The sequence below is a fragment of the Hyaena hyaena genome, unplaced genomic scaffold (assembly GCF_003009895.1).
Source record: "Hyaena hyaena isolate Hyena2069 unplaced genomic scaffold, ASM300989v1 scaffold_1187, whole genome shotgun sequence".
In the NCBI taxonomy this organism is placed as follows: domain Eukaryota; kingdom Metazoa; phylum Chordata; class Mammalia; order Carnivora; family Hyaenidae; genus Hyaena; species Hyaena hyaena.
The window spans coordinates 75,291-139,650 of record NW_024081819.1 but is presented as its reverse complement, the minus strand read 5'-3'; the positions used below and the strand labels follow the sequence as shown (position 1 = coordinate 139,650).

The following is a 64,360-nucleotide window of genomic DNA, read 5'->3' as shown; positions in this document are numbered from 1 at the left end:
GTTTGGAAATGGCCGAGTTAGTATGATCTTCCTTACAGGCATCAGAATACTTCTAGCAACCAAGTGCACAACACACACCAAAGGATGTTGGAATCCTGTCCTTGTTACATATATTTCTGATTTGGTTTTCCTAATAGAAATATCATAAGTAATGAGAGAACTTCTGTATTGATTTAATTCAGTTTGTTCACTGCAGATGGGGAAGGCTGGCAAATATACTGAACTCTATTCTTAGTCCATCCACTCATTTTCATTTAAGAAAATGTCTTCAGCTTTAAAACAAAAACATATAAAATGCTTAGAGGGACAGGGAGATTGAGTGGCTCTTTAATACCAAGCAGGACTGGAGGATGGAAGACTGGCCATGTGTGTGGCTGTGTGAATACACCTGACCTGGCCAACAGAGGGTTAATGACCACATGCTATTCCTCTCAAGTGACTGATGAGAGTCAGGAGATTCTGTTTTTTATCAGAGAAGGTAGTATGCAGAGTGTGTTGGGCTTGAGAGGAGGTTACTGCAAACTCTGAAGAGAAAGATGTGCTTTCTCTCATTGGGGAGATCCGAAGATTCAAGGAGGAGCTAAGAAAAGGTATCCATATATTAGAGAGCTAAACATGGGGAATTTATGAGCAACCCCACGAAGCTGAATTCAACCAAAATTTCCTGGACAGAATTAACTGTCAATTTAAATGTGTCTGTTACAAACTGCCAGATGTCTCTTCAAAATTGGTGGTAGAAGTTGGCTTTCAAAGGGGGTTGGAAAATAGCCAAGTCTTTTGACTTTGTTGGTAACTACAGTGCCCCCACCCCTCAGTGGTGAATCTTCCTCTTAGGGATAAAATAGGTAATGTTTGGCTATCATTCTGCAAGAAGAACTTAAGACGGCTACATCTTCCTATGTACATTACACCCCTTAAAGGCTCATTTTAGGGACCCCATTGAAACAAAATATTTCAGCAACTATTTTTACTAATGATCATGACATGTTAAAATTAGTACTTTTGCCTCTTACTTGAAACCTGCACTGCTGCGAATGTGTTTTTTACATGGTTACATTAAAAGCAATTAGGGACGGGAGCACGTGGGTGGCTTGGTCAGTTGAGCAATCAAATTCGGCTCAGGTTATGATCTTAGGGTTCATGAGATCAAGCCTAAGACCCACTTCGGTCTCCACTGCTGTCAGCACAGAGCCTGCTTTGGATCCTCTGTCCCCCCCTCTGCCCCCCTTCCCCTCTGCTGGTTCTCTCTCTCAAAATAAATAAACTTAAAAAATAAAGCAATTTGGGACTAATTGAAAACTGATCTGTGTTTCAGTAGCTAGCTCTTTATTTTTATATATTTTTTTTTTAGGCCTAATGGCATCCTAAAGAAATAGCCTGCAGCTCAGAGCCTGGAGCCTGTTTCAGTCTGTGACTCCCTCTCTGACCCTCCCCTGTTCACGCTGTCTCTCTCTCTCTCCTAGAAATAAATAAAACATTTAAAAAAAAATGGCCTGGTTATGTTTGCAGTAAGAAATTTGCCCTACCTCTAAGACAAGAAAGCTGAGAAAATGTCTTCTCCCACCCCCCAAATCTATTTTCTGGAACTACTGACCATGATCTTTTATCACCTCTCCCTCAAAAATACCCCCAACCTCCTGTTGCCCGTGTCCCAGTCTCACTCCCACTCCTGGTCTTAACAACCAGGGTCGGTGTCTGCGTCCCTCCATACCATGTCCCTGATGCCTGGCACATGCCTTGCAAGATGCAGGACATTAATAATCTGAGTTGTTACTCCAGTGACAGTTGATTCAGTGCTGAGGCAGCTCATTCCATTCAGTGTGCCCTCCTGTGTCTGAGGAGCCTGAAATTAAGTCCTCCATTAGAAACAACCTCAGGCTGCACGTAGTCCCAGTTCCAGGAAAAGCCTCAGCTGAAGCCACCCTGGGACCGCCCTCGGGTCTGCCAATCAAAAGCAATGTGTAACATTCCTGTAGTCTTGGAGATGAGTCAGGGCTGGGAACTGCAGGTAGTTACTTTGTACAAAATAGCCAATCATTCACCGCTTGCATAAGCCCCACATAGATCCTCTGAGCCCACCTCATAATTGGTCATTTTGAAAAGATTCTCAAAGGTCATGATTGGGTCCTGCCAAAAGTAACGGACGCCTCCCAGATACTGAATGGTCAAAACTGTTACTACGGGTATTGTACAATTATGATTGGTGCTTATGTAATGATGCAAAATGTACAACGTGTGCACGGTAACACCCCCGCCCTTACCCCATAAAAACCCTGCTTGCCACTGTTCGGGGCTCCACTTCGCTGCCGCTGCGCCAGGAGACGGGTGAGCCCCTGCTCGAGCTTGTAATAAAGACCCTTTTGTACTTGGCATCAGTACTGGCTCCTTGGAGGTCTCTGGGGACTCCCGATTCGGACATAACATGTCATTCCTGTTTTCCCTCATCTATTTTGTAACTTGCCAGGCACTTTACTCAATCCTCACATGATCATATGAAATAAAAGAACTCTATCCACCTTACCAATTAGGAAAGTGAAGAATCGAAGTTAAGGAAACTGCCTGAGGTGTATGGCTGTTAAATGGCAGAGCCAGGTTCAAACTCAGTCTGGCCATGGAGCGCCTGTAACTGCCATGTCACCTAACAGTTCTCAAGGGTGGGCAAAGTCCTTTCCATAAATACTTTGAAGGGTATCTACATGCCAGGCAATGATTGTTCGGGACACAGTGGCGAACAGAACGTGCGTGTCCCTTTCCTAAAGCTTTCACAGATAAAAATTACATTATTACAACCCTAACGGTAAAGGGATAAAATCCAAGCAGGTAAAGAAAGTAGAAATGAGAATGGGTACAAGGGCTGGCAAATAAGGCCAGACTTAAGACTTAAGTCAGAATTGTAAATATGAGTATGGGTGGGGCTCCTGGACTGTTCAGTCGTCGGTTGAGCGTCTGACTCCAGCTCAGGTCATGATCTCATGCTTTGTGGGTTGAAGCCCCACATTGGGCTCTGTACTGACAGCTCAGAGCCTGGGGCCTGCTTCGTGTTCTGTTTCTCTCTCTGCCCCTCCCCTTCTCATGCTCTGTCTCTCTTTTACAAATAAACATTAAAAAATAATTTTTTTAAATAATGAGAGTAAGGGTGATTGAGAGGGGAAACGAGACCATTGCAAGCTGGAACAGAGTGAAAGCAGGAGTCCATTTTTGTATTCTATCAAAGGCAGGTTCTACCACGTTGGATAATGACACCAACTGTGTGGGATTTAGGAAAAATTCTGTATATGACCAGGGATCCTGAACAGTTAATTTTCTATTGCTGTGTTGATACAGTTTCAGAAAATTTTTGGAAATTAATCTAAAAGCCAAGCATACTCTCTGTGACCTCTGCTTCTAAGCAAACTCCTTGAGCCTTATTCTTTGACTACAAATAGCACAGAGGAAACTGAAGCTGCAGTTGCTGTCTTCTGCGCATATTTGAATCGTCCTGAAAATCCACCTCCCTGTCTGGATCTCAGATGTTATTTCATCTTACTGTGAGGAGATGCCTCACCGAAAAGTAACATCAACTGCCTTGGCAGGGAGTTGGGAGCAGGGACAGGCCTTTAACTTCTTGTTTCCCTTTGGGTAACTTTCAAAGTTTTAATCCCGTGTTACCTTTTTAAATGTTTAAGAAAAACTCATTTGAATTCACCAGCCATCAACCGAAAACCAAAGCACATGATCCTCCCCCCGGCCCCCCAAACCAACCAACCCTGAGCTATGCACTTTGCATCAATTTTTTCCTTTACAACGTTTTTCAAACTGGGGCGCAAGAGAACCACCTGCATTAAAATCACCTGGGAAGTTTATCAGGCAGGTCCCTGCCCCCACTCTCAAAGAGTCTGTGTCTGTGTGCCTGAGATAGAACCCAGGACCCAGCACTTTTGTTTCCCTGATTCTTAGGTTCAGTAAGGTGTGTTGATCACATAGTCCCCCCACCTCCAATCCCCCTCACACACACTATTTATAAGAAACTTTAGGGGCGCTGGGTGGCTCAGTTGGTTAAGTGTCCGACTTCGGCTCAGGTCATGATCTCACGGTTCATGGGTTCAAGCCCCGCGTCAGGCTCTGTGCTGACAGCTAGCTCAGAGCCTGGAGCCTGTTTCAGATTCTGTGTCTCCCTCTCTCTCTGACCCTCCCCTGCTCACGCTGCCTCTCTCTCTCTCGCTCAGAAGTAAATAAAACATTAAAAAAAAAAAAGAAAAAAGAAACTTTAGCTGTTTGAGTTTCAAGTAACCAGGGTTAAGACTTCCAGCAACAAAGAACTTTGAGGAAAAGTTCCACTAACATGAGATTTTGAATGCTCTTCTAGACAGTAACCTCTTCTCATTTTTCCTTTGACATTTTAAAACTACTTGGTCTGAGAGGAAGAGGGTTGTTTCATGCTTACAATTGTACTTAGGTTCCAAAGGAACTGATCTTGCTTTCATGTGTATGACAAAGGACCTGGGAAAGGAACATTTTTTAAGATTCACAGGAGGACCCAGGGGCTCTCACATATTAACTAAATCACAAGTATTTTAGCTTTTAATGGTCAAGCAAATACTCAAAAGATTGGTCAAAATGATAGACAAAGAAGATTTGTAGAAATGGTAAAGGAAAGAAAACAGGAACCAGAGTGGGAAGAACTAAAAAGAAGTAACTACACTCTTCAAATTATAATAGAACACAAAATATACCAGCAATAAGTCGATTATAGCATTTATTGATGATGGAATTACACTGGGAAACAATCACAGCAAAAGAGAATATTCTTTTGAATAGAATAGTTTACTAGGTGAAACATCCCTTTGAAACATAACATGCAAAAGATTGTCAAATGTGTCAGTATGGAAGCCCTTGGATTTATATTTACACATCTCAGCAGTGATTTTTACAAATTGCACTCCACATCATATCAAGTTACTCGTGCATGTGTGTAATACCCGTATCTTGGAATGATGAGCCACATTTTAGCCAAGCTTCTTGGAAACAAATTTGCTCACATTGAGAAGTATGAAAGAAAAGTTATTTTTGGTCTATGGGTGAACACTTATCCTTAGCTGTAAAGGAAGGCGATAAACAGTTTAGCTTCTGAATATAGAATGGTCTGTTCAGTGCTATGGTTTTTTGATAAAGTTTCTTTTTGGTCCTTGGTGCCTTAATTTCTTCTCTCTGATTTTCGGGAAAAGACAGAGGTATACATGAGACTGGTATTGGAGACTTTGGTGGCAGACATCTTGCTGAGACCGTTTTAACCAAAGATTGAGTTGTTTGGGAAGTAGTAGGCTTGGTTGAGAGTTCTTGGCATGGATTTAAAATGGAGCTTTTGAAATTCCTAAAGTCATCACAAGTTGGAATCAGCTGTTTGGTGGTAGATGAACTTTTTAGAGATGTTGGTCTAGGATTCCATTTATATTTGCCAGCATCACTCCAATTCCATTTTGAAGCATTTTGTTCCAGCTTACAAAATCCAGAATTGCTTTTTCTTCTTTCACGACTTTTATCTACACAAGTTGTCTGAAGACTCAAAGGGTCCGAAAGTCTGGGCTGTCTCACTTTGGGTATAGCTTTGGAGGAAGAGGGTCGTTCAGCAGCTGCCGGAGTACTGAAGGTAGTTTGTAGTCTGGGCCTCTCTTTTTGGATAGTCATGTGTTGTAATCTTTCCATTTCAAGTAAACGAGTTATCAAACGTTCAACAGAGCTTTCTGGAGGTTCCACTGTTGTTTTCCAATTTTCAGATTTTGAGAGGGCTAATTTGTGCAAGTCCAGAGTATTGAAAGGAGAAGGGAGAAAATCAGGATATGGAAATACTTCACTTGGTTCCTCTGTGAAAGATTCCTCAACATTTACTATTGTTTCTGGCTTTAAGTTCAGGTCCATCTTTTTAAAATAGCTGAGCAAACTATCACTTGCTTTTTCATTTTCTGATAAATCACTTTCATCTGTTAAGTTTTCTTCCACAGTGCTGTTTCCATATTTCAAGTTCCAATTTGGAGCAGGTAAAGTTTCACCACTGTTGTTTTCTATAGTTGAACATAAACTAACATAAGGCTCATTACTGTCCTTAAAAAAGTCTCCATCAGCATAGGGCCAGCAGAGACCCGATGGTATCTGCAGTCCAGGGTAAGAACCAACTTGCTTCTCAACTGAAACACTTGTTACAAGTGAGTGGTTCAGAGTGAAGAGCCTTATGGGATTACTGGTTACATTAAAGCCAGTTTCCACTGAAGATTTTTTGAAATCCCTTTAAAAAATGATTTGGTTAATGAATGGTTTGTTGACTAGAATTAAAATGCTATTAAAATGATAATCAAGAAGTAAAATTATCAAAGTCTGGTTAATGTTTAGTTTCCAATGGCCTATCTGTATCTATCTGTAATTGATAGATGTTAATTTCCAAATATGCTCAATTACGTAAAACTCTATACATGTTTAAAAAGTATAGATTAGACTATTAACTGGACATCCCTTTGTGCACACACATGCAACCAGATCATTATACCCACAAATGGCTGTGTCTATGAATGGCCACTGGATTGAAAGTGGTTAATTATATCTATTTGTCTATGAATATATTGTATTTGCACTGATGATGTCTGAGAAGGGGGTTATCCAACTCAAACTGAAACTGCATTGAAATGTTTATGACCCAGGATGAAATAAAAAGAAGCTCAAAGAATGTAATTAGGTTACTCAATAAAGCCTTCTACATTAGCCATTGTGGTTTTAAAAAAATTATGCACATATAAGGGGCACCTGGGTGGCTTAGTCGGTTAAGCGTCCGACTTTCGCTTAGGTCATGATCTCGCGGTTCGTGGGTTCGAGCCCCGCGTCGGGCTCTGTGCTGACTGCCGGCTCAGAGCCTGGAGCCTGTTTCAGTCTGTGACTCCCTCTCTCTCTGACCCTCCCCTGCTCACGCTGTCTCTCTTTCTCCTAGAAATAAATAAAAACATTTTAAAAAAAATTGTGCACATATAAAAGGAAACAAAACAATGTTTATCAAAAATTATCCTGGGGCGCCTGGGTGGCTCTGTCAGTTGAGCGTCCAACTTCGGCTTAGGTCATGATCTCACAGCTTGTGAGTTCGAGCCCCACATGGGGCTCTGTGCTGACAGCTCAGAGCTTGGAGTCTGCTTTGGATTCTGTGTTCTCCTTCCCTCTCTGCCCCTCCCCTGCTCACACTCTGTCTCTCAAAAATGAATAAACATAAAAAAAATTTTTAAATTATCCCATAGTTAAAAAAAAAAAAGAAGGAAACCATACAGTTTTTAAAAAATTATCCCATAGTAATTTTCACCTGGAAGTGCTCTTTTATTTTATGACTAATTCTTCTAGGTATTGTATTAGAATAAGAACTGCAAAAGAGCCAGGCCATACAACACTAAGTTTATAATAGTTTTTTTTTTTAAAGCTTACTGGAAGTACTGACTTTGAAAGAGTTGAAGCATAAATTGACATATATAGTCTCATTATCTTCTTGCTTCTTTTAATGTCAGTTTATATTAAAGACAGCAAAGTACTCTTGAAAGATTTTGAAAAATACTTTCATTTCTATGGAGAATAGTAAAAAGTTATTCCTTTACCTTAATATTAGTTATACCGACTTGCCTTCGTAAAATCACAGGAAAGTCACCTGAGATCTACGATTCACGACAGACATGTTTAGTGAAGAGCATGGAATCTGGGAGTGAGAACCTAGGTCTGAATCCCTTTGCCACCAGTGAGCAGAATGCTAAGGACAATACTGACCTTGAGGTGGTCTGAGAAGCTAATTACATAAACGTACTTTGCAAAATGTTAAACCCTAAATAAAAGATATTCCTTTATTCTCTTCTTGATGGCATATCGAGGAGAAAAATCTCAGTAATAAACTATTTCACTGATCCTGGGCTTCCAACTCTGCAACATCTTAGACTTTCCCAGTATTCATAGCAAATATCAAACACATTGTTCTGGTTAGTCCCCAGGAGATAGGCACTTTTATTGTCTACCTTTTACTGGTAAGGAAGCCAAGGCAGAGTGGTTAAGGTTACACATGTGGTAAGTGATAGAGCTGGGATTTAAATCTGAGTGGTGGGACCCGAGGTCTGTAATCCTTTCTGTTTCCTAATAGGTGTCATCAAGCTGTTAATAGTTTGATAAGAGAACACACTGCATGCTTCTCAAAAATGCTGGCAGTGTCCTCATAGGAGAGACATTGGGTCAAGAAACTTTGTGCTTTTTGTCAGACTTTATCCACAGACATGAAAAATTACGTATTTGAGCTTGTATTAAAGTGTTCTTAATATTAAGTTTATCCTAAAACAAATATTGTTTTAGAACTTGTCTGTAATCCTACTCACCACCGCCCTCTACTGACTCAGTTTATATTTGCTCTGTGTTAGTATGATCCAATTCATTTCATTTCATTTGACCTCTTACCTTGAAATCTTTGTTGACAGCTGAGCTCTTTCTAGTAAAAGTAGCCTTTCTGTCCCACTCAGTACCGACATTGCCTTAGGGCATTAGTCACTAGGGTCCCTTTAGCACTTCTTGGATTCACACCTCAAATTTCAGTTTAGGTGGAGTTTTATCCTGAGCCTCACAGAGGTAAAGTCCTCTGACTGGGAGATGGCTATCAAGTGAGCCATCCCACTGTCAAAACTGGGCAAAAACTGAGGAACAGAACTCAGGATCTTCATGAAACAGCACACTATATATAAAAGTGATCCAGCGCTCAATAAACGTAATCTCCACATAACAGTAACCTGTGTTTGTAAGAAGTGTTCTAGCTGGTTCTGATGCACGCTAAAGTTTAAGAACCAAAAAATAAGTAAGGTCTGAGAAGTTATATACTGTAGTGCTTATGAGCATGAACCAAGATCTTCTTACAACCTATTTCTACCATTCCATTCATTGTATGACTTTGGGCAAGTTACACACCGTGTCGCCCTGACTCAATGTTCTCATCTGTAAAATAGGGATGCTGACAAAGTACTTTATACATAAGGGATGGAAATCATTCCTGCTCCATGGGCTATTATTTTCCTATTACAGTTCTTTTTCCCTTCATTGAGAAGCCCAAACTGTATCCATATAAACTCTCATTTAAGGGCACAGAAATTCTTAATTGTCCATACATTGATGATCCCTGGGTGTAAGCCAGCCACTTCCTCGTTTAGGGTGCATTTCTATAACTCCCCCGTATTTGCACACAACACTTTTTCTTCAGGTTGTTTTTCTTCTTAAATATATTTTGCTAATTAAGGAGTTTACAAAAATAAACATTTTCTCACCTGTTCTCCATGGTACTTCCTTCATTAAGAGGATAACTCCATAACTGAAATATCCCTTGCTTGCTATTCTAATAACAGAAAAACCATGGACAACATTTTAGTAACTGCATGCATTAAAAAAATGTTTTATGAGTATGATGAATAAAATCCCACCTGTATTATTGTATTGAAAAAATATATTATAAAATATTAACTTAATGACCAGTTTGCAGCCCTGAAGAACAGAAAAGGCTGACTTGTTTGAAGAACTCTACAGAAATGAAATTTGTATTTTTAAAGAAAGAAATTTTTTAATGAGCATACATATAATTTTAAAATAATGCTTTGTGAATTATTTAAAACCAAACATCCTTACCTTGTTAACCGAACCTGAAAGAATGTGTATGGGAAAAAATGACAGTTAATAGTTACATAAAACTGGTTGATTTAAAAACAAACCCCCTTTAATATGTGTTTATTTGTATTATAAGTAGGAACATAAATTTTCAATGTTTATAAGTATAAATACACACATATAGGATTTCTTACCACCAGCTGCACTATCCTTTCCAGGTGGGAGATTTTTATTTTCAGGAACAGGTACTTCTGAATCCAAATTCCAGTGAGACAAGTTCTAAAACAATATTTGTTTTAGGATAAACTCAATGTTAAGAACACTTTAATACAAGCTCAAATACGTAATTTTTCATGTCTGTGGATAAAGTCTGACAAAAAGCACAAAGTTTCTTGACCCATTGTCTCTCCTATGAGGACACTGCCAGCATTTTTGAGAAGCATGCAGTGTGTTCTCTTATCAAACTATTAACAGCTTGATGACACCTATTAGGAAACAGAAAGTCTTTTACAATAATTTATGGCTTCATTCCCATTTTGTTAAAAATAATGACACACAGGTTTTCAAAATTGACTTTAAAAATATCCAGTTCCGTGTGTCCCTGGTACACAATGGCACACTGGCCAAATTTTCTGTATCTGAACATCAGATCTGATATCCTATAAAATCTTTCCATCAACCAAAGAAAATTCTCTAATCCTCACATTGTGCTCAAAACTGACCAGCCCACCAATCATTCTAGACTCCAGATATTGAAAAAACACTCAGGAAATATATTCAAAAGCAAACCAAGAAATGAATAGGGAAAGATACTGATATGTACTGAGTATTTATGTTTCAGAAACTTTGCTATGCCATGGGGGTGGGGAAGAATGTGGGGTGTGTGTAGGAGAGGATTGTACAAGTTATCTTGGAATAGGAAACATCAGGAGGTGAGGAATTTATTTTAAAAAAGTAATCTTTTACGAGTGAACGCAGTTGTTTCCTATCTCAAAATGAGAAAACCCTTTGTAAATTAAACTCTAAGCAATACACAAATAAAACGTTAGGTGTCATCCCCAAACTAAAAGAGGAACAGGGAGAATAAGCTTAAATACAGTCTGAAGGTTTAACTGGCCCACAAGAAAATTATCTCCTGACAGGAAGGGTAGTTGAACATTGGGAAGGTAGCCTGCAGATTATCTTTCTTTGGAGGTTAATTCCCTCCTCCCTGAGATAGCATGTAATTAGGTCTAGTATTTACTTTAGTCTCATCTGAGGACCTTTTAAAAAATAATACTTGAAAAAAAATTACCACAAGTTGTGACTCAGTAGGATAAAGGTAAGCCTCAGTTGTTTGTATTTTTAAAACCTCCCTGACAGATTCTCAGGCTTCTTTCTGCTCTGTGATTCTGGTCCACTAATGCACAAGTGAACATGTGAGAGAAATATCCTTACAGTGACACCTTAAACGGAAGCTGTTAATTGTGATTGAAGTCATCCAATAAGATTAATATAGGAGCGCCTGAGTGGCTCAGTAGCTTAAGCGTGGGACTCTTGATTTTGGCTCAGATCATGATCTCAGGAGTAGTTAGAGCCCTGGGATGGTGAGTTAGAGCCCTGTGATGTGCTCGTGCTGACAATGTGGAGCCTGGTTTGGATCCTCTGTCTCCCCATTCCCCTTTTTCTGTCCCTCCCCCGCTCACACCTGCACTCTCTCTCTCTCAAAAATAAATAAACTTTATATATTAAAAAAGATTAATATAACTCAATTTGTCAACTGATAAGGAATGCTATTAACACCGCACGATGTCAACAGGATTGCAAACTCCTTACAGGTTGGGAACTGATTACCCTTTTTGATACCCTACCTGCCTTACCAACACTTTTCACAAAATTATGTGTGAGAAGATTTTACAAGGTGAGCACAGCCTGATCGATCAAGGTGGCATCTTTCACGAAGCCCAATTGCAACAGGAGGCGTGTTGAGATTTGGAGGGAAGCTGGTGAATTTCTCCTTCATTGAGAGAAATAACAATTTTTTCCTTTGCTATTATTGCAAGTTCCCAAGAGCAACACCCCGCACAAACCGCTCACAATGAGAAAGCAGCAGGAGTCTCAGCAGGAAGCATCAGCGGAAGCTCGGTCTTAGCAAAGGGAGCTGCCCCAACGCTCAGGTCACCGCCACAGGCCGTACCTCGTGCGAGATGCTGGATGCACACGGGATGGTGCCACTGTTCTCTCCATTTCTTCTCCCCATTCTGCATCTCTGTTTCCTTAAAATCCTACACAGGTCGTGGGACAGGCACAACAGATGGGTAAGGTCAACAGTGATTTTTTTTTTTTTTAAGCTTGTGTTTTGGCTCCTCATCTAAAGGATGTTACAAAAATCTTTAGAATGCAGAGCAAAGGCACTATGAGGACAGGGGAGAGGTAACAATAGGAAATCAACCAGAAATAAGGGGAAGCCAGACCCCTCCCCCTTAAAAAAGGCACAGACAAAGCAAATTCTAAGATCTGACAGAAGTTTAGGAAATTAAGATCTTAGGTGAGACAAGAAACATATCAGATAGAAAGATAAAATACAAATTAGAGGAGTGCCGGGGTGGCTCAGCCGTTCAAGCATCTGACTCTTGATTTCAGCTCAGTCATGATCTCACCGTTAGTGGGATTGAGCCCAGTGTCAAGCTCAGCACTGTCAGCTCAGACTCTGCTTGAGTCTCTCTCTCCTTGTCTCTGCCCCTCTCTCATTTGCACTTTCTCTCTCACTCTCTCAAAAGAAATAAATACACTTAAAAAATACAAATTAGAAAAAATACGATCAATTATCTGGAACTCATAAAACAGGACCAGGAACTCCTTGGCTCTTCATTAGGCAAAACATGACACGTTTGAAAGGATATATCTTATTACAGACACCCTCCTGCCCCATGGCCATGCATGTTTCGGGGACACTATAAGGCCCACAGGATGAAACACTATTTTCCATACCCAACTATTATGATATCTAAGCCCGCTGCTGTCTAAGGTAGAAATATCAGAGAACCAGAAGATAACAGATAAACAATCACTGGGTTAAAGTATGACTATGTTGGAAAGAATCACAAATTAAAGCCACCGCACTAATCAGTATATTTGCTAATCGTTTACAATTTATTGTCTCCTAGAAGAAGAGGCTATCCTGAAGATATAGACACTACAGTTCAGGTCAGCAGCGATCCATCTGCTCTAGGCCGGGTCCTGGGATGCAACAACGAAGGAAGAGGAAGGAGTCTGCTGAATAGGTGGCGCAGCCTGGGGACACCCAAGTTTGTGCCACGGAGGAGGACCTGGGGCGCCTGGAAAACGCGGCCGCACCTGGAGAGAGACTAGGGGGCCTCTGTGACCAAGGGTCGGGTAAAGGAGCCTCGGGACAGGAGAGCGGGGAGAGAGGTGCAGGTGGGAGACACAAAGCCTTCGAGTGAGCTACCCTTCCTGACCCTTGCTTTCCAGGGCGGGGGGCGGCTCGGTCGCGGTCGCGGAGCAGGGGGACCACAGGTGGGGGCTCTCGGGGGCGTCCGGGGCCGCGGCTCTTACCCCACGGCGCCGCAGGCCCACGTGTCGTCGTCAGCTTCGTCTCCGAAGGCGCTGCCGCAGCGCGGCCCGGGCCCCTCCGCGTGCGGGGCGAACGGCTTGACGGGCGCCCCCTTGGACTCGGCCTTCCTGCAGCGGGAGGACAGGGAGGGCAGCGGGCGGCGGGCGGCCACGAGCGCGCCCCACTCGGCGCTGCAGGGCCTGCAGGGCGCAGGGGCCCAGGCCGGGCCCAGCGAGGCCAGCCTGGGCTGGGGCTGCGGCTCCGCGGGCCTCCGCAGCGGCCCGGTCGCCCGGCAACTACCGTCGAGCGGGGGCGTCCGCGACGGCCCCGCGTTCCACCCGGGCCACCGGTATTCGGGGGCCGCGGGTCGGTCGGGAGCCGCCAGGGCCCGGAGCCTCCTGGGGGTAGCCAGCCCTCCAACCCCGCGGAACAGGCCGCGCCGCCGGGGCAGGGCGAGGAGTCCGGGCCCCTGCGCCCCTCCACGCCTCCTCGGGGGCGGCCCAACCCACTCGGCCATCGCGGGAAGAGGGGCCGCCCCGGGCTCCTCACGGGCGGAGGTCACGGCCGCCGGGACTTGACCCGCCTTCCCCGGCCCCGCCCTGACCCTGACCCTGACCCCGAGCTGAGAGCTCGAATAAAGCCCGGGGGCCGGTCGTGTTGTGCGCTAGACCAAGCTAAATATATATGTTATGTGCATGGATCTATGTACAGTTCTACGGATGCTTATAATACGTAAATTTAAATAATTAAAATGGAAAAAGGAAGGAATCCCAGCTGAGAGCAAGCCCACCTCTGCGGTTCCAGATCAATCATTGGTCTTAAAACAGGAAGAACAGAAGCTGATTTTTTTTTTCTATCTAAGATACGTTTAGACGATAGGAGGCCAGTTTGGCTGTCCAAATTCATATCTCTTACTTGAGTTCCGTGAAATCGATGTGTGGTGTAGGGGAGAAAGGAATATATATGCATATATATGATATGGATATATTATTATACATGCATTATTATGTATATACACATATAACATGTAAATATGTAAGTGAATATTTACATATTTATGGCTGATATATGTGTATAATTAAATGAATATTTAAGGATATATATGTATAAGTTAATGTATAAGAATATATAAAGATATATGTGTATAAGTAAAGGATATTTAAAGAAATCAGAAATATTCTTTATAAGAAAGCATTGACATTTGAAGAAGACATTTTTGCAATCCTTTGCTAATGATACTATTGCGTTCTGTTGGGTTGAACATCCAACTATAGATTCAGACATCAAAATGTCTTTAAGCATCTAAATGCACTGGTTCTTAACATTTGGTGGGAAGAGAATGCATGCTCTTTTGAGAGTCTTCCCAGAAAATGCACATATAAACCAGATGTCCAACAGAATTTCAAGGGTTTGTCGGCCCTTGGACCTCCCACCTTCACCCTCTGCCCAGAGGTGTCTGTCTACTTCTTCTGCATGTCCATTTTCCTCTCAGAAAAGCCTTCCCTGACTCAGCTTTAAGGAAGCCTTCCCACCCACATTACTCTTTCATAACACCCTATTTTTATTTTTTTTCTCTGGAAGCCTCACAGTCTTCTTCATCTTGTGTGTTTTTCTGTTGCCTGTCTCTTCCCAGTAGTGTACAAAACTCTGTGAGGACAGAGGCCTTGCCTGTCTAGTTCACTGATATACTCTGTCACTTTAAAATTGTGCCTAGCACGTAGTAGAAGGACAATAAGTATAAGAGAATGAATATAAGATTTGCATAGGCCTCCTTGGAAGTCTCCCTCTTCGGCTCTCTCCTCCTTCAGACTGTTTTCCTTCCTGCTGATATAAAACATAGACCTGCTCTTATGCCCTCCTAATCCCAAAGAATGAGGTCCAAATTCTGTAGCCAGGCTTTAAGTATCTGCTTATCACTCCCGATGGCTGCATGTCCAACACCTCAGACATTTTGCATTTTCTGAAACACTCTCTCTCCTCCAGGACATAGATCATTTTTCTTTTCCTTTAATAGGTCCTCCTTTTTTTCCCCTCCTCCCCTTTCCTGCCTAGTTAAGTCCTATCCATATAAATCTGGCTCCCAAATAATTTTCCCTGACCCCTCAGGAAGACTAAATTGCTACCTCTTCCAAGATCCCTCATTTGGGTTATTCTGATTCACTTACAATTCCCTACTCACTGTTACATTATAATTATTCATTTCATTCATATCTCACTCACTATCTTTTCAATGCCTTAAAGGCAAAGCCTGGCCTTATTCTATCTGGCCTTGTCCCTGGCATATAGTAGGCACTCAATAAATATTGGAATCAATTTAATTACTCCACAAATAACATTTGCTAGAAATAACACTTGCTAGGATATGGTACCCATGTGGCAGGCATAATGCTGAACATTTTATATAGATTAACTAATTTAATACTTTTAGCAACATGATGGGAATAGTCACTCCTATTTTATAAATGAGTAATCTGAACTTTAAATATATTGCTTTCCCAACTTACAATTACTTGAAAAGTAGTGAATTGGGTAAATATTGGGGTCCAGGTACTCCCAGCTGATACTTTCTACAAATATATCTAGCTGGGAAATGGTTTTTTTTCTGCTGTTTGGATAGGAGACAAAAATGATGTGTGTATATGTGCATGTGTGCATGCCTGTCACTTTTCTAGCTCACACACCTCCTGTTTTCCTTGTTTCTGCTTGTTTCTGTGCTTTCCTTTGGTTTCAGAACATGAATTGTTTCCAGATCCCTTCACCTCCCTCTGAGATTTGTCATCCTTAAATACCTCCTCTAAGATTCTATTTTTTTTCCTTGACAGAACATATTCCTAAAAACCTTCATATCAATTTGACTCTTCCTCCTTTCTCTGGAGACTTTTTGAATGCTTCCATATCAGCATAAAAGTCATGCCCCCTCCCTATAACTTGTGGAATTGATAAAGTTTTTTTTTTTAATATTTTTTAATGTTTTATTTATTTCTAGGAGAGAGAGAGAGAGAGCATGAGCAGGGGAGGGTCAGAGAGAGAGGGAGTCACAGATTGAAACAGACTCCAGGCTCTGAGCTGGCAGTCAGCACAGAGCCTGACGCGGGGCTCGAACCCACGAACCGCGAGATCATGACCTAAGCGAAAGTCGGACGCTTAACCGACTAAGCCACTCTGGAGCCCCAATAAAGTTTTTAGTACTACAGCTTTATAACTATAGTGACGGCAGAGTCCCTGGACACTATCTATGGGGGAGGCCCCAGTCTAGGTGGTGAGGAGACACGAGAAAGAGAAAAAGTAAGCATGAAATGACATGGTAGTGTGAAATCTAAGGGAAACAGCTAAGTGAATCAGACCCTCTCCAAACCCTTGAGTCTGATTTGGCTCAAGTCCAGCCTTGGGAGCGAGGGGATTAGTTGGACAATGGACTGTTCTCCATAGTGGGTCGGGCACAGCTCTGACATCAATCTTTAAACCAACAGAATGCATTTTCCTTATAGGCCTTGGGATCAAGGCCCCTCCGGGAATTCAGATTTTAGTGGTAGCATCAGACTTGCCTTACTTTAACACTTGTTTCGCTAATCCAGTGAAGGAAGGTAAGGGAGATGTTCTCTGTCTCATGGCACTTAACAAGCTCTTACATTCATTACAATGGAGGTGGTCTGAATTGGTAGAAAGAAGGGACGCCTTGGACCAATCACTTTGCAGCTAAGCATGAATTGCTGATCACCTCAGTTTCCCCTACTATGACAAAAGTGACAATTTCACCAACAGAAAACTATTTTGGAAAACACTTTGATATACATTCCTTTTTGTCATCCAGGGTTATGCAAAGAAATGCCAGTGACACCACTGCTTAGCTTCTAATTATTCTGCAGGGAATGCCCTCTATTTCCATTCACCTCTTTCAAGACCGTTCATATTTTTCCATTACCTGTGCGTTTGCCTCCACTTCCCTTTATTCTTCCCTGCTGTATGGTCAATGTCGTGGCTGGTTATTTATTGTAGTGGAATCTTGTTCAGGGTAATTATGTAAATATTTTCAGAAAGTCAAGGCCATATTTTCTAATTAATAATATGCATTTTCATTCCCAAGAAAAGAAGATGCTATTCAGTGGGAAACATTTCAATTCAATTATGGGCAATTTGTATTTAGCGTGTGATTTAGATAATGAGTCCTTTGCCTCCCCTTCTCACCAGCTCCTACTTTCTCTTTCAGCCATGGCCAATTACATTCATCCCCAACTTAGGACTCCATTTCTGTGAGCACTTACCTTCCATGTCCTAACTTTCTTGGATTTGTCTAATTCCTTTATAGGAAATAATGTATAAAAATATTTTTTTGCTTAGAAGTTGTATTTTTCTTTTAAAAATTAACCTTGAATGCTTTGCTCCCTTCTTTGGGAGATCACCATTTTGTTGCAAAAACAGAACAAATCTTGTTTAAAACCTATTTATTCTAAGAATGAATGTGATAATGGTGCCTAGGAATATATCTCTAAAAGCTAAGCATGTATCTTAGCAAATTCTACACCTGCATATATCGCATCCTTACCATTGAATAGATACATTCTCAATCATATATGTCAACCTATATTTAGATTTTCCTGAAATACTTGATTTCTGCAGTTTGCACAGCTTTATGGCTTCCTGTCCTTCAGATGCCTGTGCTCTGCAATGTGTTTTCTTAGCCTTGTATCCCAAATGTACTTCGAATTTTTAAGTTTCCAGAGCAGGACTTACTTTCTGGCGCCAGGAAAGCTGTCGCTTGGGTCCTCATTCTGGTAGTTGGAGCCCTCCCACCTCATTTGCTTTGAACGGAACACTCTCTTTAGAACGCTTTCTTTAAGAAACTTGGAGATGATCTTTTCCCTTTGAACATTACTGAATACTTTGCCTTCTGGAAGCCAGCTGATCTTGTCACATCCACCATGGCAGAGGGGAAGGGGAAGATGTTCGGGAGACACAACAGCCCTCTTTGGAACAAAAAAAGGAATTGCCGTTTACCTAAAAGTCATGAATAAGAAATCAGCCTAACTAGAAAAACAACCCAGAGTCCTGCAGGTGCTGTGCTGTGGGATCAATTTAGTTAATAATACAGTGCTACTACCTGAGCGGCACACCTGGCCCTTCATAGCAACTCACCATCACAATAAGAAAGAAAGGGAGCACTGGCTTAGGAGGATTCTTTCTCAAATTTTCTTTGAGAAGATAATCATATAATACAACTGTGGTTTTGGAAATGTAGATGTATGGACCATGGAAGAACAGAATTGGAAATAAGTCGAATTCAAAACAAGATACAAAAAATAGAAGGATGTTTCATCAGAGGACATTAGTTCTGTAGGGTGGGACCTGGCTGGCTGAGATCAAGATCACACAGCTAGTCAGCAGCAGGAGGGCACCAGCCTCCAACTGCTGACCCTGGTCCTGAACGGTATTCTTTCCATTGCATCACAAACAGAGAAAGTGAATGAGATGGATTCCTTGAAGAAGTCTTATCCATTGCAGAAGACATTTATCCATCAGAGAGTTTATTTAAAAATAAAATATAATCATGTGGTGTACTTCTGATTTCAGCGAAGGTCAATAAGCCAAACAACTGGAAACATTCCATCAGTTGCTATTTAGAGCAATGATTAAGAACATATGGTGGGATGAGGAGTACAGTACAAGGAATATAGTCATTGGTATTATAATATCATAATATATATATGGTACTATAATACCATATTTACATGCAATATATCACCTCCTTGGCCTGTTAAATAACTTAAAACATGGTTTGTTCTTTTCAATTTATGTAAATAAATACTTAGTGTAATATATTCAAGTTTGCTTGGAAGAAAGAAGTCACCTATTGAAATATCCTACCCCCCTCACTTCCACAAGCTCCCTTCTGTCCCCAAAACCATCCATGAAATCATGAGAATCACATTGTATTCGAGTGATTCTGATTCTCTAACATATTTTAAATATATTTGAATTATACCCTTTTGTTTATGTTTAAAAGCCTTACTTTTTAAGTTTGCAAACTTAAAATTAATTTGAAAGTTCAGAAATAAAATTCTGTATCTTCTGCTCTGGGCACTAATGTATGATATGATATAACCATGACGCTTCTGTGGTCCTGGCCAAAGGCTTTGAAGTTTGGTAAGAAGCTAGCAAACACTGCCAGCTGTCTTGCAGCATGCTTGGCTCATATGGACCTCCTTGTTTCTGATCACTTTACAGTGCGCTTACCAGCCAGTTCATGGGATACAGCAAAATGGTGACTCTGGCTCAGATGGCTAAGCATGCTGAGATTAAGGAGTAGCTAGAACAACCCTTATTATTTGCATTTTGGCCTCAAATCTGGGAGAGGAGTTCTTGACACCTACCTTGCTCAGGGCTATGCTATCAAGTGTGGTGGGTTAAGATCATTTAGTACTTCTGCTCTGGGCCCACAGTGAGGACTGGCTTCTGCCAGTACAGCTAGAATGGAGCATTTTGTTGACTCTGTTACTTTGGATAAGAGAATAAGAAGCAGGTTGGCCTCTTACCTGGGTTAATCTGGACATTTCCTCAGCTGTGGGCAATGAAGCTCTTCGCTCAGTTCAGCTCAAGGACTGTGTTGAGGTAATCACGCTCCCTCGGGGCCTAGTAGGTCTGCAGAGTCTCAATTATGTACACACAGAGTTCATGCATGGCCTCCATGAAGGGCCAGATAGAAAAACAACACTGGATGTGTGCACACTGGCTTCCCCTCTTCCCTTTAGGAAAGCACTCTGTTTGCCTCAGCTGTTGTCCGTGTTCAGACGGGAAACAAGTTTCTGCCTGAAATCCCTGTAAGACTTGGCAAGATATTTTCAACAGGCTGATTTCCTAGTTTGAGGACAAGATGAGCACTCAGGGTTCCAGGCTAGATCTGAGCCATTGTGACTCTCAGAATGCCAAGCGATCGGAGACCAGAAAATAGATTCCATGATACCTTCTCCGAGATGGAGGAAGGTGTGGAGAAAGACCAGCTGTGGGGCACTCCACCCTTCCAACTCCTTATTTGTTCTTTGTAACTCAGTGGGTCATCATGGGGACAGCTGAGAACAACCACATTGTACTGAAACTTCCACTCCTTGACAAACCCAAGACACAGAAAAACTATGCCCAACCTGAGGTTCTGAATCACACCTTTGAGACTCTGTCTAACCTTCACAAACTGCTGCCAAATCTTATGATGGAGACACTCTATTCCTACAAGAGAGAAGCGGACAAACAAAATTGTATGTGGACAAAGGGGGAGCATGAACCTGTTTTAGTAAGCATACACGTTGTCTTGGTGCAAACTGCTTCTGCTTTTATTTATTTATTAAATATTTTTATTTGTTTTAAGAGAGAGTAGGCAAGCAGGGGAGGTGTACAGAGAGAGAGGGAGAGAGAGAATCCCAAGTAGGCTCTGTAAGTCAGCACAGATCCTGATGAGGGGCTCAGACTCACAAACTGTGAGATCATGACCTGAGCCTAAATCAAGAGTTGGTCTCATAACTGACTGAGCCACCCAAGTACCTCCTGGGTAAGAATTGACTTTACATGACAGGTGTGGCCAGTCCTTGAGAGCCATGGCCCCATGCATGCTGATTATGCTGTGGGGGCCCATGCTTTCTGAGCTCACTTCCCTTTCCTTTTATTGGACTGGTCTTTTATGAACCAAGAGAGGTCTGTCACTCTTCTTCAGACAAAGTCTACCTGTGGGATGATGGAACTAAGTGGGAAATCATCACTAAATTTTCAGGTTCAGATGTGATTTGAAGATGAGTAAGAAAATGTCCAAGTTGAAGGTCAGGCTTTGAAGCTTAATCCCTTTGCTCTATTTCCTGCTATTCCTTCCTCCCACTGTTCTTGTTATTCCCCTTCTCTCCCCACCAAGGATTACAAATGCCCCTCCCTTTCTGAAGTTTGGAGTGGCCCCCACTCCTGGAATTCTGTCTCGGCAGTTGATAACTGGACTGGTTTGAAGAATTGGGTGGGGCCTGCCTCCTGAAGTGTTTGTTCATGCTTCAGTGAAAGACAAAGGTAGCTGGTACCACTTGTGCCAATGAACTTTGAAAGCAAAATAGTAGCTGCCACAGTGGTTAGGATACAAGTCCTGGGGAGGAAGGTTTAATGGAAAATTCATCTACTTATATGCCGGTTAGTCCCAAGTCCCTGAATGCACAGTATCGTGAATTGATCCCAGTATCTAGATTACATTAAAAATTACATAAAAATGATCAAGGAAGATAAAAGCAACCTCCTAGAGTAGATAAATATTAAGACAGGCAATTCACCAGATGAAATATAAATTATCAGTAAGCATGAACACTGTTCAAACACGCTGGTAATCAAGGAAGTAAAAGATAAATCAAGGCAATATTTTTTAGGCCATCAGACTAGTCAGGTTTTAAAAGATCAATACTGGTGAACATGTGGGGAAGTTAATTCCCTCATAATGATTAGCATGCTAACTGAGTCAGGCTTTTTCGAAGATAATTTGAAAGTCTTTGCCAAAATTTAAAATGTATGTTACTGTCTTATTAAATGAGTTGAACTTGGCAAAGAGTAAGTAGAAAATAATTTTCTTTTTTGTCATAGCTTCCCCTTTGACCATTCTGTTGCTCTTTTGCTCTTCAGTCATCACCTTTGGGTGAAATTACAAGCAGATCTCATAGGTTTCCTAGTCATACAGATTACACTCATAGTAAAAAATACACTCTAATATCCAAATTGAAAACTTCATCTAGAATAAAACCTCTCTGCCCCCCACCACTCTGGCCTGACATGGACTCAGACACTGGGGGTGGTCCTGGTAGTACAGTGGGTTTCCTTTTCATTGTTCCATTCCCCCCCCCCCCACTGGCTGGTGTTGGGTTGACAAGGGTGAGGGTAGGAAGAATTGAAAAGCTTTTTTTCCTTGACTGTGAAATATCAGACTGGCACCTGTCATTCATACCTTCTAGAGGTGGCAGCTTTCCAAAGCTGGCCTCTTCTTTTCCAGGGGATTTGGTGGGTTCCCTAGCTGGAGGTCTCCCATTCCCTCCCATTGATGTTTCCTCTCATCCATCCCCACCCTTTCCCCAGCTTCTCTATGGTGAGTTCCCAACCCATATCAGCAGAGATCACCTTACTGTTTGACAGAGGCCCTTTTGAGATCCTATTCAAGATGACTCAGAACCAACCCCCTTCCAGGATCTTCACAGATGGGTTGTGGTAAATTCAACCTTCATACCTTTGCCCCGTTGGTAAAAGTACAACAGGTTCCCAACAGTGACCTCTTGTCTCTGTGGCCACAGGCAGCTGCGGTCCTAGTCGATTATCTTACACATTCTGAGGTGTTAGGGCTGAGTTGTGTCCCCCAAAATGGTATATTGAAGTCTTAACTCTGAAGTATCCCAGGATGTGAATTAATTTGGAAATAGGGTCTTTATAGAGATGCAGGCATAATTAAAATGAAGTCATATTGGGGCGCCTTGGTGGCTTAGTCGGTTAAGCATCCGACTTTCGCTTAGGTCATGATCTCGCGGTTCGTGGGTTCGGGCCCCGCATCGGGCTCTGTGCTGACTGCCAGCTCAGAGCCTGGAGCCTGTTTCGGAGTCTGTATCTCCCTCTCTCTCTGACCCTCCCCTGCTCACACTGTCTCTCTCTTTCCTAGAAATAAATAAAAATTTTTAAAAAATGAAGTCATATTGGAGTGGGGTGGGTTCCTAATCCAATATGTCTGGTCCTTGGACACAGAAGGGGATGATGGCCATCTGACAACAGAGGCTAAGATTGGACTGATGTATCTATAAGTCAGGGCAACACCAGGGATTGCAGCAAATACAAAAACCTAAGAAGAGGCAAGGAAGAATTCTCTCCTAGAGGTTTCGGTGGGAGCAAAGCCTTGGGCTCCAGTCCACGAACTGGAAGAACATGACCTGAGCCAAAGTCAGATGCTTAGCTGACTAAGCCACCCAGGCACCCTTAAAACACAATTTTGCCACTGAAAATGCATCCAGTGTTTATGTGAGGTTGGAGAAGTGGATTTTGATTTTCTAGTGATATTCCAATTGTATGTTGATTTCAACTTTGTTCCCTTGGCTTCCCAGTGTACACACTAATAGATACTGATAAACCTTTAGCAACGTGTAGTGTTCTTGCCATGTAAGAGTGCTGCTTGTGATCACTGACGTTCCTTGTTTCTGAGGTGTTTGGCTGCAGGGATTCTTCACTGGGGTTGGGAGCAATTTGAAAGAAGTAGCGGGTGCAGCTGAGGGGGACAGCATTCAGTGGAAGAAGTGCTTCCTCAGAGTCCTGAGTCTGTGCCTTGCAGGACATGCGCCCAAGGCAGAATCCAGTCACTGAAGGGACATTAGCCTCCAAGACCCTGAATTCTGTCTCATTTCCAGAATGCCATTTCTGGTGATTGCCTCAAAGGTACTTCTGGAGATGACCCTATTTCTCACGCTTTCATCTGTCAGATTATGAATTCAATAATGGATACCAGTGTCTCACCGTTACATGTCTAAAGCCATCTGTCTAGTAGAAATTTTCACCTGAGGCTTTGCCTGCACTAGACTATATGTGTTACCCAGAGCCATCAGAAGAAGGAAAGGAAAAAAAAAGGAACAAAAATTTGCAGTTAGAAACACGGGTTTTTCCCCCTGACTTTTAAATAATAGTTAAATCATGTGAACAACATAAAAGTGAGAAATGAGGATCCAGCGTACTGTAGGCATTTGGATCTACTGTGTCCAGATAACTGTCCCCCAAACATCACAAGCCTGGGCAAAGGGCCTTCTTCCTCCTCCCACCCCACGTCCCAGAACAGCAATGTAAAGGGCTATCCTGAGATTGGTAGGTACCGGTTTTATGCTGTTTAATACATTCTCCAGACAAGTTCTCTCAATGGCACCAAACGGAAAAGTAGGAAGTGGGAGGAATTTTAAAGCTTTTGTATATTGTTTTTAATGCTTTAGAAGCTACCTCTCTTGGTTAATTCATGGCTTCCCCCCCCCGCAGATGCTTGGGAAGGTTGCTTCATTGGATGCAGGGAGGGGCAGGGCAAACAGAAGAGTGGTTTTCACAGAGTGAGTGGGCTCAGGGAGGAGATGAGCAGAGCAGCTCTAGAAGAGGCTTGTGTGTGTGTGTGTGTGTGTGTGTGTGCGCGTGCACGCGCACTGTTCACTTGTGGGCTGGAGACTCTTGTGTGTGCATTAAAGACAATTATGAGATGTAAAAGCAACAAAGAATTTTAAAGCTTCAAGTTTTAAATTACTTATTTTTTACTGTCTCTGGCACACACACACACACACACTGGCTTGTGTACTGGTTTATATACATTATCTATGCTGATTTGTATTGCAGCATTCCACACACCAAAATTAGAAATTGGGGCACCTGTGTGGCTCAGTCAGTTAAGTGTCTGATTCTCGATTTTGGCTCAGGTCTTGATCTCACAGTTGCAGGATCGAGCCCTGCACTGGGCTCTTTGCTGGACATGGAGCCTGCTTGAGATTCTCTCCCTCTCCCTCTGCCCCTCCCACTGCCCAAATAGGAAAAAGAAAAAAAAAAAACAACTCAAGCAGCTCATAATCCAATATATCTAAAATTTCATCTATAAATTTATAATCAATATTATTTTATTTCCAATAATTTCTGGAGGCATCCCTACACTTTTTGTACTTTCTTTCAAAAGCAGAAAACTTTTTATAATTTCGGATAAGGCTGGCAGTAAGACTTAATTAAATACTCAAAGTGAGTTATCTGAATTTTTATCTTATTTTGGTGTGCAGTGCTAAATATAATTTTTATATTGGAGAATATGAGAATTTGTTATATTTGTTAAATTTCTTATCCTTTATAATTCATCCCTGATTCCTTGCATAAAGGATTTGAGGCAGTTTAGAATACCAAAGTATGTGTACACAACGAGAAAATAAAAAACAAGTCATTTGAGGCCCCTCAAAAATTATTTCTAGCTGAATGTCATCAAATACCTGAATTGGGTTAATTATTTCAGTCAAGTATTAAATTTTGCTTCCAGGGGTGCCTACGTGGCTCAGTCAGTTGAGCTCCCGACTTTGGCTCAGGTCATGATTTCATGTCTTGAGTTCCAGCCTCGCATCAGGCTTTGTGCTAACAACTCTCAGAGCCTAGGACCTGCTCTGGATTCTGTCTCCTTCTCTCTCTGCTCCTCCTCCACTCACTCTCTGTCTCTCTCTCAAACATGAACAAACATTAAAAAAATAAGAAAATTTAGCTTCCAAACTGACAACCAAAGCAAACCATGCTATTCCTATCATGTCTGTAAGGGCTTCTGAGTGCAGTGCTACCTCCCTCCCCCCTGCCCTATCCCACCCCCCCCCCCCCCCCCCCCCCCCCCCCCCCCCCCCCCCCCCCCCCCCCCCCCCCCCCCGGCATGGGATCCTGATTTAATTCACTGCTTCTAGGAGCAGTATGTGAATGCTGTCTGAGCCAGGCCTGAGGCCACTGGGCAGGAGCCCCAGATTCCAGCCGTTTTTTACTCACTTGGAATGATTTGCAGGCCTCTAAAGATCAATCTGTTAATCATTACCTCATTTAGTCAGATTGCCAAGCAGTGGCCCCTTGGGCCGATTCTTGGTTCTTTGGGGTCTGTGCCAACTACCCTGTCTGGGACGGACCATCAGTAGTTCAGTCTGAGAAACAACGGAGGCTAGCTGAGTTCTGAACTAATTTCTACGTAGGGCCGCCCTGGATCACTGGGGATCAGCTTCTCTTCCTGCATTAGGATGATCATGGGACTCTTATTTTCTAATATCCCCCAGCTGTACTGCAAAGCCATTCACAGTGTAATGGGAAAACTGGCTTTTGGTTCTCAAAGTGCTAACAGTTGGCAAAGAGAGAAGCTTACACTACAGTGTAAGTCACCTCTGTCACCAAATCCACCATGTAGTTCTACTGACTTCCTTTCCTTCCCTCCCTCCCTCCCTCCTTCCCTCTCTTCCGTTCTTTTGGTAGCAGGGCTGTTTTGATTAAGGAAGCAGTATACTGTATTACATTCTGGCACAAACTCTTTGTCCCACCGCAGATGAGTGATTTGGTCAGGGGCCAAACAAGGTCAATGTGAAGCAGTGGATGTGATGTAAATGCAGAGTATGGTTAATCTCTCTGAAGATCAAAATGATGGTGCAGTAAATTGCCATTAATTTTAGAATCATGCACAAATTACTTAAACAAATTTCAATATTTGTGGTGGGTATTAACACACTGGAGTTCATCCATTCATTCATTTATTAGCTGTGCATCTATTAGATGCCTAGGACTAGGCTAAGGTCTGAATGTCACTCAGTAATATTTTTGCAGTGAAGGAATGGCAGAGTTCAAGAGCAATTAGGGGTGCCTGGGTGGCTCAGTGGGTCAAGCGTCTGACTTCCGCTCAGGTCATGATCTTATGGTTTGTGTCGGGCTCTGTTCTGACAGCTCAGAGCCTGGAGCCTGCTTCAGATTCTGTCTTCCTCTCTCTCTGCCCCTCCCCCAGGCATGCTGTGTTCCTCTCTGTCTCAATAAGAAATAAACATAAATTTTTAAAAAAAATAGCAATTATTAAGTGGTATAAATATTCATTCTCAAGCTAATGCCATGTTACTCTTGCTATGCAAAGATGGAAAGGAACACTGAATTGTATGAATGTTTATTTTGTTACTAGCTCAGAATTCTGAATTCTCTGGCTTAGAAAGGATCTTAGCAAGACATCAGTTTCCAAAAGAGATTAATCGGACCCCCAATCCAAGTAGCATGCCCCTGTGGAGAAGAAAATCCATCAACAATGCAAATCGTGGGTGGAGTAAATGTCAATTATGGAATAAAAGCCCTGAGGAGCCTCTGATGTCAACCATAGTTGTCAGGTAGGTATCTACTTTTTGTGTGATGCAGGCATATTTAGAGATAATATAGGGTGAACACAAACTCTTGCCTTAGCCAAAAAATGTCTTAATGTGGTCTTTGAGATATATGGTTAGCATGAAAACATTGCTATGTATGTGCTATGCACATTAGCCCCATTTTCACACACCTTCATTGAGAGAAAACTCACGAAGACAGGAGGCATGTGGGTCTCCCATGGGCCATTGCATTTCACATTAGTGAGCATAGATCTAGCAGGGCTGGGCTGGGATTCTTGGAGAGGGACCCAACTGTGGAGCTATGGGGCTTTTATGCTGCATGTGTCAGGAAGCACCAGTCCACCCCTAGCATGACCAGGGCCTAAGATACAATATTACAAATGGTGGAACCTTAGCTTTATCTGTAGTCTGCTAGATTTTACACTGATGGAAATGGGAGCCATTTCAGGGTCTTAAAAATAAGGGCGATAACGATCTCATATGAAACCTCCCTGGCCTCCGAGGCCAGGGTGGAAGCAGGAGAGGGATGGTGGGTGTCAGACTGTGTGGGAACAGTGGGGATGTGGAATTGGTTGGGATTCTGGCACTTAAAGTTGCTTTGGTTTCCTTGGAAAATTATCTGTTAGTACACTTCCTTCCCTAATAATGCCAGACAGATGATGTTTCCAGATTTGTTTCTTCAGTATTGCTGCATGTATTGCTATACAATACCTAATAAGTGATTTCTACATTTAGCAGCTAGTAAGTATTCAAAAGTGTTGTTGCCAGCCTGACAGAAGAATATATAATTTGCTATAAAGACGGAGTTCTCTCTGCTTTGAAGGTAACACACAGGGAGAGGTTTCCAGCTCATAAATTTTGCCTGTACTGGAAACTCCCACTGAAATCATTGTCCTATGGAAAAAATTTTCTCATCTACAACCCCACCCCCCCTCCCCAGTGTCCTCAGTGGCATAACTTGACAATTAGATTTAAAAATCCATTATCAATGAAGGCAAAAAAATGTTATAAAAGAATTAGAATGATGGTATTTCCTCCTTGGACAATACAAGGCACTAAACTTGTGTTCAGAATAAGGATAGAAGTTTTTTTAAGTGATGATTCCTGATTACTCAAGATTATTTGACCATACTTTGCAGCCTTGTAAAGAAAGAAAACAATAGTTTATACACCTCAATTTCAGGCCACAATGTCTTGACATGAACTAATATATTTTACTTTACATCCTAGTTTGTTTGGTTTCTGAAAATACAGATTGTTAGAACATAAGAAATGACATATTTATTCACATTTTCTTCTACAAGCATTTATTTGTTTTCCTTAAAAGGTAGGACTGGTAAAAGCAGGCATCTTTTCATTGTTCTTAATGTAAGGGGAAAATAATTTCAGCATTTTGTTGGCTATTGGCTTTTGCAGGTTACTTTTATCGGTTTGAAGAAGTACACTACTGTTGTTGGTTTGCTTAGTTTCTATCTTAATGGATATTGAATTTTGTCAAATGCTTACACTGTATCTATCGAGTTGATCATATTTCTTTTCTATTAGTATGGTGAATTGCATTGCTTTTTGAAAATATTTTTATCATGGTGGAATGTACATAAAACTTCCTATTTTTCCCAATTTTTAAAGTGTACAGTTCAGGGGTTTTAAGTACTTTTACACTGCAGTGCAACCATCACACCACCCATATTTCCAGAACCTTCACATCTTCCTAGACTGAAACTCTGGACCCATTAAACACTAATTCTCTATCCCTGGTCCTTCTAGTTCCTGGCAAGCACTATTTTACTTTTTGCCTCTATGGCTTTGCCTAATCTAGATACCTCCAATCAGCGAAGCAATACAATATTTGACCTCGTGTGTAGCTTATTTCACTGAGCAGAAGTCCTCAAGATTCATCCACATTGTAATGTGTGTCAGAAGTTCCTTGCTTCTAAAAGGCCAAATAATATTCCTTTGTAGGTATATGCTATATTTTGTTTTATCCAAACAAAACCCCCACCATTTATGGAAAAGATCATCTTTTCCCTATTGAATGGTCTTGGCACCTTTGTCAAAAATCATTTGTTCATTAAAAATAAAATCGTGATCATATATGCAAAAGTTTATTCTGAGTTTTCTATGTTATTCCATTGGTTTATAATGGAATCATATGATTATATATTGGAGTTCTAATATTTGGTGTGTAAATGTTTATAACTGTTATATCTTCTTGCCTTATTGACCTTTTTACCATTATGTCTTTATCTCTTGTAAGAGTTTTCCAGTGTCTCTTTTTTCATTAGCATAGCCATCCCTGTTCTCTTTTGCTTACTATTTGCATGGAATATTTTTTTTCATCCTTTCATTTCTAACCCAAGCATGTCCCTAGATCTAAAGTGAGACTCTTTTAGGCAGTATATACTTGAATCCTGACTGGCTTTATTATGCATTCTATCAGTCCATGTTTTTTGGAGCATTTAACCCATTTATATTTGAAGTAATTACTAATAGGGAAGTGCTTACTTTTGCCATATATACCTCATTTTCTCCATGACTGCTTTCTTTTGTGTTTAGTTGATTTCTTGTACCAACACATTTTGATTCTCTTTTCATTTCTTTTTGTGTATCTTCTATGGACATTTTCTTTGTGGTTTACATATAACATTCTAAAGTTGTGACAATCTATCTTAAATTGTTACCAACTCAACTTCAATTGTCTAAGAAAACTCCTTTAGAACTCTGCCCGTTATTGATGTCACAAACTAAATCTTTACATATTGCATACCCATTAACATAGATTTATAATTCCATCGTATGCATTTGTCTTTTTAATCCTATAGAAAATATGGGTGCCTGGGTGGCTCAGTCAGTTAAGCATCTGATTCTTGATTTCGACTCAGATCATGATCCCAGGATTGTGGGATCTAGCCCCATGTCAGGCTCTGCACTGAGTGTGGAGCCTGCTTGAGACTCTCTCTCTCTCTCTCTCTCTCTCTCTCTCTCTCTCTCCCTCCTTCCCTCTGCCCCTCTCCCCTACTCACACACTCTCTCTCTTAAATAAATAAACAAATCCTATTAAAAATAAAAAGTGGAGTTTCAAACCCAAATTACCATAATTCAATTTTTATATTTGTGCATGTATTTACCTTTACTGGAGAATTTTATATTTTTATGTGGCTTTGAATTACTATCTAGCTCCCTTTCAACTTGGATGCTGTTAAGTATTTCTTGTAGGGCAGATCTAGTGGTAATGAACAACCCCAGGTTTTGCATTGGAAGGTCTTCAATTTCTCCCTCATCTTTGAAGTGCAGTTTTGTCAAATGTAGAGTTATTAGTTGATTTTTTTTTCTTTCAGTGCTCTAGATATATCCCACTGCCTTCGGGACTGCAAGGTTTCTGCTGAGAAATCTGATTATCTTATCAGTGATCACTTTCTATGATGAGCTGCTTTTCTCTTGACGATTTTACTAATCTTTGTCTTTGCCGGGTGTGATTACAATGTGGCTCATTGTAGGTCTCTTTCTGTTTATCCTACTTCTAGTTCATTCATTGAGCTTCTTGGATTTGTATATCCACATCTTTCCTCAAATTTAGTCATTCTTTTTTTCAAATAATCACTCTGTCCCTTTCTCTCCTCCTCTTCCACCTGGGACTCCCATCACGTGTATAGAAGTTGGCTAGATGGAGTCTGTCCCCTAAGCCTTTCAGGCTCTATTCACTTAACATTCGTACTTGTTTTTGCCCCTCAAACTCGATCCTTTCAAATGAACTCTCTTTAAGTTTGCTGATTTTTTTTGTCTACTTGTTCAAGTCTGCTGTTGAGCTGCTCTAGTGAATTTTTCCAGTTATTGTAATTTTCAGCCCCAGAATTTGTTTAAAAAAAATGTCCACCTCTTTGTCAATACACTTTTATTAGTTTCTTCACATGCTGTTTTCCTGATGTCCTTTTGCTCTCTATCCATGTTAGCCATTAGCTCTTTTGAGGTATTTGACATTTGTTTTAAAATCTTTGTCTAGTAATCAGGTGCCTTTTTAAAAAAAATCATTTCTGGAATTTTTGCTCCTTTTGGCCATGTTTTTCTGCTTCTTTGCATGCCATATGACCTTTTGTTGAAAAGTGGGCATTTGCAAAAACAGGCCCCTCTTACACTGATGGGTAAGACCGTTCTTATTAATGGGCTCATGAGTCTTCAATCAGCTTAGGCCTTCTCAGGTCTTTTCTGGGCATGCTTCTTGTCTAGGCTTGTATGTTTTACTTTACAATTTTCCCTCAGCTTTTAAATGTCTTAATTTCCTGAAGAATCTCCAGCTTGTTCTTAGGGACTTAAGTGTTCTATTGTATTCCACTGTTTTGTAATCTCTCTCATCCATGGGTCTGTAGTCAGCTTGTACTTTCTGTGTGTTCCATGGCCCACATCTAATGTGGTTTGTTTCACACCCAGACTATGGTAGTATTTCCCTTCTCAACTTTGACTCTGGCAAGACAGCAAACAGTCCCTCAGGCAGACCACAGATAGGTCAGAATGTTGCAAACAAGTTCCACTCTGCTCCTTCCATCCCAAGGGAGGGAGCCAGGAATCAGGTGAATTCCTTCCAACCACACCTTGCAGGGGAGTGGGTGAGGCAAAGGCAAGTAAAAATGCCACACAATTTCTTATAAGTTTCATGTGAATTTTCTTTGTTGGACATTCATTTGTTTGCTGTAGGTATTCAGTTTCTGTAGTTGTTTATTTGATGTTTCTGTGAAGAAATGAGGGCCCAAATCTTCCTACTTCACCATCTTGCTGATGCCACTATTTATTCATCTTTTCCCAGTATTTTCTTTTGTTTTTCACATTGTTTAATTTCTGTAGATCTACCTTCCAAGTTTATTGACTCCTTTATCACTGAGTCTGTTAGCAAGGCTCTTCAGATCATTTTTCGTAAATTTCAGATTTTCAGTTCTAAAGTTTATGTTTGCTTCTCCTTTTGTAGGTTGTGTTTCTGTGCTGAGAAGCCACATTGTTTTAATTATTCAAGTGTGCTTTACTTTATGGAACATCATAAAAACTGGTTTAAAGCCTTCATAGGACAATGCCATCTAGGTCATCTCAGGATTGACATGTGGTTTTCCTTCACCTGAGTGTTCACATTTGCATGGTCTTCTGCATGTCATTTGGTGTTGTACCATGGACAGTAAATATTATGTTGCTTGGATCCTGGGTCCTATTGACATTATCTGGAGAATGTTGTGATTTTTGTTTTAGCAAGTAATCAACCTGCTTAGAGACTACACCACTCTGTCCTGATCTTGTGTGGGTAATGATGAAAAATCCCAGTGCAGTTTCCAAAGCCTTTACTGTGTTGGCTTTAGTCTGTCCACTCATGAACCTGAGACTTGTGTGTGTTCATACACAGAGTTAGGGGATCTCTCTCTCTCTCTCTCTCTCTCTGTTTGGAGATTGTCCTCACGCTTACTCTCTTTCCCCCAGGGAATCCTTTCCCTGATTAGAAAGGGGTTTTCCTTTACTTCAGACTTTATTTGGCCAGCTGTACCTTGGCCACCACTGCACAGTTTAACAAGGTCTGCCTTTGCATGGAAGTCACATGCTCAGGTGGGCCCAGCAAACTGATTCCTCGTTTCCCACCATCTGAGAAACTCATCCTTGTGCAGTTGCTTCTTTATATTTCGATGCCCCAACACAATCCATCTGCTTTCAATTTCAGCATCTGCAAGTAATTGTTTTGCATATTTTGTCCAGAGATTTTAGTTGAAATTAGTGGGAGGGTAGGCAGTAGTTGGCTCATAGTAACACAGTATACCTGGAACTCCCTGCAACACTTCATGAGTTTGCCTCTGGAAGAGCTACTTAAATCCCTGTGCCTCTACATCCCCGCTTGTTAAATGTTTGCAGCAACAGTACCCACCTCATTTTTAACTTGTGGCATTGCCTTTTGAGGGTAAAATGTGATGATGGGCCATCAAATACTTTCAACAAACAGTAGGTGCTCAGTAAACAATGGCTATTACTATTCATATATTTTCAATAAGACTGAACATTTTGGATTATGATTATTGGAATAAAAAAAATGAAGTCCTCAAAAGTTACAGGTTCAGGGGGTTGACTACCTGGATGCTGTTACTTGAAGGAAAGATTGAAAAGGAAAGGGGGTATTTAGAAAAGCAAAATATTCCATGTTGGTTTTGTAGCTGGTGGAATGATACCCTCATCCTTGTCAACTAATAGATATGGCGCTAATCAAAGCAGAGTTGCAAGGGCAGTTAAGGTAGCTTGCAGATATGCCTTTCATAACATACCACATTAAATAAGAATGTATGTAACTATGTAATAATTAAGTATATAATTACTGATCCAGAACACTGCTTTTATTTCCAGTAAAATATCCCAATTCTCCCTTCATGCCTTTCTAATTAAATTATGGGGAAAATGGAAATAAGATTCTTGTTTATTTTCTAATAGTACTACTGCCCCATTTGCTCCCTTGCTAGATGGTTGAAAAAGAACATGCAACCTACCGAAGACCTCCAGTCGGTAATCCAGAGGTTGTCAGTGTTTGGGCCAATTAAGTCAGTTACCTTCTTTGGACGGCAAAGTGCTACTGTGGTGTTCCAAGACATGACTTCAGCTTGTAATGCTGTGAATGCTTTTCAAAGTAGGACCCCAGGCACAATGTTTCAGTGTTCCTGGCAACAGCGCTTCATGTCAAAAGATGTAAGACTCATTATGACCAAAAACCTATGTAGATTCATGCTTGTTTTATGTATAATTTGTTTTTCATCAGGGCTCTGGTGAAATATAATCATAAGTGATATTTCAGCACTGAGAAAAGGCAATGTTTATTCAGTTTAAGTATTGGAAATCACAAATGAGAGCACATCCCTTCCTCTGAAATGCTTAATGTTTCTGTGATAGGCATCACAGTTTGGCTTTTCGGGTTAAAAAGTTCATGATCGCGTTCATGCATTCATCTGACAGCCATCTTTCCTGGAGGATTCTGCTTTCTTCAGCATTAACAGCATGTAGCTTTTCTTTCTCCCCATTCCTGATGACCTGTTTTGAAATTCTCATGGCCTGAAAACACAAAAGTAACCATAAGGTTAAGAGGCATTGTAATAGGGTACCCAATAGTTCTGACTTTTGTTTCTCCATTGTTCACTTAATCCTGTCACACTTTCAGATATATGTGTAACGTAGGACAGTGCTTTTCAAACTTTAATGTGCATACGAATGACCTTGATGGGTGTGGGAGAAGGCCTGGGATTCCACATCTGTAAAAAGCTCAAGACAGATACTAAAGTTTTTGGTTCCAGGACCACATTTTGGGCAGAAAGACTGTCAAAGCGATCAGTCACCAGTTAACTGCATATAAAAATGAAAGTGCAAGGAGCCAGGTGGCTCAGTTGGTTAAGCGTCCAACTCTTGGTTTCGGCTCAGGTCATGATCACATCATGGGCTGGTGGGTTTGAGTCCCGTGTCCGGCCCCACGCTGTCAGCACAGAGCCCTCTTGGGATTTTCTCTCTTTCTCTCTCTCCCTCTCTCTCTGCCCCTCCCCTGTGAGAGCTCCCTCTCTCAAAATAAATAAATATACTTATAAAAAAAATGAAACTCCGTCCTCCCCAGAAAGTGCTACATGGTAGGAATCTCCTCAAGGTCAACCTATCTCTGGCTTCTCACCTGGATTCAAGAATAAGAGTGTTCAGCAAATACTGCCTATCATCCCCAGAGAGAAGTGCTCCTCTGCCTTCCTATACATATCAGAGAAATGAAATGCCTATTGAGAAGTTTCATAAAACTCAGTGCTTCTAGCATTATTATGGTTATTTTTAACCTCAAATTTAGATGTGCTTAAAGCTAACCAAGATAGGCCTTGTGTTTTAAATTCCTTATTTTCTTAAGGCAGATACATTATTTCCATGGTTTCTATTATTAAAAAGAAAGAAAAAAAAGGACACTAACATTTGGGGGCAACTTTGAATATGCTTTCAGCCTGGTCCAAACTTCCTTCTGAAAAGTGCTATCAGGAAACACTTCTGTAACAAGTCCTTGAGCGCATGCCTCTGCGGCGGTTAACTTCTTTCCAAAAATTAGCATCTCTGCTGCCTGAAATGAAAAGCAGGATTAAGGCATTAACTTAATGAAAAAAAGGTCAGTGAACCTCAGAACAGCAGATAAAGGGAGAGTCCCTTGTGGTCTTTGGAGGCTGCCAGGATTTCTTGTTCAGGGAGAAACTGAAGACCTCACAGGCAATGCTCTTGCAAACTGTGCTGAGGCCATCTTAGGTTCTCTTGAAGGTGTGCAGGCATTTTTGCTTCTGGATGTATCTATGGAGCAGGGAGTCCAGGACAGAAATGACCTGAAGCGGATGCTGACTTGATAACCCACAAAGGGTATATTTTATTTTATACACCGTAACAATTATAAAAAACAAAAAACAAAAAACAACAACAAAAAAAAAACAAAGAAAGGAAAATCATGGTCACAGCGAATACCAACCAAACTTTAAACACCCTAAGTCTCTAACTTCCCTTCCCTGGAGATTTTACCAGTGGTCTAGCTCTGACTGGTTTCCTTACCTGCACAGGTACTAGTACTTAGCTCTACTCGACTAAATGAAAGTGAGGACGAATTAATATTCAGTTTCTAACAAAACTGAGGTCCCTAAGCAGATATCCTTCTCTGTATTTCCAATTTTGCTTCTGGAAAAGTAGTATTTTCATAGTCGGATACTCTAAGCCTTAGGGTTGATTCTGCCCAGCCTTTCAAAGTTAAAATCTGTAGAGCCACTCAGGGTATGTGACAGAATAATGAGATTTAAAAAGTATGTATTTACAACAAAAACCTAGCAGTCAATGAAAACAGGCCCAACTCCAACCCCACCCCTTTCAGGCCTCAGAGTATGGGTGAGCCTCCCCTACCCCCCAGCTCTCCAGGCCCCCATCTTGTTGTGATCACCCCGCAGTCATGCACACTGCGCCTGGGCAACCAGGTTTCCACAGACACGGTGACAGACCTGAGCAGACCCCAACCACTCCAGGAGGCTGAATGCATGACTACAACTACTGACGAAGAGGCTGCTGTGACCAGAAGAGGCTCTGGAAGGGCGCCTCCCATGGCTCTCCAAGTAAAGGTGTCATCTTACAGCTTCCAGGGGTTGCCGCTCATCTGTACAGAAATCGGGTGGGGCTCTGAGCTGGCACAGCCCTGGTCCTTTAATGCTTAACGCCACAGTGGACAATGAGCGGGGCACCCAGCTGCAAGAGCAGATCTGAGTCTGGGGAGTTCTGGAGGGTTTCTGATTCTCCCTCATACCAGAAGACCATTTCCGATAGCCCAGCTCCTCTATATTGGAAACTTTTACAGTTGGAGAGCAAATGCCTCATTTTTCTCCTGTCTGTACTACTGAGGAAAAGAAGAGAGAGTACAGAGCTACTTTTGGAACAGAAGTCACTTATTACAATTTATTCTTTGGGCTCCCAAAAGTTACCTTGGATGGGCCCATTATCTTCGGAAAAGTGTAAGAAGAACATCCTTCTGGACTTTGGCCTAGGTGACTGAAAGGAGTGTGAAATGTTGCCTATTTGGAGAAAAAAGAAAAGAAAGAAAATTATTTTTTGTATGTGATTTAAAATAAATTTCATTATTGTCTACATCCTCCCAATACTTAATTGAGTAACTTGTTTTAGAATTAGGTTTATTGTAGAATTATATACACAGAAAGCTCACTCTCAGATACGCAGCTGGTAAGTTTTAACACATGTGTACAGTTATGAGCCACTACCATGTCAAGGTGTAAATAATCTCCATCACCCCAAAGAGTTCCTTTGTGCCCTCCATTCCTGTCATCCCCAAAGGACCACTGATCTGTTTTCTGTCTCTCTATTCGCCTCCTCTAGAATGTAATATAATGGAATCACTGTAGCCTTTCATCCTTAGCCTAAGACTTCTGAGAGTTACCATGCTGTAGCATGTATTAATAGCTTGCTTCTTCTCATTACTGAATACAAGAATTCCATTGTATGGATGTTATAATTAGTGTATCCATTTACCAGCGGAAGCCACTGGTATTATTTCCAGCATTTTGGCTATTATGAATAAGACTATTAATGATAATTTTATGCAGGTCTCTAGATGAACGTGTTTTCAATTCTCTTGCGTAAATACCTAGGGGTGGAACTGTTGGGTTGTGTGGTAAATGGTGGTTTAAAACTTTGTAAGAAGTTGCCAAAAGATTTGCCACCGTGGTATACCATTTAACATGCCCACCAGCAGTAAGTGAGTTCCAATTGCTCCATATCCTTGCTAAACCTTATTATTATCAGTTGTTTTACCTTGAACCATCCTGGTAGGTGTGTAGTAGTGCCTTGCAGTTTTAATTTCCATTTCCCTAAAGACTAATGATGTTGAGCATCTTTTCAAGTACTTATTAGCTCTTTTTATATTTTCTTTGATGAAGTAACCATTCTAATACTTCACCCATGATTTTTAAGTTAGATTGGTTGTCTTTTTATTATCAAATCATAGCTCTTTACATATTCTGGTTGCAAGTGATTTTCCTAATAGTCTCTTTCTCCTATGTTTTTAAAGAGCCATTTATACTGCATTTTCTGCAGGCTATATATTCCTCTCTGTTGCCCATTTTTACATTAAGTTGTTGATCTATCACTTTATAAATGTATTTAAAAATATATTAGGGATATTAGCCTTTATTATGCCAATTGAAAAATTGTTTCCTCAGTCTGTCATCTGTCTTGATTTTACCTCAGAGAGGTTTTTAAATTGGCTTTAAACTTAAGAATCTACTTCAATACTGGTTATTTAGACTATAGAGCCATCTTTAATTTTTTAATTATTTAAGAAATATTTTGTGTATTTCTTGATGAATGAGAAGTCTTTATGAAAGGAAATTAATTTATAATTGACAATATGTACAAAGAACATTTACACTTCATTTCCCCTAATCAGATACGGTGCTATTTCTTTTTTTTTTTTTTTTTTTTTTTTACAAATAGTTTATTGTCAAATTAGTTTCCACATAACACCCAGTGCTCATCCCCACAAGTGCCCTCCTCNTCAGTCCTCAGTTTTTGTCAGCATTCAAGAGTCTCTCATGGTTTGCCTCTCTCCCTTTCCCCCACCATTTCCCCCCTTCTTCTCCCGATTGGTCCTCTGTTAAGTTCCTCCTAGTCCTCCTATACGTGCACACATATGATATTTGTCCTTCTCTGCCTGACTTATTTCGCTCAGCATAACACCCTCAAGGTCCATCCATGTAGCTACACATGGCCAGATTTCATTGTTTCTCATTGCCATGTAGTATTCCATGGTATAGATAAAGATACGGTGCTATTTCTTAATGAATATTGTGAGAGGACATAAATAAATAATGTATGCAGCATATAAACAAAAATAAAAATCTAAAATACTAATGTTACCTATCATCCCCTTCCCTCCAAAAGAAAACTTTTTCAAGAAGCTATACTGCAAAGTCACAGCCTAAGGACTATAAGCAAGAAATTAAAAGAAAACACCAACCACAGCTTAAGGGACACAAACAGGTATGTGTGGAGCTGACAGTAGGCACCATTTAACTTATTTATAATCATTATTATAAGTAAGCATCTAGCCTATTTTCAGAAATAGAGCAGTAGATATAATTAAGGGTCAGGCTCTAGCATCAGACTGCTTGGTGATGCTGGTAGCTTCTTAACCTCTTTGTGCCACAGTTTCCCTGTCTGTGAAATGGGAACAAAAGCATCTGTCTCACAGGGCTGTTGTGAGTGGTAAGTAGGTATAGTGTGCATCAACAGAATGCCCAGTATGTGGTGAGTACTCAAATATGATTTTTAGGATTTCTATCTTTTTATTACCTCATAGGGGAAATATACTATTTGCTGACAAAGAAGCTAATAGACAATGTTAACTACTGCCCATAATAAAGAAGCATTTGATTATATGAGTAAATGTGGACCCACATCTAGTATGGTACTTGTTTATGAAGCCAATAAAGATAAATCCTATAAAATGAATTCCTCTCTGCAGGTTCTTTCTTCTGTGTCTTTTTCTGATTTGAAATTGAACCTTGGTTTAGTTCAGTTGGGTGAACTCTTAGCAGTGGTTGCTATTTCTCAAATATTTTACTTTGGGGCAAATCTTTTAGCATTGTGTTTTCTTTGATTTCAATTACTATTACTATACTATTCAATTACTATAAGATGGAAGTCCTAGAAACCTATAAAACGATGATGGATAGGATAGTCATTTTGAGTTCTGAGAGAGAATCAGGGAAATATTCAAAGAGGATGATATATTTGCTCTCTAAGTACTGAAGAATGAGACCCCCAAGTTAATGTCAGGAACTACTGACCCCACCCCCTTCTGGACTGGTGATTAATCAGTCCCCTAACACACAATGTGACCAGATGCTATTGATTTCTGCCTTTGGGCAGAAACTTCCACCTATAGAGGTTAAGCAGCCTAGCACCTAGAATCTCATTTGCTATTTTCATGGGAAAATTATTAATAAAAATTAGGTCTGCCAACATGCCAAATCTGATCAAACTGAATTTGGTAAAAAATGAACCCAAGAGGTTAGGATCTTAAAATGTGGTCTTGTCTATCAGTAGGGAAAACACCTCTAAACTAAACTAGAAATCTCTTCAGTGATAAAAACTAAATGTTCCCCATGAGGTGTTGATCAGGAAATCTTACCACTGCAGAAGCAAAAATTACTCTAAGAATCTGGTAACCCTACCAGGGGTTATTAGCTACACAGTAAAAGTTCTAGGGTAAAAGTTCTAAGATAAATGGTCACCACATCTTTGTTCATAATGACAGAACTGGAGAGAGCCCAGGGTCCCAGCAGCCAGGGTCTGGTTATCTCTGAGTGGTAAGACAAGGAGGGATTTTTTTAACTGAACCCTTTCCTTTGTGCTTTCCCAGATTTTTCAAAATTTTATGTTCTACTATGAAGTATAGCACCACTGTAGTAAGAACAGAAAGTGAAATCAATACAATTCAATGGTGAACACAAAGCTGAACTGTTTTGGCAAGTAACTTCACTGAGCTTCAGTTTATTTATCTGCAAAGAAGCGAGTGAGGGTAGATAGTACTTGAAAGTCCCTTCTTATCCAAAAATTCTATTCTAAAATTCTAAACTCCAGAATTTGTTCTCTTGGGAAAAAAGTATTAAATGGTCCACTTGTGTAACATGCAAAAATGCCATTCCTATTTTAGATTAATGGGAAAATCAAAAGGTGAGTGACTGTTACATAATTAAGACTAAAGAACCAAAAGAGTGGGGACAAACGCTCACAACAATCCTGGTGTTTAGGAAAACCTAAGTTAATAATGAAGGATAAATAACACAAGTTGAATTACATTAGGGTAATTCTTTAGGAAAAATGTAAATTTAGTCCATTCTACCATAAACCATGTACTACTAGCAACAATCAAAGAGAGTTCAATGGACCTCGTTTTTTCCCTCCTGACTTTGTACCTTTCTGGGGGCTAACTTACCCTGTCGGACGCATACACAATATCAAATAGCCCGAGAATGGTGACAGGGATTCCCACAGCTGGACCGTTTACCAGTGCAATCAGAGGCTTAGGAAAATCTATAAAGCAGCCTACAAAATTCCTACAGAAATGGAAATAAGAAAGCACATTTAAATGTTCCAAAGCAGCATTACTGAAGTATAGGCAAGACAGCATGAGTCTGAAAAAAACTTTCTGGCCAGGCTGGACACACATTTGAATGGCACTTGATGGATGCTCATGGAGTGAGTCCCATAAGCTTGACTTTGGTTCACCATGTATTCTGGGCAGCCAGGTCAGGGCCGTATGCCAGCTGCAGACTTAAAGAGACTAGGATGGCTGGTGGAGCATATGCTGCAATGTTATAACTCAGTGGGAATTAGAAATTTAGGAGGGAACTGAGTTAGGAAGACAGAAGCCTTCCTGTCCTCTACGCTGACACTACTTCACATGTCCCATTACTAGCAATCATGGAAACTATGCATTCCTCTGGTCAAACAAGAATTTGTTTGTAGCTCTCTGCTTCAATACTAGAGAACGTTTATTTATTCTTCACATATTTAGTTTACTTTTATGCTTTCTAATCTAATCTCATATAGAGTAGCAGGATGAACAGGTAACAGAAGTGACAGAATAAATACCCACATATTGACAGAGGCTGTTTGGAGAAATATGCTTGTCCAGGGCCCCATTAATTACACTGACACAAAGAAGTATTTTCTTACTTCTGCTCGACTAAATACCACTTTCATGAACAAGAATGAACCCTCTGGGATCACACAAATATCACTCTTACCTCAGTAAAATGGCGTCGTTTTTAGCTTTCTCCTCTAATCCACCAGGAACAGTGTCAGTGAAATTAGTCAGGTCATTCCCACTGGAGTAATAGTCACCATTTCCTATAAATAAAATCAGCAGATTCACCATTCATTCTGTGATTACTGAGCATCTACTCTATTAGCAAGCACCAGAAGTGCACTGGTAAACCAGCTATGGCTCCTGTCCTAATTTCACAGACTGGTGAGTAAGCTGAACACTGATTTGAAAACACATATAAGCAAATGTAGGTAATGTAATTCTGATACAAGGAGAGGTACTTGACAATGACATGAGAGTATGTAACAAGGGATCTGTTCCAATCAGGAGGCTTGAGGAGGGACATTCCTAAAGAAGGAATAGCTGAACTGGGATCTGAAGGAAGAGCAAGTTTAGCTAGAAAATGAAGGATAAGGCAGAATTCATACAGAGGGAACAGCATGTGCCAAGGTTCTGTGAAGGGGGTAACCCTGGTGTACGTGATAGGCTGAAAGAAACACCACTGTGCCAGAGCAGAAAATGTCAGAGGGGGAGCTGATGTATGTAGGATGAGGGCAGGCAGTATGGACCATGCAATGCTTTGCTGATCCATTAAGAAGTTCTGCCTTGGGGCGCTTGGGTGGCTTAGTCGGTTAAGCGTCCGACTTTCGCTTAGGTCATGATCTCGCGGTTCGTGGGTTCGAGCCCCGCGTCGGGCTCTGTACTGACTGCCAGCTCAGAGCCTGGAGCCTGTTTCAGTCTGTGACTCCCTCTCTCTGACCCTCCCCTGCTCACGCTGTCTCTCTCTCTCTCCTAGAAATAAAACATTAAAAAAAAAAAAAAAAGAAGTTCTGCCTTTTATTCTAAGACACATTGGTGGTGCTTGGTTTTAAAGTATAATTTACACACAATAATACCAGTTTTAAACACTTCGTTCAATGATTTTTATTAACTGCAAATACCTGTGTGATAGCCATTTGAAACAGATACACTTATTTCTACCATCCCAGAAAGTTCCCTTAAGCTCCTTTCCAGCCATCTCACCCTACCCCACCCTGCCCCAACGCAACCGCTTTCTGACTTCAATCACCACAGAACATTTTTGCCTATTTTAGAACTTTTATAAATGGAATCACATAATGTGTACACTTTTGTGTCTGTGTGCTCTTTGTTGAACTGTCTTAAAGATTCACCTATATTGTCGTATCAGTTCTTCATTCCTTTATATTGCTGTGTAATATTCCATTGTGTGACTAGTCAACAATTTGTTTATTCATCTGCTGATGCACATTTGTGCTGTTTTTAGCTACTGCAAATTGGATTACAAATTGTTCTGTGGATATACGCTTCATTTATCTTGAGTAATTGCCTAGGAGTAGATTGGTGTGCCACTGAGTTGGTGTGTTTTTAACTCCATAAAAGTTGCCAGTCTTCTGAACTGTTCTCATATCAGATGTGTAAGAGTTCCAGTTGCTTCACGTCATCACCAATATTTTGTACAGTCTGTTCTTTGGATTTTAGCCATTCTCATGTATGAAAGTCCCACTGTGATTCTAATTTGCATTTCTTTGATGGCTACTGTTATTGAGCACCTTTTCATGTACGGGCAATCTGTATGTGTTCTTTGATGAAGTGTCCAAGTCTTTATCTATTTTTTATTTTATTATTATTATTTTCTTTCATAGTTTATTGTCAGGTTGGTTTTATGTTTTTATTATTTTAAGTTTATTTATTTATTTTGAGAGAGAGCTCATTTGTGAGTGTAGGAGGGGCAGAGAAAGAGGGAGAGAGAGAATCCTAAGCAGACTCCATGCTCAGTGCAGAGCCTGATGACGGGCTCAATCTCACAAACTGTGGAACTCAAGTGTCAGATGCTTAATGGACTTAGCCACCCTGGAACCCCTATCTAGTTTATAAATCTGGCTGCTGTTCTTGTTAATTTCTAGGAGTTCTTTATATATTCTGGATATTAATCCTTTATCAGATTTATGTATACATGAATTTGTATATGCAAATATGCCCCCCCAGCCTGTGGTACTTGTATATTCATTTTTTTTTTTTTAATGTTTTATTTATTTCTAGGAGAGAGAGAGAGAGAGACAGCGTGAGCAGGGGAGGGTCAGAGAGAGAGGGAGTCACAGACTGAAACAGGCTCCAGGCTCTGAGCTGGCAGTCAGCACAGAGCCCGACGCGGGGCTCGAACCCACGAACCGCGAGATCATGACCTAAGCGAAAGTCGGACGCTTAACTGACTAAGCCACCCAGGCGCCCCTGTATATTTATTTTCTTACTACTGACTTTGATAAACATATATTTTAAATTTTGATGAGTCTAAGTTGTAAATAGTTTATGGTTAACACTTTTCATGTTCTAAGAAATCTCTGCTTACCCCATGGCTACAAGGATACTGTTTTCTTCTAGAAGCTTTATGTTTGTGAGTTTTATGCTTACATAACTTTTAATTAATTTTTGTATAGGGTAGAAGATGGGGTTGAAGTTCATTTCCCCACATATGGATATCTAGTTGATCTGATACCATTTGTCAGGAGATTTTTCTTCCTCCACTGAATTATCTTGGTGCCATTGAAGAAGTTTTAAATGGGGGAGGAATAAGATTTTTATTTGGAACAGGAATTTTTAATGGATGCGGTAAGATTGGACACGGCATGGGAAAGAGGTGGACAAAAGGGGATCAGAGAGATTAGATGGGGCTTATTTCAGTTCAGACAAGAGTCCATGGTGGCTTGGACTAGGTCAGAGGAGACAGAAAGGAAAAAGGATGGACTCCAGAGACACTGATGAAGTAAAATGGGGTTAGACTGGACACAGGAGGTAAGAGAGGGACAAGATCCATAATGAATGTTAGGATTCTACAAAGGGTAGAAGTGAAACCACTCACTGTGATTTGGGACACTAAAAGAGCTCCAGAGAGAGAGATATAAGAGGTGACACCTCTGAAGAAGTGCCAGGTGGATACACCAGTTGGGAGCCCCGTGGAACATCCTAAGTAAAGATACCAATGGGGGAAATCACCAGCATATAGATTTCTGCTGGATAGTGGGTATGGATATGGGGTCCAGGGAGAGCAAGAAGCAGGAAGCGAACAGTGCCTAGAGGTAAACCTTCAGGAACCCTCCCATTTGATGGCCACACAGAGTATGAACCTACCAAGGAAATCAGAGCCAGCAGCTAGGGGCAGGCCGCGCCCCTGAAGCCTAGGGTAAGGAGGAGGGAAAGTCAGATGAGGCCTGAAAAATGTCCCTGGATTTAATGATACAAAGGTCACAGTGGGGATCTAAGCAAAAGGTAGGGACCACTCTGGACTGGGCTCAAAGACATGTTTCCCAAGGAAAAATCAGAAGATATGTTTGTTTTATAGTAGGGCTTTAGATAGTTACATTTGGGGAGCTGAGAAACAAAGAGCTATATCTGATTTCAGTAGTAGTTTTACATAATAAATTTGTTATTTTTTTCTCACATTTCCATTAGGAGCAAAGAGTGTCATAAGTAGTGTTTTCAACAATTCTGAGTAGTAAAACTTATTTTCCAAACACATTGTTAGCTGGTCCTCATTGCATATATAAATTAATAGCTGAGTTTTCCTACAGACTCAAAATGTAAGTGATGGACAAGAGAAAGAAATGAAAATTACCTAAGAGTGTTCAGGAAAAAAGCAAAAGAGAAAACCATAACCACTAAAGAAGTGATACCATTAGAAGCTGTAAAAAAGAGGACAGGAATTGCTAAAAATGCAACCAGGGAACTGAAGATAAGAGATTACCGAGCAAAGTAAGAGGAGACAAGAATTAAGAATTCAGAGAAAATAAAAGACAACAGTCCCAGCAGACCAGATATTTCCACAGACAGAATTTCTTTCAAAAAAGAATAGATCGAATGAAACAAAAGTATTCAGAGATATTATCAAAGAAAACTTAAAACAAGGCCTTAATAATCAGTTTAACAGGATATGTTAAACAGTCCTAGGAAAAAGTGATAAGCAATGGGAAAGTATCCCATGGCCTTCTAGGGGGAAAAAAGATCTCATAAAGGGCTAATAACAAAATTAACAGTAGTCTCACCATTCCCTGGGGCAACATTCTATGCTATAAGATAATGGAGCACTATTTAACAGACCGTACAGGAAGAGAGGTTTGCGGGAATGCATGCTATCTTCCTAGCCTTTCACAGGGACAACCAACAGATACTGTCCAAAGGGAATAATACAAGATAGAGATTAGATGGGTATCAGACAAAGCTATAAAAGCAATTACTAAAATCCATAAAAATAAAACATTCAAACTATGAGAAATAAAACACACATCAAGGAAAAGACCATGAAGTAAAAAATAACATTCAAAGGAAGCATTATAAACACCAGGCATGTAAGATGCCAGATCTAAAATATAACATATCAGCCATATACATAAATCTAAACAGGTAAATGGACCTCTACCAAAAAAAAAAAAAACTACACACACACACACACACACACACACACACAAACTGGATCAAAAGGGGAAATCCAACAATGTGCTGCATGGGACACAGACCATAAAAAATAATTCAGAAAGATATATAGTTAAAAGGATGGGTAAAGGTTTGTTAGGCAAGTGCAAACAGTACTGAAGCAGTTGTTACGGCATTAATATTTGAAAAGATTGACTTTAAGGCAAAACCCATTAAATGAGACAAAGATGACCATTTTATAATAATGGATAACTATTCACAAGTCTCCTAGTGCCAATAAAAGAAAAATTTGTTTTATTTATTTTTCCTATTTTAGAGAGAGAGTGCAAGCAGGGGAGAGGGAGAGGGAAGGGTGAGGAGAGGGAACCCCAAGTAGGTTCCATGCTCAGTGCAGAGCCTAATGCAAGGTTCAGTCCCATGACCCTGGGATTATGATCTGAGCAGAAATCAAGAGCTGGATGCTCATCTGACTGAGCCACCTGGGTGCCCTGATAAAAACTTGTTTTAAAGCAAAAAAAATTTTTTGATATTAAGGAGAAACTAAAAAAACATAGTAGTCAACAGATGCCTTTAATTGTCTTTTTTCAGTCTAAGATTCATTAGAAGAAAAGAAAGAACTGGGGAAATCTAACATAAATTAGAAAGGTAAGTCTAACTAATACATTTTAAGCTCTACACCTTAAAAGAATAAGCTTAGTTTTGAATAGTTTCTGGATTTAAAAAATTGGCCATTTCTCAATTCTTTATCTTCAAGGTAGAGAGTTCAATATATAGTAATGTACACAAAATTTAACAAATTTTTAAAAGTTAAGCTAATAATTTCTGATTATAATTCAGTGAAGCTAGGAAATAATAAAGGTAATGGAAAACCACAAAGCAACTAACCAATGAAACAAACAAAAAAAACTTTCTGGAAATTTAAGGAACTATTGTTATTATATAACAATTGGATAAAAAGGAAACAGAAACCTAATATGAAGCATATATAAAAGATAAATATAGCAAAAGCACTATTTATCAAAACTTAACCTTTCAGTTTTCTCAGCTCTAAAAGCTGAGTAATTACAGGACCTAACTTCACTGGGTTTGTTGGAAGAAAGCTTAGAAAAGGTTAAAATTTTAAAAAGCTTTAAAAAGAATCCAAGTGCTTAGAAGAGCACCTGGTAAACAGAACAGAAAGTGTATATATATATATACATATGTCACCTATTATTATCATTATTATTAAATCAGCAATTTGGAATAGAGCCTGTAGATATATTTGCATGTTAGCTGAAAATCATACATCTAAGGATATTCACTGCAACATCACTTTAATAGCAAAAGACTAAGTACAATCTACATATTCATCAACAGAGGAATAGTGAAATAAGTTGTGGAATCCAAAAAAATGTTAATAGTTTGTGGCTTCGAAAGGAAACACTCAGATGTGTAGGTTGCTGACAGAACAGTTTTTCAGGATGTGTTGTTAAGAAAGGTAGGTGGGTATAGTATGTGTGTATTCTGTGTTTCTGGTTCTGTTTTTAAAAAATGAAAACACGCACACACACACGTATATATGTACAGTTTCTAGAAGGCATCAAGACAAACCAAAATTTTCTAGGGAATAGGGCTGGGGTTCCAAAGAGTGAGATTTAGTTTTGTTATGTGTTTTCATACTCTCTGGATTAAAAACAAAAACAAAAACATGTGCTTATGTTAAACTATTATAAAAAAAGTTAATTTGAAAATATATAAAGCAAAACAAAAATAAATATACGTAAAACATCCTTCTCCTGCATCAAACCAATGTCACTTCTAGTCTACTGTTTTTGTTCCATTCTCCGAAATCACCTAGGTACATGTGTGACCTGCCAGGACAATCTTTAGTTCTTCCCTTCTCACCTCCTCTAATCAGATATCAGATTTCTCTCTCCCCACCTCTTTTCTTATGAAGAGCTGTGTGGTATCTCTATATTATTTATTCTACAAACTTCAATGAATAAAGAAAGCAAAATCACTCCTGCTTCTGCCAGTGCCAACAGTAACAGCTCCCACCTACCATGTGCCTGCTGAGTGCCATGCCCTTACCTGCATGATCTCATGTCATCATCTCAACCATTCAACAGGGCTAGTAAAACACAGTCTTCTCCATTCCAGAAGCAGAGGTCGCCCATAAGTAGCGGGGAATGAAGCCAGGATTTGAACTCAAGTAGACCTGAGTCCTGAGCCTAAGCCCCCTACATGCACATGGTGCCCCTTCCAACTCATCAGTCCAGGTTTGTGGGCATTCATGATATTTTCCAGTGATTATCACAGAACTGATATAATTTTTACTGTTTTTTTATTATGTCTTAAATATTTTCTATATTGTTGGTCTTTACAATTATAATTGTTAATGCTTATGCAACTTATGCAATAAATAGTCTAGTGGATATTCTAGAATTTACTTTGTTATTCTATTATGGTAACATACTTAGAATGCTTTAACATTTTCTCAATTGCAAGTAATGCTGTGAAGATTATCTTTCTTGCCTCAAACCTTTACCTTTTCTTGGATAATTTCCTTAAGATAAACTTCCACAAAGTGGGATACGAACATTTTATATATTGCCAAAATGCCCTTTTCCTTAGCTATTTACACTTTTTACAGCCATTTACACTGCTGCCAGCAAGACATTAAAGTCATTTATTCTACCATAACCTTGTCAAAGTGGGGTATAATTGAAAATTTTGCTAATTAAGGAAGTACAAAATGGAATCTCATCTTTTGATATGTATTTGTGATTATTAATGAGGCTGCATTTTTCCTTGGTATTTACTACCTGGTCTTTGTCATACAAATTATCTATTCATTCTAGTCACCAATTTCTCTAGAAGGCCTTAGTACTTCTCTTACCAGTCTGTATGTCCTTTTTACATGATAAAGATCCCAATCTTGTGCCTATCGTGTTTTTTCTATACTAAAGAATTAAGAGTATCTCAGTACTGAAAAAGACCTTAGAGCTATCTACTCAGTTTCCTATCTGGTCGGAAATCCCCCCCAAACAGAAATTTAATTATTAAGAAATCCAAGAAAATGTCTTACCTGTTAGAACAGTTATGGCAGAGTCATCCTTGCTGGCACTTTTAAGTGCAAGTATCATTTCACCATACATCTATGTGAAAGGGGGAGACGAGGAAAAGAAAGGAGCTCTGAAAATGACAACCATTGCCTGGTGGATTGACTAAAGTCAGTTTGCAAGCCTGCTCTCTGCAAAGTGCCACCTGTTTATGTTGGTTGTAGTTACATAACCAAAAAGGCAGTCCAATACACTTGAACGGATGCTCACTCTTTTAACAATTACTCGGTGTGTATAATGGTACCATGTGCTATGATGGACATGGGGGGATTTATCCAGTTTTTCCCAAAGTGAGCAAGTAAGACACGGTCCTTGAGCTTTTGGAATTAATGGTGTGGTGTGGGGGGGGTTGGGGAAGGGAGGACTACGACGGGTGAAGAGTACAAGGAAGCACTGATGCATCTGGCATGGGCGGGAGGGTAGGTGGCCAGAGAGAGTTTCATGAAGCAGTTTTTCAGCTGGGACCTCAAAAAAGAGCCCAAGTGTCCCAGGCGGTCTGGAAAGCATTAATGAGTGTTAAAGGCTGGGATTTCAGGACACTAAAATGGCAGCCAAAGATAATGGAACAGAATTTCAAATCAGCAACGTCTCTGAAAATCTTGGATATGTAGTTGTTATAGCTTTTAGTGCACTGGTGCCATTTCTACCTTAGATGAGACATCAATGTGGGTGAGAGAGAATGATGAAGAGGGCTGATATTTATGCATACGCAGACACTGGTAAAAAAGATAGACTTTACATAATGTATGAGTAAAGGTGAAATCATATTCACTGAGGGAGGAAATGAGGAAGTAATGCCAATATTATTACAGTTATGATGACACAGCATGGTAGGGTAACTGGTAAAAGCCAGGATTATAAGACAGATCTTATAAGACAGAGGGTTTCAATTCAGGTTTCCTGGCTTATTTGAGCAAGTTACAACTTAAGCTAATTATTTTATTGTTAGATAATAATAGCAGTAGGCTCTGTATGGGAATTAAAGAAACCTCTGTGTGGAAAGTGCTGACACACGTCAGGCACTCTGTGAAGAGTACCTGCTATTTACTATTATCATCACCATCACCAGGATTATACAGAATTGAGTCAAGGGCAAGGGAAATAAAGTTTTGAGAATAAAATGTTTTACTAACTGAATGGCACATATCCAACTTCATGGATTTTTAAGATTATTTTAAATTAAAAAAAAATTTTAACATTTATTTATTATTGACAGACTGAGAGACAGAGCATGAGCAGGGGAGGGGCAGAGAGAGAGGGAGACACAGAATTTGAAGCAGGCTCCAGGCTCTGAGCTGTCAGCACAGAGCCTGATACAGGGCTTGAACTCACAAACCGTGAGATAATGACCTGAGCTGAAGTCGGACGCTTAACCGACTGAGCCACCCAGGCATCCCTATTTAAGACTATTTTAAAGTTAGTGTGCCCTTTCTGCTATAATGCAGATGATAAGGCCAATGAAGAAGGTTACAGAGAGCCCTCGCAAATTTTACTTGCAGTTCAGCACAAAGCATCTAATTAACTCCCTATAACTTTTTCAAGTGGAAGGGGTGGGAGTGGTTATTTTTATTATCATTCTAGTTCAATCAAAGATTCAAAGATCAAAGTTGCTCTTATAAAGCAGCTCATTTCAAGCAGAGCTGGGTTATGCTGTATTTAAGAGGAAGGCCTTCTTTCCTTTCTCCCTCTGCTTGTACAAAATAAAGCCCCATGCAACTAGAATAGTACTCCCTCTCAAGTCTAAGTGACAGGAACAAAGTCTGGGGACAGTCTATACTGACCACTACGCACATTCACTTATATCAATGTATATTTCATTTATATTAATTTATTTGTGCTTCCATCATTAGGAAAGTAGCAGTGCTTGTGGGCCATGGAGAACCTACTCAAAGCCAACTAATTCGAAATAACAATTGCCCAAACTGGTCGTGTGAAGAAGTAGCCACCATGACTCATCTTCCTACACCAAATCAAACAAGAGATCACAAAAAGAGGAATGATGCTGAAACACTATAATTTTTGAGTGAAACTGACAGGGGAAGAACAGAAAGGCAGGATAAATTCCTAGGGCAGGTGATGTTACCTTAATGGTGATTGCATTCTTTTTGTCGGGCCGGTTCATCATGATCTTTGTGATGCCGTCTTCAGAGGTTACCACCAGGGTTTCATATTCTGGTTGTTTACTGTCTGCTTCAGGCTTCACTTGGCTGGAGTCAGAGGAAGAACTCAAACCTGACACCAGATCCACATAGCTCTGCCTCGCAGTTTCCTGAAGAGAAGATGACAAATAACTTCGGCCCATGGTCAATGAGTAAATATTTTGAGAACCTTATGCTGCTAAGAAACAGCACCTTGCGATGAAGCAAGAATAAAGGTTCTGATGCAACAGAACCCATCAAGATCTCATACCTTCCATCTGCAATGGCTTAATAATGAGAAGCACCCAACTTCCTTCAGGAGGATAGCAAGTTAAATAAAAGCAAAGTAGCAAGTAAATTTACCTTGGGCAGACTGCCAAGGGCATTCCATGCATCCCATTTGGCCTTACTGATCAAGTCGAACACACCTGGTTTGGGTGTATTACAAGGTCCTTCAGTGGCCTGTGAAAAGGAGAGAAGCAATTATCAGTCAAATGTCCACGCAAACTGGAGCATCAAATATTTAAGATCCATAGAATGCACAACTAGCATGAATGTGCCTTTCTTCCCCAAATACTTTCAGAAGATACATAAATTCATCTGACTTTCTCCTTGCCCTCCCTTTGATGCTATTGCTAAAAATACACAACAGAAAAAAAAGACTGGAGAGATAAGATATGCCATCAGCTATTAGTCCCTAAAATAGGTTATATTTTAAAATAGGTTATAAATGCCTGCATGTGAAAATAATGGAAGGTAAGGGTTCTGGGAAAGTACTTTTTTTAAAAATTCCAGTAGTCCATTAGTTTTATACTGATGACCACATTTTTTCACACCCATTCAGAGGCATAAAAAAAAAATACCACTCATTCAGTGGTGGATTTCTGCTAACTGAACAGGGCTGTACCTGGGGTAGCAAGGATGGGAGTTGTCAGAGCCACTCGCCCTTTGGAAGCTTAACTAAAGGCCATACAAGTAGGAAGCATAAAAACAACTAAATTTTACTTATTTGAGAGTAGGTGGACTGAGGGTTTTGAGATGAATAAAATATCCCATGCAACTTCTTTCCACTTAAATAGCCACATGTAAAAACTTTAAATTCCCATAATAAGCCGAAAGAGGAAAGAGGAGGCTTTGAAAAACAAAGGCAGGGGCACCTGGGTGGCTCAGTCCGTTGGGCGTCAGACTTCGGCTCAGGTCATGATCTCACATTTCATAGGTTCAAGCCTTGTGTCAGCTCTGTGCTGACAGCTCAGAGCCTGGAGCCAGCTTTGGATTCTGGGTCTCCCTCTCTCTCTGCCCCCACTAAATAACCAGAAGCCCCCACTCTAAATCACATCGTTTGAGTCTCCAGGCAAAGATACTCCTTACCAGGCATGTTATCTCGAGGGCTTAGGGATTAAATCCCAGAAGTCAAGGGCAAAGGCCACACTTCTTTCTGAACTAAGTCAAATTCTTCACTATACACAGTCATATGAAAGTAAGGGAGACTCAAACCAATCACAGGAAGAGGGAAATAGATCACACCCAGGAGTCCAGAAGAGCTGACTTCTCAAGTAGTCTTTAGACATCACAACTTAAAAACTGAACTTAAAATTTTTGTTATAGAAATTTTCAAACAGGGGCACCTGGGTGGCTTAGTCAGTTAGGCAGTGGACTCTTGGCTACGGCTCAGGTCATAAACTCAGGCTCGTGAGTTTGAGCCCCACATCACGCTCTGCACTCAACAATGTGGAGCCTGCTTCAGATCATTTGTCTCCCTCTCTCTACCCCCCACACCCACCCTGCACATACACATGTGCTCTTTCTCTCTCTCTCAAAATAAACAAACATTAAAAAAAATTTAGAGGTGCCTGGGTGGCTTAGTCAGTTAAGCATCCGACTTCAGCTCAGGTCATGATCTCACACTCTGTGAATGCCAGTTCGAACCCTGTGTCGGGCTCTGTGCTGACAGCTCAGAGCCCGGAGCCTGCTTCAGATTCTGTGCCTCCCTCTCTCTCTGACTCTTCCTTGCTAACACTCTGTCTCTGATTTTCTCTCTCAAATATAAGTAAACATTAAAAACATTTTTAAAATATTTTTAAAAATTAAAAAATATTAAAACATACACTAAAGTAGAATATTCTAAGAAATTCCCATTATTCAACCTAACTCGATAACTAGCATTTTTTGGCCATACTTGCTTTGTCCATCCTTTTCTTTCCTTTTTTTTTTTTTGGTGCCCATTTTAGTGACCCCTGAACGCATACTATTTCACTATATAGTTAGTCTGCACTCCTAAAAAACATTAGCATTTTCTTATATAACCATGATGCCCTTAAGTAATAACTCCCAGGTATCACCCAATACTCCATCCATATTCAAATTTCCTCAGTGGTCTCAAAAAAACCCATCTTTCCAGTTGATTTTTTTCTAATCAGCAGACAGATAAGGTCCACCTCTTTGGTTGTTATCTCTTGTATGTCTCTCTTACTCTGGAGTGATCCTGAGGGTTACATTTTGGCTTAACAGTACTGCAAAGAGTAATATACAAAAACTCTTAGGTATACACGCTGTAGAGGCAAGGCAGCAACCTTAAAAACATGAGAAATGCATTTTAGTAAAACATACAGCATATCTATTAGAGAAGCCATCTGCTCAAAATGTCTTTAAATGATAAAAGACCTCAGGCATTTTACCTGCTTATAAAGTGCATAGAGTTTTAGCTTCACTTCATTTCCTGGATCCTTCAACTGTTTCATCTGATTCATCGCATGCTCAAAGTCTTTCTGACTGGCTCTCATTGCTGTTTCACTCATGTGCAGCTGAAATGCTGGGACCTGCAGGGAACTATAAACAGGCACACTGGTTTCTAATGGTTTCCAACCTTTACACACCAAAATGCTAAGTTTTTCCTTAAACATGTTCCCTATATCTGCCCCTTTACAAGCTGGCTGCAAATGGTTAGTGGTATAGGGGCCATGGGCAGGCAGTTCCAAGATGGGCCACTTTGGCCTGAATAATATTTTGAGTTAAAAGCAAGCAAAATCCAGCAGATTCAGGAAAAGCTCTCCACCTCCCCACCAAGTGCCTAAGTTTACATTGGAAGGAAGAGCCTGTGGCAATAAGAGAGCCACAGAGATTCCTCTTTATCTAAGAAACTTTGCCTAACAGGACCACCTTTGTTTGGACAATATCTCCTCTCACCTTCCTGCTATGGGTCTTCTCCATTGTATCCTCATAACCCTTACCCCTTCTCCTTAGCTCAGAATGGAAGCTTCAAAATACAAGTCATATAAGCCTCATGCTGCCTATCTTTGGAAATTCATGTCAGTGTGTATTCCCCATATGTATGAAGCTAAATTTGGTTTTCTGTTAATCTGTCTCATGTCCATTTGATTCTTGGTCCAGCTAGAAGGATCTTGAAAGGCAAAACAAATTTCTTCTTCCCCAATCTTTCAAAATGATCCCTGAGAATCAATACAGAGACTAACTGTAGTCATCTTAAAGGAAAAGGAAGCTACAATACAGCACAGTATTTGTAGCAATTCAAATTAAATACTGGTAAGTACAGCCAGAACCTGAATGGCCACAAAATTTTTTGATGGGCAGGCAAGACGGAAGTAATTGGGAGACTGAGCTGGAACAGGTCAAGGGAACAGAATCTGGTCTTTGTGCCCTGTGGGCCAGAAACCTTGTCTGCCCTTATTGATTAACAATTAACTACTCTAGGGTCATTTCTTTCTGTTCGGCAAAATATGTGTCTCAACACATAGGTGGAAGGAGGCGAGATGAGCTAAAATACAAGAAATGTTCAAAAAGACAAATGAGCTGTTGCTGGCATCCAAAGAGCCATCCACTTCTTAGTGAGGTAGGGGAACTACCTAGGGGAAATCTAACTGCTGTGGATGCTAGTCTGTGAAACTGGGCTGAACAGACTTAACTAAATACTCACCCCAGGAAGTTTAAGGAGCCAGCTAGAAGCAGAGCAGAAACAGCAAGCACAACCAGGTAAGTTTTTAGCAGGCAGAGGGGAGGAGAAAATTTCAGTGCACAATAGTGAGCCCACACGCAAAAAATGGGTATTCACAATGATGACCCTGGCATATAAAGTTAAGGTTAATTGGATCAGAGATGATTAAAACATACAGTTGTTAGTGAAGCCCAAACCTCATTATCACTTCTGCAATATTACAACTTTCAAAGAGTATAAACCCTATGTTCAAACCCTGAAATATCAGTAATTCAATAAGTCTTCACTAATTTTTATATTAAATAACTGAGTTAGTTTCTTTCCAAAATGGAGAGGAAAACTGCATCCTACATCTGGCACCTGTCAAGTTCCAAACAGAAAATGAAAGGAAAACAAAATGTCCATTAGAAGGCCTAAATAAACGTGCAAGTGTTCAGTTATTTAAAGTACAGTGAATTGTTTAAAAATTCCTTACAGCTTAGCTTCGCGCGCGCGCGTGTTCTTTTTAAGATTTTAAGTGAACTCTCCACTCAAGATGGGGCTCAAATCCAAGACCAGTGATCAAGACTGACATGCTCTACCAACTGAAACAGCTGGGCGCCCCCCACCTTTTTGGTTTTTACAAGTTTGTGTATCCCACCATCAAACATAATAAGAAGTATTCTCCAAGAAGCGAACAGTTGATAAGGGTTTGCATTTCTACAGCGTTCAGCAGAAAAGCCAAGAGTGCTTTAGATGTTCGACCTCATTTTAGCGAACTACCTCTGCAACCCGGAAGCAACCAGGGTGGGAGCGTGTAGATCTCAGGCTTCGTGGGACGCACTCCGGTCGGGAATGTGGCCCGAGGCACACGCTGAGCGCGGACACGAGTCGCAGCTCAGGCCTCGAGGCTTCCATCCCGACCATTTAGGGCGCAGCTGAGGAAGACGGCGCACGTTTCAGGACACTTGATACCACTGTGTCCTTGGAAAACCATAAAAGCATAGCCCTGTTGCTCTCAGGACAAGTTAAGAGAGAAGGCATCTCCCACGGGCGGCGACCCCCTCGGGACGTAGGCGTCACAAGGGCGACCTTGGACCCCGGCTCAGCACTTACCTGCTCAGTGCTTTCGGGTACCAGCGCCGGACCACTCGGCCCACAGGGCCGGCCATGGCTAACTCGAGGGTGTGGGGACGAACTGAAGGCCAGGACTAGTCGCGGACGGGGCGGGGGGCCTGCGCGCCGGGCTAGGGGGCAGTGCGTGGGGGCGGGCCCGGGGCGGGGAAGAGCCGGGACCCAATAGGTCAGAGCGAGCGGCGAGATGTGGGGCGGGGCCGACGCGCGGGGGCGGGGCCGGGAGTGAGGGGGCGCGGCTACGGACGCTCGATGCCTCTGCAGTGACTTGGGGAGATGCCGGGAGGCGGGTTGAGGCGGAAGAGGGAGAGGGGAGTTGGGGCGCGAGGGCAAAGGCTACGGAGAAGCCGACAAACTGATCAGGGGACACAGGCTCTCCGAGCTCCTGGAGGTGCTTTAGGAGATGCGAAGGTGTAATGGGAGCACTGAAACTCTGCCAACGTTTGGGCTGCCTATGAGAGGTCCCAGAGGAGGGGTGGTCGCTTCCCCTCCCCCAGTTCCCCCTACTGCCCAGCTACCTGGGATGGGCTGTGCATTAAGGTAGGAAAACGATGAGGGTGTGTTTAAAACATAACAAAACACGCCTTATTTAATGCAAAAGTTGAAAGGTTTACAGACCTGGTAGAACACCTGGGCATCAGAAATTGCTGACTACTCTAAACCCATCTTTTCATGTCAGTAACTCTGTGGATAATTTTTAGTTTGCCAAAGCATTTAACAAAGTATTTTCTTTGGGAAAGAATTCTTCTTCTTTTTTTAAATGTTTGTTTATTTTGAGAGAGAGCACACAGGGAGGGGCAGAGAGGGAGAGAGAGAATCCGAAGCAGACTCTGCACTCAGCAGAGAGCGTTATTCGGGGCTTGAACCCACTAATCATGAGATCATGACCTGAGCCAAAATCAAGAGTCAGGGGATTGACTGACTGTGCCACCCTTTGGGAAAGAATTCTTAAGAATTAGAAGGGCCTTTGGCAGTCAGCTCCTCCAGTCATGGGAGAACAACAAAACCCACTGCTTTAAAGGGGATTAGAAAGAAAACCATAGGTCCAAAATGTAGTCACTTATGTTAAGAGCCCAGAGTCAGCAAACTAAGACTTAATATAACCTAACTGCAGTTTCATACCCTGCCTGCCCCTCTTCCCTTGTAACAGTCAACAGGGAATCTCCTGATCAACAGTAGGAAATTTACTGATGACCCCCTCTGTTCCTATTAGGAGGTTGACCTTGCCTAAAACAAATGCATTATTTGCTCATAATTTCCTTCTTTCTGCTGCCTCTCTGCCTTTTCTACAGCCCAACAGCATGCCTAATTCATGAATTATTTCATAAAGCCAGTTGGCTCTTTAAATTTACTGTTTAAAGTTTTGTTAATTTATAGTGCTCAAGGTGCAACATCCAAGTAGGCCTGGATTACCCATAAATAGTGAGCCAGGGTAATTGTAATTCTTTCTGCAATCCCACAGGAAAAAAATGGTGTTGCTTCCATTTTGCTGTTGTGGAAATTGAGGTCAAGAAAGATTAATTAGGTAGCTTGCCCAAAGGCCTGTGACTTGGAAGTGGTTAGACTGTTTCAACTCAAAGCCCAGAGGCGAAGTCCCAAGTGATTTTATTATTCCATGCTGACGGCCCATTAGTATTTGTGCCTCATCAGGGTACTATTACTATTATGGGTAATAGTGTAGGTGGGAGCAAGATTGAAGGCCAGGTAGAACAATCTGGACTTAACCTAAAACTTCAGACAGAATGAGGTGATGGTTAGGCTGAGCTGTCTCTCAAAAGCACTGGCCCCTGTCACAGGCTAAGTTAGGTGACCCTCATAGGCAATGGAATTACACTAGTCAGAAATTGCAAAAATACTGGGAGATTCTCTGGACTCCAGAAGATGAAACACTTCTCAGAAATATTAGTATTTTGAAAAAGTCCTTTAGTGGTAAGGCTATTTGGATTATGCCTCCTATATTTCAACAGAAAAGTGGGATTTAGGAAATTAGCTCTCTTTGCCGAAGTGTAACTTTAAAAATATAGAAGAAGCATTTGTGAAAGATTTTACTTAGCTCATTAATTGGGAACTAACAGGATGGTGAAGAAGAATTTGAAAGGTTGGTTTATATCAATACTATAAAAAAAGAATGCTAGAGTAGACTGCCAAGTTATATATAAAATTGGTTAGTGTCTTATAGAGTAATAAAACCATAAACTCTAGGGTGTATATTTTTACTGTTGGACAAATCATTTGCATCTCCACTAATTGTATTTACTAAAAGCCACTATTTGCCAGTGAATGAGTGAGGGGAGATAATTGGGAAGATAGACACTCCTGACAGAGTTCATCTTGGGTCTACTTTTGGTCTATTAAATTGTTACCAGAAGTCCAGGCCATGCTATTTAAACATGGTTATGATGGCCTTGTGGGTAAAGAGACCAGTTCCCAGCTAAAGGGAACCATTGTGTGTTGGTTAGAAGCTCTACCTGAGGGTGAGGACCATTGTATGCACGCTAAGCTGTTTGGATTTTGTGTTGAGACCTGTGGAGAGCAACTGAAGGTATCCCTTGTATGTCTGATTATCCAGTTCTTAGTATAATAATACACTCCCTCTATATCCTCAGGGTGTAATGCTTCTAGATAAGAGTAAGCAATTCAGAAGCCCAATCAAGACCTCACAAAGTTCTAATCTCTAGTATATGATCAGTTTCCTTTGGTGCTTCTGAAGACCTTGGAAGGAGATTGTCCTATCTGATTGGATCCTATTTTAGAGTATAGTTTTCAGGGGAGGGGTCCACCTAGAAGGGAATTTGATGCTGTTCTGTGTGCTTTTGTGCTCAGTGGTGGGACATTTTTATCTTAAAAATGCTTATTTTCTCGGATCACAAAGTGACATCTACCATTTGTGAGTCTTCTGTCACTCATAATGATTATTTTTATTTCTGATTTTCAGGCCATCAGATACTGTTATGACATACAAGAAGTCTGTCCCATTCAGTCATGACAAGCTATTTTGGAACCATTAACAGTGCATCTAACAGTGCCTGCTAGGAGCCTGGAAGCATCCTGGAATCCCTCTGTCTCATGGACACCTCACTTTTATCAGTTGCCACGTTCTTGTGACTCTGACTTATAAATATTCCTCACCTCGTTCCCTCTCCCCTCTACCACTGTCTGAATGCAGACCCTCATGGTGTGTGGATTACTGGGTTTTGGATTATCATTAGTTAGGTTACCCTCACAGCCACTTACCAGTTTTGCTGACTTCAGCCCCACATCTACAGCCCATGGTCTACCTGCTTCCTAACCGGTCTCCCTAAATTGTAAATTTGACACTACACTCATAATTCTCCCCAGTCTGTCCCCATAATTAAACATCTTCTGGTGGGTCCCCATTGTCTTCTGAAAAAATTCAAACTTCTTAATCTGACCTAAAGGCCCTCAAGAATTGGTCCTTGCCTACTAGTTTATCTCTCACTGACCCTATACTTGAATCTTCCATTGCAGATGAACTTGGGATGCTCTGTTTATCTGAATCTTCGTATTCTCATCTTACCGGAAAGTATCCTCTGACCCCCCATCAGGTATATTTGCTCCTTATGAGTTCCTATAATGCTCCTGATTTCTCTTTCTCATAGCATCTGTGTCACTGTATATGTCTGGTAGGTGATCTGTCTCTTCACTCACCCACAGGCATACAATTCCACACTTACAGTCACCCCAGGTCCCACCTCCTAACACACAGCTTGACACAGAATAGTCTGTAAATGTATGTTGAATGAAGGACTATTGAAAATGTCTATCTAGGCCATATATTTCCATGTTTGATAATAAGCTATGAATAAATTGCTATGTTTTTATGAAGTTGTCAGAAGGAACTAACATCAATGTTTTTGTACTTGGATCTATTTCTTTTTCAGTGAGTGGTAGCTCAAGGGGAGGTAAGTTAACTATTGCCAGTTTCCTGCATTAAAACAAACTAGGGATGCCTCGGTGGCTCTGTCATTTGAGTGTCCAACTCTTTTTTTTTCTTTTACAGTTTATTGTCAAGTGGTTTCCATAAAACACCCAGTGCTCATCCCAACAAGTGCCCTCCTTCATGCCCATCACCTCACTTCCCCTGTCCCCCATCCCCATCAGCCCTCAGTTTGTTCTCAGTATTCCAGAGTCTCTCATGGTTTGCCTCCTTCCCTCTCCCCTACTATTTTTTCCCCTTCCTCTTCCCTATGATCTTCTGTTAAGTTTCTCCTGTTCCGCTTATAAGTGAAAACATATAGTATCTGTCCTTCTCTGCCTGCCTTATTTCACTTAGCATAACACCCTGGAGTTCCATCCACGTTGCTACAAATGGCCAGATTTCATTCTTTCTCATTGCCAAGTAGTATTCCATTATATATATAAACTACATCTTCTTGATCCACTCATCAGTTGATGGATATTTAGGCTCTTTCCATGATTTGGCTATTGTTGAAAGTACTGCTGTGACTATTGGGGTCCATGTGCCCCTATGCATCAGCACTCCTGTATCTCCTGGGAAAATTCCTAGCAGTGCTATTGCAGGGTCATAGGGGAGTTCTATTGTTAATTTTTTGAAGACCCTCCACACTGTTTTCCAGAGGAGCTGTACCAGTTTACATTCCCACCAACGGTGTAGGAGGGTGCCCATTTCTCCACATCCTAAGTAGCATCTAGAGTCTCCTGATTTGTTCATTTTCGTCACTCTGACCGGTGTGAGGTGATATCTCAGTATGGTTTTGATTTCTATTTCCCTGATGCTGAGTGACGCTGAGCATCATTTCATGTGTCTGTGGGCTATCTGAATGTTCTCTTTGGAGAAGTGTCTGTTCATGTCTTCTGCCCATTTCTTCACTGGATTATTTGTTTTTCAGGTGTGGAGTTCCTTATAGATTTTGGATACTAGCCCTTTATCCGATATGTCATTTGCAACTATCTTCTCCTATTCTGTCTGTTGTCTATTCGTTTTGTTGATTGTTTCCTTTGTCATGCAGAAGCCTTTTATCTTGATGAGGTCCCAATAGTTCATTTTTGCTCTTGATTCCCTTGCCTTTGGGGATGTGTTGAGTAAGAATTGCTGCAGTTGAGGTCAAGGAGGTTGTTTCCTGCTTTCTCCTCTAGGGTTTTGATAGTTTTCCATCTCACATTCAGGTCCTTCATCCATTTTGAGTTTATTTTTGTGTATGGTGTAGAAAGTGGTCTAGTTTAATTCTTTTGCATGTTGCTCTCCACTTCTCCCAGCACCATCTGTTAAAGAGGCTGCCTTTTTCCCATTGAATACTCTTTCCTGCTTTGTCAAAGATTAATTGGCCATACATTTGTGGGTCCAATTCTGAGTTCTCTATTCTATTCCATTGGTCATTGTTTCTGCTTTTGTACCAATACCACACTGTCTTGATGACTACAGCTTTGTAGTAGAGGTTAAAGTCTGGCATGGTGAAGCCTCCTATTTTGGTTTTCTTCTTCAATATTACTTTGGCTATTTGGGGTCTTTTGTGGTTCCATACAAATTTTAGGATAGTTTGTTCTAGTTTTGAGAAGAATGTTGGTGCAGTTTTGATTGGAATTGCATTGAATGTGTAGATTGCTTTGGGTAGTAATGACATTTTAACTATATTTATTCTTCCAATCCATGAGCATGGAATGTTTCCATTTCTTTGTGTCTTCTTCAATTTCCTTCATAAGTTTTCTATAGTTTTCATCATACTGATCTCTTGTATACTTGGTTAGGTTTATTCCTAGGAATTTTATGTTTTTTTGTGCAATTGTAAATGGGATCAGTTTCTTGATTTCTCTTTTTGTTGCTTCATTGTTGGTGTATAAAAATGCAACCGATTTCTGTACATTGATTTTGTTCCCTGCAAAATTCCCTTCAATATTCCTTTGCTAAATTCATGGATCAGTTCTAGTAGGCTTCTGGTGGAGTCTGTCAGGTTTTCTATGTAGAGTATCATGTCATCTGTGAAAAGTGAAAGTTTGACTTCTTCTTTGCCTATTCTGATGCCTTTATTTCCTTTTGTTGTCTGATTGCTGATGCTAGGACTTCCAGCACTATGTTAAACAACAGTGGTGAGAGTGGACATCCCTGTCATGTTCCTGATCTCAGGGGGAAAGTTCTCAGTTTTTCCCCAGTGAGGATGGATGTTAGTTGAGAGCTTCTCATAAATGATTTTTATGATATTTAAGTAAGTTCCTTCTATCCAGACTTTCCTGAGGGTCTTTATTAAGAAGTGATGCTGTATCTTGTCACATGCTTTTCCTGCATCTATCGACAGGATCATATGGTTTTTATCTCTTCTTTTGTTAATGTAATGTATCACATTGATTGATTTGTGAATATTGAAACAGCCCTGTAATCCAGGAATGAATCCCACTTGATCATGGTGGATAATTCTTTTTATGTGCTGTTGGATTTGATTTGCAAGTATCTTTTTGAGGATTTTTGCATCCATATTCATCAAGGATATTGGCCTGTAGTTCTCTTTTTTTGCTGGGTCTCTGTCTGGCTTGGGAATCAAAGTGATGCTGGCTTCGTAGAGTGAGTCTGGAAGTTTTCTTTCTGTTTCTATTTTTTGGAATAGCTTGAGAAGAATGGGTATTAATTCTTTCTTAAATGTCTGGTAGAATTCCCCAGGGAAGCCATCTGGCCCAGGGCTCTTATTTGTTGGGAGATTTTTGATAACTGATTCAATTTCTTCACTAGTTATGGGTCTGTTCAGATTTTCCATTTCTTCCTGTGTGAATTTTGGTAGTGTGTGCATGTGTGTTTAGAAATTTGTCCATTTCTTTTAAGTTGTCCAGTTTGTTGGCATATAATTTTGCATAGTATTCCCTGATGATTGCTTGTATTTCTGAGGGGTTGGTTGTAATAAGTCCATTTTCATTCATGATTTTGTCTATTTGAGTGCTCTCTCTGTTCTTTTTGAGAAGCCTGGCTAGAGGTTTGTCAATTTTGTTTCGTTTTTCAAAAACCCAACTCTTGGTTTCAATGATCTGTTCAACTGTTTTTTTTTGGGGGGGGGAGGGGGGAGGAATTCTATATTGTTTATTTCTGCCCTGATTTTAATAATTTCTCTTCTCCTACTGAGTTTGGGGTGCTCTTGTTGCTCTCCCTCTAGTTCCTTTAAGTGTGCTGTTAGATTTTGTACTTGTGCTTTTTCTAATTTCTTGAAATAGGTCTGGAGTACAATGCACTTTCCTCTTAGGACTGCCTTTGCTGCATCCCATAGAGTTTGGGTTGTTGTATTTTCATTTTCATTTGTTTCCATATATTTTTAAATTGCCTCTCGAATTGCCTGATTGGCCCATTCATTCTTTAGTAGGGTGTTCTTTAACCTCCATGTTTTTGGAAATTTTCCAAACTCTTTCCTGTGATTGATTTCAAGTTTCATAGCATTGTAATCTGAAAGTGTGCATGGTATGATCTAAATTCTTTAATATTTATTGAGGGCTGCTTTATGACACAGTATGTGATCTATCTTGGAGAATGTACCATATGCACTCGAGAAGAAAGTGAATTCCATAGCCTCAGGATGTAGAGTTCTAAATATATCTGTGAAATCTATCTTGTCCAATGTGTCATTCAAGTCCATTGTTTCTTTAGTGATTCTCTGTCTAGTTGATCTATCCATTGCTGTAAGTGGAGAATTAAAGTCCCCTGCTATTAGCACATTGTTATCCATAAGATTGTTTCTGTTTGTAATTAATTGTTTTATGTATTTAGGTGCTCCAGTATTCAGTGCATTGACATTTATAATTGTTAGCTCTTCCTGATGGATAGACCCTATAATTATTATATAATGTCCTTTTTCATCCCTTATTACTGCTTTTACTTTAAAGTCCAGTTTTTCTGATATAAGTATAGCTACTCCAGCTTTCTTTTGACTTCCAGTAGCATGATAGATATTTCTCCATCCCCTTACATTCAATCTGAAGGTTTCCTCAAGTATAAAATGAGTCTCTTGTAGACAGCAAATAGATGGATTTTGTTTTTTTCCATTCTGCTCCCCTATGTCTTTTGATTGAAGCATTTAACCATTTATATTCAGTGTTATTATTGAAAAATATGGGTTTAGAGTCACTGTGTTCTCTGTAGGATTCATGCTTGTAGTGGTGTCTCTGATACCTTACGTTCCTTGCAACATTTTCCTCATAGATTTCCCCTTAGGATTTTTTATAGGGGTGGTTTAGTGGTGACAAATTCTTTCAATTTCTGTTTATTTGGGAAGACTTTTAT

At 40.6% G+C, this 64,360-nt stretch overlaps 3 protein-coding genes across 6 annotated transcripts; 1 reads left to right on the top strand and 2 right to left on the bottom strand.

The window, feature by feature from the left end:
- Positions 1 to 4,718: 4,718 nt before the first annotated feature.
- Positions 4,719 to 20,018, bottom strand: FAM217A (family with sequence similarity 217 member A). 2 transcript variants are annotated; one of them, XM_039222735.1, is made up of 8 exons: positions 19,708 to 20,018; positions 17,909 to 18,141; positions 13,180 to 13,305; positions 11,801 to 11,888; positions 9,819 to 9,903; positions 9,646 to 9,659; positions 9,291 to 9,358; positions 4,719 to 6,259 (listed from the first exon to the last, which is right to left on the bottom strand). In XM_039222735.1, exons 1-8 carry the CDS (start codon positions 19,723 to 19,725, stop codon positions 5,041 to 5,043), a joined length of 1,851 nt encoding a protein of 616 aa, XP_039078666.1. In that variant the 5' UTR covers positions 19,726 to 20,018; the 3' UTR covers positions 4,719 to 5,040. The 2 variants fall into 2 exon arrangements, with proteins under 2 accessions (XP_039078666.1, XP_039078668.1); XM_039222737.1 differs by lacking the exons at positions 9,646 to 9,659; positions 17,909 to 18,141; positions 19,708 to 20,018 and having other exon boundaries at positions 11,701 to 11,888; positions 13,180 to 13,406.
- Positions 20,019 to 20,140: 122 nt separating this feature from the next.
- Positions 20,141 to 50,996, top strand: CUNH6orf201 (chromosome unknown C6orf201 homolog). 3 transcript variants are annotated; one of them, XR_005526593.1, is made up of 7 exons: positions 20,141 to 20,424; positions 26,847 to 27,045; positions 33,516 to 33,738; positions 38,485 to 38,583; positions 46,412 to 46,468; positions 47,963 to 48,081; positions 50,775 to 50,996. XR_005526593.1 is itself a non-coding variant. In XM_039222749.1 (6 exons), the coding sequence occupies exons 1-5, from the start codon at positions 20,232 to 20,234 to the stop codon at positions 46,424 to 46,426; spliced, it is 729 nt and encodes a 242-aa protein (XP_039078680.1). In that variant the 5' UTR covers positions 20,141 to 20,231; the 3' UTR covers positions 46,427 to 46,468; positions 50,775 to 50,996. The 3 variants fall into 3 exon arrangements, 2 of the variants coding, with proteins under 2 accessions (XP_039078680.1, XP_039078679.1); XM_039222749.1 differs by lacking the exon at positions 47,963 to 48,081; XM_039222748.1 differs by lacking the exons at positions 46,412 to 46,468; positions 47,963 to 48,081; positions 50,775 to 50,996 and adding an exon at positions 38,903 to 38,995.
- On the bottom strand, positions 33,839 to 56,245 carry ECI2 (enoyl-CoA delta isomerase 2). The gene is made up of 10 exons (XM_039222747.1): positions 56,110 to 56,245; positions 53,741 to 53,891; positions 51,426 to 51,524; positions 51,008 to 51,193; positions 48,891 to 48,960; positions 41,358 to 41,460; positions 40,544 to 40,664; positions 36,513 to 36,602; positions 34,985 to 35,128; positions 33,839 to 34,098 (listed from the first exon to the last, which is right to left on the bottom strand). Exons 1-10 carry the CDS (start codon positions 56,163 to 56,165, stop codon positions 33,943 to 33,945), a joined length of 1,176 nt encoding a protein of 391 aa, XP_039078678.1. The 5' UTR covers positions 56,166 to 56,245; the 3' UTR covers positions 33,839 to 33,942.
- Positions 56,246 to 64,360: the final 8,115 nt, after the last annotated feature.

Excerpts from the sequence above, each read along its gene's own strand:
- FAM217A (XM_039222735.1), bottom strand. Across the intron at positions 13,306-17,908 it reads AGCTTTCCTGGCGCCAGAAA|GAAGGCCGAGTCCAAGGGGG; the intron begins GTAAGTCCTGCT and ends CTCCCGCTGCAG. Across the intron at positions 11,889-13,179 it reads TGGGCCTGCGGCGCCGTGGG|GATTTTAAGGAAACAGAGAT; the intron begins GTAAGAGCCGCG and ends CGACCTGTGTAG.
- CUNH6orf201 (XM_039222748.1), top strand. The coding sequence starts at position 20,232 with ATGGGGACAGCTGAGAACAACCACATTGTACTGAAACTTCCACTCCTT. Across the intron at positions 20,425-26,846 it reads AGAAGCGGACAAACAAAATT|CTCAGAATTCTGAATTCTCT; the intron begins GTATGTGGACAA and ends TTTTGTTACTAG. Across the intron at positions 33,739-38,484 it reads AGCGCTTCATGTCAAAAGAT|AAAACTTTTTCAAGAAGCTA; the intron begins GTAAGACTCATT and ends TCCCTCCAAAAG.
- ECI2 (XM_039222747.1), bottom strand. The coding sequence starts at position 56,165 with ATGGCCGGCCCTGTGGGCCGAGTGGTCCGGCGCTGGTACCCGAAAGCA. Across the intron at positions 51,525-53,740 it reads TCTATGCACTTTATAAGCAG|GCCACTGAAGGACCTTGTAA; the intron begins GTAAAATGCCTG and ends TCCTTTTCACAG. Across the intron at positions 34,099-34,984 it reads ATTCAAAGTTGCCCCCAAAT|GCCATGAGAATTTCAAAACA; the intron begins GTTAGTGTCCTT and ends TTGTGTTTTCAG.